Here is a 62711-nt window from a genome sequence, read left to right as displayed (position 1 = left end):
GAAGCAGATTTAGGGATGCTCTGCTTTGTTTTCTGAGGCTGTTGGAAAGGGATGGGTTGCAATTGTGACGGATCAGTTCCTTTACTGGAATGTTTTGAGACAGACCCCCCCGTCCCCCCAAAAAGAAGAATTTGCTCAGATTGTGGAGGGCTGAGCATCCCAAAGACCTCTCTTAATCATGTCTCTGAATTTTCTGGATTTTCATAACACTCTGAACCAGTGTTTCTCAATCTTGGCAACTTTTAAGATGGGTGGACTTCAACTCCCAGAATTCCCCAGCCAGCATGGCTGGCTGGGGAATTCTGGGAGTTGAAGTCCACCCATCTTAAAGTGGCCGAGGTTGAGAAACACTGCTCTGAACTATTAATGAACCTCACCGGTATAATGCACATTATTACAACATGATAGGCTGGGTTTATTTAATAACATCTTACCTAGTTAATGAATTAACCCCATTTTCTGGGTTTGCAGAATGCACTGACCCATAAATAAACCAAACAGTCTGGATTCAACAGCACTCATTCGCTCCTAAAGAAAAACTAACCAAGGTTAAAATGAACCACATTTAGCATCCTGTGTGAATGCCACTAGGAACTGACTAGCTTAAACAAGTTGGGCGGAGATAAGAAGCCGCTGTCCTGTGACCCCAGCTGTTGTAAATGACTAAATCATGGTTTATTGTACAAAGCCATGATTGTGGTTTATTCAGTAAACCATGACTGAGCAAAATTTGGCTTGTGGTACTGTGCGAACACAACTTGTTAATCGTTATCCATAGGTTGGGTCTGTGAGACAGGAATTTTAAGGACATCTTGCTCAGATTTTGAGAGGCTGAGTATCCTCTGAGTTTTTTTCAGCTCCTCTCCTGAACCGACGTGTTGAAGGGAGATCCGATCTATAGTCCAGCAGTTCTCAGCCACAAGCGATATGGCCTCGAGGGCCCTAGGATATTTCAAGGGGGCCACAGGTAAAAAACATGTCACAGGGGGCATGACACGGTCTTTGCTTGCCATAGAAAGGCAAAGCGTATTAGACAGCAAATACTTTATTATAAATAAAAACATATGTTCTACTTACAAACCAAGTGTGTAAGTGGTAATCTTTTTCACTGGTAGTGGATTTTGGACAGGGGGCCACAGGAGGAAAACAAGGTCGGAAGGGGGCCACAGATGAAAAGAATAGTAATAATAATACTCATATATTAAATTGTATCTCAGTGACTCTGAGCAGCGTATAAAAGTTTGAGAAATGCTGCTATGGCATAAACAGTTCATTCTTGTATCCACTAACCTCTGTTTATGTTTTAAAAGCAGTTATGGGATTCACACACACACATCCCCCCTAACATGGAAAAGCACCTAAAGTAGCAGCAGCAGCAGCAGCAGCGGCGGCAAACACTTCAAGCCAGGGAGCCAAAGCAGTGAAGAGCCTGGTTCTGGAAGAGCCGGTGGCAGCCACGAAGGCCTTGGAAAAGATATTCAAATGGCGTGATGGGTCTCTACCTACAAAGATCAGAATTGTGCAAGCCATGGTTTCCTTGTAACACTCTACGGGAGCAAAAGTTGGACTTTGAAGAAGCAGGACAGGAAGAGTATTGATGCTTTTGAACTTTGGGGTTGGAGAGGACTCCTGAGGACCCATGGACAAACAAACCGATGGATCATCAAATAAATCAGCCCAGAGTTCTCACTCGTGGCACAAAGGACCAGGCTCCAATTAGCCTCCTTTGGATACATGATGTGAAGACCTCGCTCTCTGGAGGAGGCTCTGATGCTGGGGAAGGGAGAAGGAAGGAGAAGAAGAGGACGACCAGCAGCAAGGTGGAGGGACTCAGTTATGGTGGTGATGGGGGCACCGTTGGGAGACTGGAAGGACCAGGTTGGGGACAGATCTATCTGTGTGGTTGCTGGAGTTGATGTTGACTTGGTGGCACATAATCAATCCATGTGAAGACCCAGCTCTCTGGAGAAGCCTCTGATGGTGGGAAAGATGGAAAGAAAGAGAAGAAGAGGAGGACCAGCAGCAAGATGGAAGGACTCAGTCACAGTGGCGATGGGGGCATCGTTGGGAGACCTGAAGGACCAGGTTGGGGACAGATTGTCCTGGAGAAAATCTGTCTACATGGTCTCTTAAGAGTCAACACCAACTTGATGGCACGTAATCAATCAATCAATCAATCAATCAATCAATCAATCAATCAATCAGTGCAAAGACCCAGCGCTCTGGAGAGGGCTCTGACGCTGGGGAAGGGGGAAGGAAAGGAGAAGAGGAGGACCAGCAGCAGGTGGGAGACCTGAAGGGCCAGGCTGGGGCAGACCCTCCCGGGGAAGGTCTGTCCACGCGGCCATTGAGAGACGAAATCGACCCGGCGCCCGTCATCCGCCCACCGACCCTGCCCCCGAGGGCTGAGCGCTCCGGCCCGGGGCTGCCAGGCGCACCTGGCCGGGAGCAGAGCCGCGGCGGGGGGCTTCGGCAGGGCCGGGGCGGGGCCGGGGGCCGCGAGCGCCCCGAAGGCAGACCCGCCGCCGCCGCCGAGGTGCGCGGGACGGGGCGGGGGGCTCCTGCCCGGCAAGGGGCTCCGAGCCACGCGCGCGGCTTAGCGGCCCGGGGCGGCGGGGGCGAGGGGGGAGACGCGCCCCCTTTCCCTCGACCCCGGGACCCGGCGGGGGGAAAAAGCAGGCTGCGGAAGCGCCCCGACTACATTTCCCAGCAGCGCCCGCGGGCCGAGCGGGCGGAGGCGGAGGCGGGCCTTCCCGCGACCCGTGGAGACGGAGGGGCGTGGCCCGCCGGAGGGGGCGGGGCCGGACGGCCGGACGGCGGAGGCTCCGCTAGCCGGGCCCGGGCGCGCGCTGGGGACGCCGGGAGCGCGCGTGCGCCGCCGCCCCCCGAGAGCAGGAGCGGCTGGCGAGGGTGTGTGTGTCAAGGGGCGGGCTCTCTTTGGGATGGGGGGGTCGTGGCTATATCTCTATGTTTACAGAAGGGTGACAGAGGACCCCTTCCCCAATTTTGGCTCTCCCGCCCTCCCCCAGCAATTCCTGTGAGGAGAAGAGGAGATAAACAAACAGCCCGGCTCCCTGGGGGAGACTGACAGGCCCCTCCCCTCCCCTTTTAGGGAGGCCCCTCCCCCTGCCCAGAGCCCCTCGGCCAGGCTGGGGGCGCCGGGAGGAGCAGGCGGGCACGTGACTCCCCCTCCCTCCCGCCCGCCCGCAGGTCGCTGGCCGCAGCTGCACGTGTGGACGGGAGCGCCGCAGCCGCCGGGTCGACGCGGCCCCGCTTGCCCGCCGAGGTCCCGCGGGGCAGCGACATGGGCGACCGCCGGGACGTCGCGGTGGGGGATGTCAACTCCAACCTGCCGGCCGCCTGCAGCACCGGGGACGCGCAGCTGGACCGGGCGGTCGGGCAGTGGCTGACCTGGGACAAGGTGGGTCTGCGCGGGCGGGCCCCGAGGCGCCCTCCGCGGGGGCAGCCTCTGGGCAGCCCGGCTTGCCCGGTGCCCCGCCCCGCCCCGGAGGAAAGGGGGAGGGGGCCGGGGGTCCTGGCGATGCCCACCCCGCCCGGCGCGCGGCCGAGGCTCTGGCCACCTGGCAGAGCCCGGGCTGGGCGGATGTCGGAGGAATGCCCACAACGCCAGCGCTGAGCCAGCCCGCGGAGCAGGTCCCCCCCTTAACAAATGGCATCCCCGGCTTGTTTGTGCCAAAATGGGCTTTCTCCCCCTCCCCCCCCCGTCGCTGCGCCTCGCCCCCGAAAGAGCCCCCGTGCAGTGGGGGGGGCTCCGGCGGGTCCCTTCGAATGACTCCGCTCCTTTGCTCTGCAAAATCCCGGGAGCCGGTCGGCAGCTCCTTTTCCGCTAGCAAATTGCGCGGAAAGGCAACGGCTTTTGTCAGTCGGAAAAGGAGCTGCCCGGGCAGTCTGGTTTGTTTGGGTGGAAGACCGTGGCGCATTTGGAGACCGCTGCTTTCCTCTTCCGTCGGAGCTACCCCAAACCTGCTTTTTATGATTCCAACACCATGTCCCGAAACCGTATTGTTTCATGCAGTGTAACCCTCTTCTTCTTATCAGTAGAGTCATTCCGGAAAATGTCTGAAGGGGATGGCTGCGTTGCAGTTCTCCGCATTAGGAAAACGTATTTTTTTCCAGCAGGGGGACAGCTTATATTTTTCAAAAATTTATTCTGCCTTTGGGGTGCCATGAAATACCGCGAGCTTAAGCTCATGTATCTTAAGCTGCTCACAAGTCTTATGACATCTACCTGGAAGAACAGAAAATATGAATATACATGCAATTCATTTACAGTTAATTGCACACTACAGCTGTGCTTTGTCTTAAAGCTCATTTCCCTCACAAAGACCAACTTGGTCTGCTCTTTTTATTTTTTATTAGTGCAGTATAAAAAAATACTTCCATGATTGTACTGTACAGTAAAAAAACAACAACCCCTACATATATTACAGGAAAACTGAACATAAAGGGAAAGAACAGGAAAAAAGAATAAAATAAGATTCATAAAATATCAATAAGATTAATTCAACATTTACACTTATTAAATCTAGACCATATAGAAACCTAATGTTTCATCTTCCCATTTTTGGAAGACAAAGACATTTTAGAAATTGATAGCCAACACCTTATTTCAGGTTTTCTCCCTTTCACACTGTTTGATGACCTCATAGGAAATCTACTGGTATGGAGAGAAAGGACTGTTATGAAATGGAGCTGTCTAAAAGTCAAGAGTCTGAATTTTGGAAATTAATGGGTGTTATCTGGATAACTGGCAGAGGGAAGATTCTGTGTGGAACAGGGTTTATTGCAAAGTAAAACTAGGAAGCAAATACTAAACAAAATGCCAGGAGCTGGCAATGGACAGTCCATTAGTCTCCCCGCTTATCCCTTGGAATACATTTTAGTGCCATTACTTTTCACCACAATAGCCTATATGGTGTTGGTTTGTTTGATTTTATGCAAAAGGACTGTATGGCTCTACATGCTTAAACGCTGCAGTTACAGGAATTTAGAAGAGACTATTGAATGTAGTGGATAAAAAGATAGCAGCATTCAGTGCTGCTGACTCTTGCAAGTTAGAATGCTTAGAAGACTGGGCTTGTAGGAATCCTTTGCATTCTGTAATAACTAAGGTAATTGCATAAACTGTGTAGCTTCTCAGTGTTAAAAAATGGTCTTACAGGTCACAGAATTGGCTTACATAATTACAAACATTATGAAGTCTGTATGCTGTTGTTTTCATAAGAAAACACTGGTTGGAGATTCAGTTGTCACCGAGGTGGGGCTGCTTGATATCATTCTAATGGGCCCTATATTGGTGTTGGATCTTTTAGAGATTATGGACCCCAAAGGGGGCAGTCAAAATGACTTATTCTCGTGTTCTGGAGCTCTTCAGTTTGTTTCCCCCAAGAACTTCTGAATGCTCTACTTGGGCTGGGAAAGCTATTTTAGGCTGCAGCTGTCTCTAAAATAGGATAGAGCGAATGATTAATAGCGTATGCCACCAGATGCATGGAGGAGAAAGTGAAAGTGACTGGATTTGGATGATGCTGGGAGAAGCAGAGGACTTGCTTTTAATGTGCAGCTAGTCATAGATTCATTTCCTGACTTGGCCAGTTAAAAGAGGGATATCGTAGGCGCTGATGGGGGAACTCCATCCTAGTTAAGTTGAAATACAGTATTGGGCTTCAAGTTATATAACATCAGTTTGGGTTCCCACGTTCCACTGAGCAGTAGGTTTCTGAGCAAACCACAACTGGCTACTCATAGCATGCTAAGCCAAACCCAAACAGCCTACTTTATGGCTTAATGCAGGGTGTGAATCAATCACCATGGCCTACTCCATTAAGATGACCTGGAGCCATGCAAAGTGTGTGTTGCTTCTTCCCCTTAGATGCGAAGGTGGAGGCATTGCACAATGCAGCTTGGACAGAGCGATCCTGATTGCCACTACTGAAAACAGGAAGGGGATTTTTCTCCCCTTGCTCAGGGCTGGAATCATGGGGAGCGCATCCCTGCCCATCCCTAATTCAGGAGCCTGTTGCTGTCAGAAACATCACCTGCAGAGTGGTGGGTGGGCATCTTGGCCAGCCCATCAGACAGACCTGACCCTGCCAGACTCACCGGCCTCATCCTAATCTCTCTCCTGTAGTGGATCTGAAGGTTAAAATTGTGGTTTGATGTTGTTTATGGTTAAATGAGAGTTCCTTTTCCCTGCTTTCCAACCGCAAATAGTTAGCGAATGCAAGAAATTGGAGGTAAGTACCTGGAGATAACACGAGTTCCTATTGGAAGCTTGGATATTTTCAGCCGGGAATTTGACCTTGTTTTGACAAAGCCTGTTCATACTTCTAGCAAGTGGTTCTTGCTTTGCTGTGTTTTGCTTATGGTCAGATTTTCACATGTTGCCTGATTGGTCTCACTTTCTACTGTAACTGCTGGCAAACAAGGTGGAGAGGATGTTTTTCATGTGAAGTTTGGCTTGAGGACTACCAGGGTGGAGATTAACGACAGGCATCATTTCGTCCAGCATTACATGAGCCCCAGTGCATGTGGGGGGAGGCTTCATTCACAGCCTGGTTCAACTGGTCCGTGTTAGTAGGGGTAGGCAGTCGATGGGCATCAGATTTGTGCAAACCAGGTTGAGAAAGCTACCGTCCTAAATATGGATTCACAGTGTTTTCACTTTATTAATATTAATAGAGGCAGCTGTCTGAATAGAAAGATGGTTTTACCTTGTTCAGGGAGAGAAATATAAAAAAGAACTTGTTCAAAATTAGTCTCCTTGAAAAGACCTGAATGAATAGTTGTTAAAGCTCTTTTTCTTGCAATCGAAACTGAAAACATTCCACAGACAAGGCTCTTGGCTGAGGTCTGATTTGAATAAAACACACATTTGCTCAGCGACTTGGGTCTTTAAACTCTGCTGTTGCTATCTCCACCCGTGTGGTGGACAGATGGGTGGCACTCTTGATATTTGCATCAAGGATGTTGCTTGTGCTGTTCTTATAGAGACGTAGAGTAACTCCTTAAACTGCAGTTAATTAAACATCTATTTACCAGGAGAAGGTGCAGAATGTTTCTGATAAACAGAGGTATCAGGTTGATATTAATATGAGGTAAAATCGGGTATCAACCTGATATTAATATTATTAAATTAGTTCTCTTGAAGAATATCTTGATGTATTTCCAGCATACTTAGGGTTGTTTATGGCCCGTTGATTGAAATACAAACCTATAACTGATCTGATACTGTGATCTTATTTGTATTTATTAGGGAGGGAAGCACACGATAAGACCCATTATATATAAGACTATATATGAAGCTGTACAGCAAGCAAAGTCATGCACAGAAAGTGGGGAAGGGGCCAACTGTAGGTAAACCGCAGACTAAGTGGCCTTAGTCTGAACAATTGGGCAGAGAAGTCTGAGCCAATGTCACGGGGCATTCTTTTCACAGGAGCTGGAATTGTGTTGCTGTGTAAACAGATAGTTAGGTTGAATTACCGATTAGAGATTTAGGATCTGCTGAATCTTATCAGAATTGTCTAATGGTAAAAGCTGATCTCTTTGTATTGCTGTTTTCCAGCAGAATCTTGATTGGCTTTTATCTCAAAACTTAGGTTCTATGCCCAGTATGGAAACTTCCCAGCTTACGGAAAACTACAGTTTGCTTCTTTTGGGCCAGCCCTTACATTTTCAGAGATTTTTTTGGAAATGGGAGGAGAGAGTACCATTTTAAAGCACTGTCAGAATGGTGTGTACAGTCCACCTTCCCCTAAATTTGCAGAGGAGAGTGAGAGAGAGGAATTACCTTATGCCATGACCCCACGTACAGGGTTTTACATGATTTCCACATGTGAAATATATAATTGCGGACTGACGTTATAAAGGCCAGTGGTTAGATTAATCTGCGCAAAAGTCTGTCGTCCCAAGTTTCCTGTTTTTTGGCAAGAGGAGTTAAAAACCTTGAAGTGTAGAAGAATATTTCTTACTCTTGGAAAAGTATGTGTAGTGGGGAACGTTGTTCTGGGTTTGAAATCAATCCCACTCTGGATGGCTGCCATCCCAGACAGGAACATGAATCTTGAGTATTTAGATCTGAATATACATTTCCCCATGAATAAAGACTCAGGGATTCATATCCTCTAATTCATTGTTTCTCAACCTTGGCAACTCTAAGATGCGTGGACTTGGGGCTGGCTGGGGAATTCTGGGAGTTGAAGTCCACCCATCTTCGAGTTGCCAAGGTTGAGAAACACGGCTCTAATTTAATGAGAATTTGACTCTGCCTATTATAATGTAAAATGTATTTTGCCTTCCTTTCACTGTTCAAGGCAGCGTAAAGTTCTTGTCACGTGAAACACTTCATTGAAATAAACAGGCTCTGTCTAATTCACGTGCAAATGATCTTCTGAATCACGTTCAGCTCCATCACATTTCATGATCGTTTATAAGGTCAGCCAGATCTGGAGCCCAAATAACTGCAACCATTCTGTTCTTGAAATACGTACTTTTCAGTTTCCACCAACGGATCAATGGCTGGCAATCCCTGGACCCAGCCGCTGGCTGACCTCTTTGTGGTAAATGTCAGGGTTGTTCACTCGCCCCCGAGTCGTTGGTTTCCCTGGCCCTTCTTAAGCACCTGTAAGGAGGCTGGTTTACCCTGCGAGCTGCAGAGAGCAGCTTGTGATCCATACAGGATTTTATTATGCATGCATCTGGTTAAGCAACTGTACATAAATCAAAAGCTGCAGGGTTTATTATGTAGTACAAATTGTGCTCCCATTTTGTGCTGTCAGCCAGCCGTCTTCATGTTTGGCAGAAACATAAAAGCACCAACTGCAGTTTCGTAGATTGTTGGGCTTACAGAGAGAATTTTGCAGAACAAATGATAACCTGTACAAGACTTTCCGAGATCACCTGCATTTAATGATCAGAGTGACTTCATAGGCTGGTGCACAGACCTCTGGAAAGTTAAATTTAATTATGTTAGATTAAAAATTGTTCTTGATTGTTAACATAGGCCCTCGCTGCTTTGTGGGGAATGGTAGACTGTTCTGTTTTGTGATATATTTTGTGCTTCTTTACGCTTGCACAATCTCTGTAAGTATGTCCTGGAATTAAAAACATGCGTTTAAATTATAAGTTTGTGCAATAATGTGAGCCCATGAGGGATGTGTTGGTTTGATGTAGCAGTTAAGGTGCTGGACTGGTAGCCTATGTGTTCTGCAGTACTCTTCCTTAGGCATGAAAGCTGGTTCGGTGACTTTGGGCATGTAACTCTCTCTCCACCCAACCCACCTCATAGGCTGTTGTTGTGTGGAAAATAGGAGGCAAGAGCATTATTGACTTGTACTGTAAAGGTGGAATATACATTTAGTACATAAATAAATGTGTCTGACTGCAGTGGGTTTGTTCAGTGGGTTTGTTTACCACATATGTGGTAAAAGGTTCCCTCAGAATTGGCAAAGAAATGAGAAGCAAAGCAGCTGGTCTAAGAATTTTGTATGAATTGTCCAGGGCTGTAAAATTCCTTGGAGTACCCAAGTTTTGTGCAATATTGCCTTTCCCAGATCATTTCTAGGTCTCTTGGTTATAGCTTTAGGGACTACGTGACTGTACTTTTATAGCAATAGCCTTGTCATCTTCCTTACAACCCTCATATTTTTACCCACATGCAACAGGTTTATCTCCTCCAATGGCTTTTTTTCTGATACTGCATCTTGCCAAATAACTTAGTGCTGCAGAACCATGATAATCATCATCATCATCATCATCATCATCAATAATAATAATAATAATAATAATAATAATAATAATAATAATAATAATTGCAATAATCAAGATTGTCCAAATATACAGCCAAGATAATGTAATGGAGTTTGGACTGGACAAATGTGCCACCCTTACCATCAACGGGAAAATAGTGAAAACTGAAGGAATCAAGATGCCCCATGGAAATTACATCAAGAGTCTGGATGAGGAAGATCACTACAAATACCTGGGCATCCTTCAGGCTGACTATGTCAAGCACACTGAAGTCAAGAAGAAAGTTAGTAGTGAATACATCATGAGAGTGAAGAAGATCTTAAAGTCAAAAGTCAGTGGAGGAAATACCATCAAGACGATTAACACCTGGGCAATTCCAGTCATCAGATATACAGCTGGAATAGTGGACTGGACTCAAGCTGAACTAAAAGCCCTGGATAGGAAGACCAGAAAAATAATCACAATGAATCATGCCCTTCATCCATGCTGAGATGTTCAAAGACTCTACTTATCAAGGAGCATTGGTGGGCATGGAATGTTACAAGAACACCAGGCAGTTGAAGAAGAAGAAAGGGCATTGGAAGAATATCTGAAGGACAGTGAAGAAAATACATTGAAGCTAGTATACCATGAAGGCTTACTGAATACCAAAGAGACCAAACTGGCTTGTAAGAAAAACCAAATGAAGAATAGAAGAGACATGGCAAGGCAAAGTATTACATGGCCAATACACAAAACAACTAGCAGCCAAAGCAGATCACAACAAGACCTGGCAATGGATAAGAGCAGGAAGGTTGAAGAAAGAGGCCGAGGGGCTCATTCTGGCTGCACAAGACCAAGCCTTAAGGACAGATGCATACAAAGCCAGAATTGAGAAGACAGCAACAGACAGCAAATGCCGCCTCTGAAAAGAAGCTGAAGAAACAGTGGACCACCTAGTCAGCTGCTGCAAGAAGATCGCACAGACTGACTGCAAGCAATACCATGACAAAGTAGCAACAATGGTGCGTTGGAATATCTGCAAGAAATACCATTTGCCTGCAAGCAAGAACTGGTGGGACCACAAAACAGACAAAGTCATAGAAAAGGAAGAAGCTCAAGTGCTCTGGGACTTTAGAATTCAAACAGACAAGCACCTGCCACACAACACCCCAGACTTAACAATTGTGGATGAGAAAGACAAAAAAGTTTGAATAGTGGACATTGCAGTACCTGGAGACAGCAGAAGAGAACAGAAGGAACTGGAGAAAATCACACAATATAAAGACCTGCAAATAGAAGTAGAATGACCGTGGCAAAAGAAGGCAAAGATAGTACCAATAGCTATAGGCACCTTGGGTGCCATCCCAAAACATCTGGAACACCCCCTGAAGACCCTCGGCATTGACAGAATCGCCATCAGTACATTGCAAAAGGCAGTGTTACTTGGAACAGCTTCCATCCTGCGACGATGCCTTTAACACCATCAAACAACCACATCCGCCTATCCCAGGTCCTTGGGAAGGACTCAATAGGTGGATAAAAATGCCAAATCCAGTCTGAACATCTGGCTGACTGTGCGACCAGCCATAATAATGCAAGTTGAATAGTGTATGCAGTTCAAGAAAACTTGTATCAAGTACCTTTACTTAAATAATGTAATGTAGTTTGTAACTTTACTAAGTAGAGCTTACGTGAATCAAACATCTGAATTTTGATTCACGGGAAGGAGCGAACTGTGGCAAAGGCTGAGTACCCTCTAGTTTTGTTTGCAGACTGAGATATCCCCTTTGGCCAGTGTGGATTATTTCAATAACATTTTTCTCTGCTTTTCCATTAAAGGAACGTGGGATGGCTATCTTAATCTCTATTTCTTCTGCTTATATTAATGCAAAAGAGAAAGGGATGGGGTCTCTAGGGGTGACAGGAAGCTTGACTAAATCTGAAAGGAGGGTACATGTAGTCCAATATCGGTGATTTGATTTTCTCTTTATGCTTCAAATATCAGCTGGCCTAAAGTGCCATTGATTACAAGGATTCAGGACCAACCACCTTGTATGGGGGAGATGGGCGGCATGCAAATTAATTAATTAATTAATTAAACAAATATTTAGTTGTAAGTTTATTCATGTAAGTCTTCAAGGTGGAAGGAGCCATTGTGGTCTTTGGGTTAATCCTACTCAGGGCAGGAACCCATATTAAAGATTCTCCAATAAATAGGCTGTGCTTGAACTAGCTTAGTGAGCAGGAGCTCACTAACTCTCTGGGAAATTGTTTTAATCATTTACTTGATTGAATCCTGTTACTCTAATCCGCTATTCCACAACCGTCAGCCTGGAGTGATAGGGGATTTTTCTTCATCGTCTTTTCTTTTTCTCAGTGATACCCTTTCTATCCTTGAAGAATGTTATCTGTGCTCCAAGATAAACATGCCAGCTTCTTCACTGCCTTGTCAAATTTCTCTCGGAGTGGTTTGCTGACTTGATTTAATGATAAAATACTTTTAGCTCCCTCTTCAGCTGTAAAGGCTACCCCATCAACTTAGAGATGAATTAAAAAAAATAAAAAATAAAACAAGGTGGTCCCTGTGCTCAGGCTTGAAGTGGGATTTCTTTGTATCGCGTAGAAGAGCTCTAGAGTAACAGCTTTTATTGTGATTGCAGCAGGGAAGAAAATGCCCTTTTATCTGTTAGAGTTAATGCATACATTTCTTTAAGTGTGATTTATTACATTTGTTGACTTGAGTGGCACATACTTTTGGTGGGCTCTTGTTCAACAGTCCTTTGAAGTTGCTTCTAGATGGCAACATCTGAGTGTCACCACTCCAAAGAGGATGTACAACTACTCTGTCTTTTTCTCTTTAATAGGGAATGGTGTGTGGAGAGGAGAGAAATAAGATATACAATTGCAGGAGGGTTTTCAGTAGAAAGCTGTTTTGGTTAGCTACCCTGTAAAATTCTCTGATTGAGACAGGGTGATCGCAGAATGTTTGGAAATATCCTTAACTTATTTCCACAGTTACTTCAGTTTTTCTGTAGTTCCAGAGAAATCTTTCATGGTGTAACCAGCTTCCCTCATTTATGAAATTCTAGAGGAGAGTCAAACATTACCTTCCATTTCTAACCCTCTAGGATTTCTCACTATTCCGTCTTAAATTATATTAAAGACAAAACTATGGAATAATTGCAGTGTCTTTTGATTGATGGCTTTAGGAACTGGTATTTTGGAGGACATCTTAAGCTATTCTTTGGTGTAGGTTAAAACTGGATTTGATTCAGAGAGAGCTCAGCCCTAGAATAGACAAATAGATATAAATGACTGTATCTATGTCTATATAACAGAGTGTTGTTTATCAGTGAATAGCTGTACGTTGCCAACCCACAACTAGTTTTAAGGAGTGAGTCATCCTGATTAGAAGATGTGACTTCTAGGCATTTAAGATGCATTTAATGATGTGTTTGGGATCTTAATCTAGACAATATGGTAGCTTTGCTCCCAATAATTTATTTGGAATTTGTTTTAACAAGATGTAGTTGTGGAGGCTGTCAAAATACTTCTTGAAAACATGCAGCTGGGCAGCGTATTTCGTTGTCCATGTTCTCTGTCTCATAATTGTTATTCTACAGAAAGTACTGAGAATAGAAATTATTCATCAGCTTTAATTGAAAGGAAGTAGACTCTGGATGCTATAATGTGTATAGAAATGTGAGTGTTGACCTCTACAGTCCATGAATCTTCCATATAAATTTGTACAGCTATTTTTATATCACCAGTCATATACCCAAGGCAGCACCAAAATAAAAATAGATGCTAAAAACCACGGTGATAAAAGCAGATAGTCACCTGGATTAAAATTGCACCTGCAGGAAAAAAAAAAGGCAGTCAAATTGGTGCTAAGCAGACCTGTGGGAGGAACATTTTGCAACTGGCCTCCTTTCACTGTGGAGGCCCCATCCCATGACATCCACCTGCCTCACCCCAGGAGCACCCACGAGAAGATCCTGCTCCAGAAATCCAAATAAGCGTGTAGCTATGTAAAAGAGCAAACTGTTGAGGTGTCTTCAATTGGAAAGGCCACATTTCCTGTATTGATTTGGGCCCAGAAATGCAATTGGCACAACACCAGGATAATATAAGGATAATGACCAGGATCATTATATCAGTAGGAGCCATATTTTGCATCAGCTGGATTTTCCAAATCTCGCACAATTCAGCAGTCTAACCTAGAGCTGAGAACTTGCTTGAAGATTTCTCTGTCTTGAAATGGCAAGTAGAATGTGATTGTTCAATCCAGCCCATGGGACCCAGATGGCAGGAGTCTGGGGTGTGTGGCTACAGCTGTTCGGACCCTTGACTCTAGTTCTCCAGCTGAGATAACGTCTGAGGACAAACAGCTAAAGAAAGGACTTCAACAGGGTTGACCATGGAAGCAAACTAGACTATGCTTAATGTATATTTGCCAGTAAAAATGGAGGCATGATTGCATTGATGACAGTGGCTGTAGTATGGAAAGCAACTTCATTTCTGCCCACCTGGTACATTCCAGCAGAGTCGGTGTGCTCCATATCCCCTCTCTTAAATGTTGTCATCTTGCGGGACTGAGGAAGCGTGCCTTCTCTGTCATGGCCCCACCCTCCAGAATAGCATTCCCCCAGAGATAAGGATGGTGCCCTCCCTCCTAGGGTTCTGGGGAGCTCTTAAAAACTGGCTTTGGTCCCAGGCCTGGTGTTAATGTATTATTGTATTTGGGCTTTGTTTGATTCATGTCGCTTTTAAGACTGTTTTAGTCTAGGCTGTCTGTGCGGTTTTATGTTTTATCTGTTTTTATGGATTTTTTTGGGTTTTGTACACCACACAGAGTCCATCGGAGTTGGGCAGCTATAACAAATTTGAATAAATAAATAAATGTGCCTGTGCGGAAGAGTCAATTGAGACAAACCTTGCAGTAACTCCAGAGGTCTTCAGTCAGCCACTGCTGATGCCCAACTAGGGAAGATGGACCTGGGTTGAGTCAGGCCTGGTTCCAATCATTGTTGCAAGCAGTGGAGAGACAACTGAAGCTGGTTTTGGCTTAAGTAGTCTGTTTGCTTGACCCAATGTGGCAGAGTTATGGCTAGAGAGCATCACTGAAGCAATGAGCATGAAACTGAGCAAACTCAGGGAGGCAGTGAAGGACAGGAAGGCCTGGCGTGATATGGTTCATGGGGTCACGAAGAAAAATGTGGCAGAGTTATGAGATGGTTATTTGCAGAATCGTTGTTCCTCTACCAAGGAGCACATGATTTGACCCCAATTTCCTAGCATGTGAAGTCTGATCCTGCTGTACTTGTTTCATTTGTAGAATCCTAAAACCAAAGAGCAGATTGAAAGTCTGTTACGAAACGGGAGGAATAAGGAGCTACGGGATCGTCTGTGCCGCAGACTGACGTTTGGGACCGCCGGTCTGCGCTCTGCCATGGGGGCTGGCTTTTGCTACATCAACGATCTTACTGTGATCCAGTCGACACAGGTGAGTTTCGGGGCCATTGTGAAGGCCAAAAGCGGGGCCCCTCCTTCCCCTCCCACATACAACGTCAAATGCATTGTCGGTGCCCCACAGGGTGCGAAAGCCATAACCTGAATTGGAAAAGCAAACGAAAAATCATTGTTTACTACCACCTGTGCATCTGACACATCCTTTGCTCATCTAAAGAGTTTGCGCCACACTGTTCAACTGACAAGGCTCCTAAGCAGCTGACCCAAGCAAGTCAAGCTGTCTCTTCGCTGCTGGCAGGTTTCCGTTTTGCAGTGCAATGCACTGTAGACACGGCCAAAAAGGGGGAAATGGAAGTGGGGGGGGGAGTAGAGGCAAAGATAAATGGGGAAGCCGCATATGGTGGTTTCTGCTGACTGCTTTACATTGGGTGACAGGCAGGCTTCCAACAGGGTAGGAGAAGAATCAGGAATTTATGGCACCGACTGAGAGAAGGTTATCTGGAGCAGGACTTGAAGAAAGCAGGAGCTGGCATCGCATTGGAAATTTTGGCATTGTGGAGAATGTAAACAACTCTTTTTCCTGTTGACTAGGCACGGAGCATTCAAGGAAACAGATTTGCCCAGTCTTGTTGAATAACTGCGAGAGCAAATGTTTGGGGTCACTTGTGAACTTGGCTTAACCCCCCTTACAGGGTAAAACAATGAGGTGGAGCAGTGCTTGCTATTCTGAGCTTCCTGGAGGAATATCAAAATACAGGGGATTTGTTCTTCCGCAGCCTGCCAGAATAACAAGTGTTTTTTTCTGAAAGATTTAAGTGGAATGGACCCTGAGGAAATGCATTTAGAAATGAGCCAAATTACAGCCTTGTCGGTGTGGCCCTGTTAAGGAACAAAGATGCTCACTGCGTGAAGCACTACTTCAGGCCCTTCCAACCAAGGGAACATCCCTTTTTTCTCCTGGTTTACGTGGGTAAAGGTGAAATTCCAGGGGGGCTGTAGCAGTGATCCAACGTGGCCCATGTATGCACTGAGACTGTTTCATTCTCCTCTTTCTCTAAATGGTCCGAGTGTGCGTGGTTAACTTACTAAAAACTTCCAGTTACGAATATTTGAAGCATGAAGAAGTGTGTGTTTGTGTGTGTGCGCGAGGACTGAAAAGTAGGTGAAATGTCTCTGAGTAGGGCTTGCTGTGCAGAAGTATAAACAGCCTGAAGAATGGGGCTGGTCCACAGATCTTGGATCACTAAGGAAGTATGTGGATCTATGGGCTTCCTTTTCTTGACTCGGAGCTGTTCATGCGCCGACAGCCTGCCTGGCACGTGCTGACTTTGTGTTTTGGTCTGCTGGGAAGAATGTGGAACTTGGGACTGGATGATAAGTCACCATAATAAGCATTTCTGGCAGAAAGTTCAGGTTCAGACATCAGGAAGTCTCTGTGGCTCGGCTCTGTTTTGTTGATCACATGCTGTACTGCTGGATGTTCGCTTCAGGAGCTGGTTTTGGGTAGCCGTTCTCTGCAGTCACTATTCTTTTGATCTAGGAGAATCGTTGTGGTTATTTGGTTGTGAAATAATCCTCTTTATATGTCCCCACGTTAGGGTGAGAAAGGGTTTGGAGAGCCGCCAGCTACAGGACTGGCTTTAGTCAGTTCAGCCCACCTCCCTCCCTCTCTCTTGCTGTAACTAGAAGAGAGAAACTGTGCTAATCTAACCTTGCCACCTCCAGTAGCTACAGTGGGCAGTTGTGGAAGTCTGCTCACCAGTCCACTACCCCGGTGCAACAGAGGGCACCAAGGCATGCCACTTGTGTAAAGGGCTCGGCCTTTGACCGCCTGGTGAACAAAGTCAAAGTTGCTTTTAGACGGACATGCCGCGCATGTTGTCAAAGGCCCCTCTGTGTGTTTGTGAAGCAGCTTTGTTCTACTCACTCCAGGCCCTTGGAACAGAAGGAAGGCAGTATTCCTACTCCCTCAGTCAGGCTCGAGGAGCTGAGCTGGACCATTTCTTTCTATAACAGAAGCCTTGCCTATCACAGCTCAGATTTGTGAAAATAACAGGGTTTTTTTTGTTTTGTTTCTTTAACTGCAGTCAGCTTACCTCTACCTAAGGTACAGCTTGTTTTTGTCAGCGTAAGGAACTGAAGCTGCACAAGAGACTAGAATAATGCTTATGTCTCTGTAAAGGTTCAGTCCTTACCACAGCATGTCCTTGCCATGTAGAACATCTTAAGATTATAATGTTATGAAGTCATATCTCAGCTTAAATAAACCATGGTAGGTTTGAGTGTTTGGCTCATGTGATTTGTCCTCATACCCACCCACCCTCCCTCCCTCCCTCCCTCCCTCCCTCCCTCCCTCCCTTCCTTCCTTCCTTCCTTCCTTCCTTCCTTCCTTCCTTCCATTTCCATTCCCTCCCTCCCTCCCTCCCTCCCTCCCTCCCTCCTTCCTTCCTTCCTTCCTTCCTTCCTTCCTTCCTTCCTTCCTTCCTTTTCTCTGTGCTGTGACAAAAAAAAGTTTTGCTTATCCAGAATACTGTGGCTATCAAATTTAAAGCAAGCTAGGATTTTAACTGGCATCTGACTGGATTTGAACATGGTAATGACCCAAACACAAAAGGATAATGAATGGATAATGAATGGGAAGCTGTTTGGCATGGTTGTAGTGAGCTGAAGTGTGAGGAAGGAAGAGGCTGTTGATATACTGATCAAGTTAACTTAAATAGAGTTATCTGAACTGGTCCACTGTGTTTAGAATGAATGGCGCGTGTTTTGGAAATCTTGATTGTGTGGGAATATAATAAACCATTATACAAAGGAGAAATGATTTACTGCTCAGCAAATATTGCTCATTGTGAAGTTTGTCTTAGCGGTCATCTCCACCTGCTGGGCCTTGGCGGAGGTGACCCAGAGTATTTCTTTTTGTTTTTCTTGCAAAATTATCCAGTGATCAGTGTCGGATTCAGATTGTAGCTGACCCAAGAGCTTCACTGTAGGAGACACTGAGCTACGTCAGACATGTAAATAAGAACTATTCCTTGTCATTTAAAAGAAAAACGCTTTGGGTTTTAATTGTGTATGCCACCCAGAGTGGCATGTGTGAGATGGCGGCTATATAAATTTGATAAATAAATGAATAATGGTTAAAAAAAAAATCTAACCCACATCTACAGTAGTTATTTCCTTTCTCCAAGACTGGCGTAGAAAGATTCCCACAACCCAGTCCTTCTGGGATACAAGGTGATAGAGCAAGGGCAGACCCCTCCTTCCATCCATCACTCCCCCTCTGGCTGAGGAGCTTAGGGGTGGAGGAATCAATATGTCTTTTTAACCCACTGATTCATCTACAGAGAAGGATTTGGATCCATTGCATTTCCTTTTTTGAAAAAAAAAATCTGAATTCTAAAATAATAATTTGGTTAAGTATTATGCATGGAAACATGTGAGGCCTGTAATTTATACCTATTGCCAGATTGAACTGCCACTTACTTTACCGAATCCGAGAGTGAGGCCCTCTGGTCTAAGCAATAGATCGTGATCTCAATAAACCTGACCTTCCATTAAGTTTCCTGCCCAGGCAAATGACATTCTCCCTCTCTCCTACTTTACTGCAGGGGATGTACAAATACCTCGAGCAACGTTTTTCCGACTTCAAGCAACGTGGTTTTGTGGTAGGGTATGACACGCGAGGGCAGGTGACCAGCATGTGCAGCAGCTTCAGGTATGGGCTTGGTCCAGATTTAAAAGTCTGGAAGTAAAGGATGCCTCAGTTTCTCTTGTGGAGGCCAGCATTAATAGTTTGAAGAGGAGAGCGAATCTGGAAAAAGAAACTACTTTATCTGCAAATAAGCAGCTGTAATAACAGTTTGCCTAATGCTTTGCTATAGGCCTGACTGGATGCAGATCTCCCTTCTCTCTCAAGGGGCCAGAGAAATTTGGATAGTTTCAGGTGCAGTGGAATAGAAGCTCTAGATCTGATTGCCTAGTTCTTTTTGCAAACATTTAAGCAGAATTTAATAATAAATATTAGCCTTTCACCATGTGGCACAGGTATCCTACATTTTCATGCATAATTTGCTCTCGATCCTATTGAATTCGTCTGGAATCCAACAGATGTATGGTACAGAGGTCCTCCTCAAGTCTCAAGGGTGCTTTTTATAAATCACTTTGTAATACAGAAAAGCATTTTAGTTCTGGCATGAAGCTGATTCCAAATAGAAGTTTTGACAACATGCACGTGTTTCTGTGGTTTCTATATGCATCAGCACTTTAGGATTCCAGGAACAAACATGCTCCTTGGTCAACACTCTGTAGTAATTTATACTGCTGAGAAAGATGTTTGTTTGGTTTTTTTTGTGCCCTCAAGTCAGTTTTTAACTCCTGGCAAGTGCCTGGACTAGTCCCTGCAGTTTCCATGACAAGATTTCAGAAGTGGCTTGCCCTTGCCTCCTTCCTAGGGCCGAGAGAGATGGACTGGCCCAAGGCCGTCCAGCTGGCTTCGTGCCTAAGGTGGGCCTAGAACTTATCGTCTCCCAGTTTCTAGCCTGATGCCTTAACCACTACACCAAACTGGCTCTGGTGGCAAAATTAGAGTGCAGAAAAACACAGTGCAGTATAAAACAAATCTCTGAGCTGCTTTGCATCTCATACGATAGCATGTTCTCAATCTTGCCTGTGGCTGAATTTTTTAAAACTGTTTATGAGAAGTTATTTATTTCCAATATTTTAATTTTTCGAAATTCTTGTTTTCCACAGACTTGCCAGACTCACAGCAGCAGTCCTGCTTGCAAAGGGTGTTCCTGTTTACTTGTTCTCAAGATATGTCCCCACGCCTTTTGTGGTAAGTGGCTATTTTTTTCATTATGACTTTGCTTAAGGGAGTGTGTTCTCAACTGGATTTGTACTTCCACTGTGAAATACTCTTGAATTTGATGGCACTCTGGTTTGAGTCAAGCCGGCCATCTCAACCACTATACCTTGAAATGAAACAGGGTTAGCGCTGGGGGCTTGGTGCTTTCTGTGTCAACTGAATACTTCCTTTATTCTAGGAGCATAAGATCTGTTCATCAATCCTTGAAATTGCAATAATAACGGTGGAAGAAATCCCCAGGTTTAGAATGTCCAGTTTAAGTAAGACCCATAGTTAAGAATGGAGTCTATTGCAGCAAAACCCGAGTTAAATACACAATGGTTCAAGTTCATTATGCAATACTACTTATACAGTATTATATAATAATACTGTTCCGGCTTACATACAAGTTCAACTTAAGAACAGATCTTGGGAACGGAACTCGTTCTTAAACTGGGGACTACCTGTATATCTGGTCATTTCCACTTTCTTCTCCATCCTGTGTTTCACGGTTAAGTACTGTTTTTTGAAGCAAACAAATTCCAAAGTTGTGAAAATTCAAATGCTAAACTGTAATTCCAAGAGTCATCTACCAGCTCAGTGTGCAGTTGCTGTTGCCTGACTTGACTGTAATCTGTAGGTATGATGAAGCGAAGGCCGCACACATATTTGAGACGATTTGAAATTATTGGGAACATATTATGGGTATCTTTCTCCTGGATTATACCTATGAGCTGTCCCTTCTCAGATCCAGTTCTGTGTGTTGAAAATCCTGCCCAATTTAAGCCTTGACTGCCTCAAGGCCATACAATTAGGAGAGTGGCGTGCTTTCCAAATCCGAACAGCTGTTAGACATCTGTGTAACGTTTTTGTCACTTGTTTAGGCAGTGTGCATTTTTGTATCCATCTGGACATGCTGTTTTAATGATAATTGCACCTTTAAAAGGTCGTATTTTATTTTTCTTATTTCAAATAAAATGATTTTTTAAACAGCTTGCATCCAAGGCTCCAAATGTTTTCCTTGTAGCAGCTGTACAGGTGCGTGGAGTAGTTGGTGTTCCTTCTGGGGCTCTGCCAGAAATCCTGGGTGCTGGAACACACGTGATTTTGTCTTGCAGCCGTACGCTGTCCAGCAGCTCAGAGCTGTTGCTGGGGTGATGATTACAGCTTCCCACAACCGTAAAGAAGACAACGGCTACAAGGTATGTCAGCCAACTTTCTAGGCGCCTAATTTGACTAAGTTGTTTGCAGATCTTTTTCCCTTTCTCTCTATCAGTGTTTCTCAACCTTGGGAACTTTAAGATGTGTGGACTTCAATTCCCAGAATTCCCCAGCCAGCATGGCTGGCTGGGGAATTCTGGGAGTTGAAGTCCACACATCTTAAAGTTCCCAAGGTTGAGAAACAGTAGGTTATACCATGTATTTTTCTCACTCTCATCTTTGCAGCAGTGATTCTCTTCTGTGCATTTTTACTGAACCACAGCCTCTTCCACCATGTGTCCTTTTTCATATTTCCATTAGCATAAATTTGTACATTTCTAAGGCACTCTGTCATATAACTGTTTCCACTCTGTTCCAAACAGCTGGCACATCCTCTTTCTCTGTGTCCACTTTCCATTCATTATCTTGGAAGGGTCATCTGACTTGTAATACATTCTTCATACTTGCTTTTCCTTTCGTTCTTGTTTCTTTTCATTTCATTCCCATCCTTCCATGTCCATTTTCCCCCAAAATCCATTTCTGACCCCACCCACAAGTGGTCTGTTCCCATTCAGAACCTCTCCTGACCTTCAGATCCCTCGCTAATTTTCAACCTTTTATCATAAACCTTTGTATAATTCCTTTTCTCTGTCTACACACAAACAGGCATACTTAAACTATGTATTTAAAACACAGACCTTTTTCTAAGCCAGCATTCTCACATTCATTCTTAAGCCTTCCAATAGCCCACTTACTTTTTCTGGATTCATCTTGTCTATCCATTCATGTCACCAAGCAGAATAATTTTTCCCCATGGATCACATTAGTTCAGAAAGTTGCATATTTTTTCTCAGAACTAATATTTCGTTCTTCCATTATCACTCCTAACGATCCTATTCTCGTTTCATAGCAACCCAGAGGATACCAATTCATACTTTCTGACATAGATTTTAGCCCTTTTGTTCATAATTAAACCTACCCCTTCATTTCCCTGCACGTATTCATCCACTTCACTTCACAAGAGGAGACCACTTCATTCGCATCTTACAACCTTCCTCTTTCTCTTAGTTTCACAGACATACTATATAGTTAATGTTTGTCTTTCCTTTTCTTTGTTAATTTCTGCTCTTTACCATTTACTCCAGTGTTTGAGAAAACAATGTAAGAGGAGTAAATCAGGGTTTCTCAAATTTGGCACCTTTAAGATATATGGACTTCAATTCCCAGAAATCCCCAGCCAGCATGCTGGCTGGGGAATTCTGGGAGTTGAAGTCCACATGTCTTAAAGGTGCCAAATTTGAGAAACCCTGATTTACTCCTCTTACATCCCAAGCTGCAGTCTTCCAGATGCTATGGTCAATAATTGTGGTGGAATGGACTTATGAAGGCCATGCTCAGGGAGATAAGTGTGTTCTTAGCCCCCAACAGGAGCGTGGGAAGTTCAAGAAGATGAGGCTGGCACCTCCCTAAGGAATTCACGGTGTTGGGGCTGGCTGGCTTGGGAACTAGGGTTCAGTCTGGTGAGATTCTGTCTTGAGGTGGAAGCTAATAAATGCAACAGAACTGTATTTGCATTGTTTCGTGGAGTTCTTTGGGCTGAACCTGACAATAATATGGCTTCGTCATGGCATTAGTCAATCAAGTCTCTTGCATAACAAGAGAGAAGGTAGACTAGATAACCTGCCTTAGTTGCACTCCTGTCTCAAGCAGCATTGCTCGTGGTCAGGGCTTCTGAGATCAGTTTGGGCACAAGCACAAGCTAAAGGCTGTTGATCCCAACCACGCTCCCTTTCTTCTGTACAAGTTTTTATGACTTATTTTTATTTTATTCAGCTTGGATGCCACCCCACTTTAGCTGGCCCTGGGTGGCTCACAACAATAAAACAACATAAAGACAGCAAAATGCAAACAAATTAACCAAAACAAGTACAAAGATAGCCGCAGGACACAAGATGCCAGTCCAACAAAAAAGCAAAGAAAAACCATCAGAGTAGGGACGTCTCACCCACCCTACCCCAACGCCTGGGTAAAGGGCCAGGTCTTTAAGGCTTTCTGGAATGTCATTGGCGGGGAGCCATACAGATCTTGGGGGTGGGGATGTCAAATCTAGGAATCATCTTATAAGCCAAAAGGCTGTTCCTTCTGTCCCATCAATTTGGAGATACAGGCAGTGGAGTCCGTGGGGTTCTCTGAGCTTGGTTCTTTTCTTGCAAATGTTTCATTACCCGGCTAGGTGACATCCTCAGTGCTAAGATGGGATGGGGTTTGCTCTCTGTTTATGTGCTGTGGCCTGCCTTGCCAGTGCTGGTGGGGGTGGGGGTTTTGCTTTGCTCCTCTGGTAGTTCTTTGGTTAGCGCATGTTTACTGCTTGATTGTGTAACCTCTGAAGATGCCGGTCGCAGGTGCTGGCGAAACGTTAGGAAACAAAACTTCCAGAATACAGCCACACAGCCCGGAAGACCCACACCAGCCATTGTGTAACCTTTGCTTATCTGGGTGATGATTGCTGGTGATTGATTGCTGGTGAGGCGATGTTCTGGTCTTTTGTCTCTTTTGAATAGTATGTAGATGCTGTTTATCTCTATGTGTCCGTTAATACAGGCAGTATCATGACACACACACACACGCTATTTATTTAATTTATTTAATCAGTTTGTACAGTATAGCCACCCATCTCAACAAGTGACTCTGGGCAGGGAACAATATTATATAAACATAAAAACAATTACAACCATTAATACAAAAATTAAAATGCATAGCAGTCGAGGAAAATATCACAATCAACAATTCTGATATAGCCAGGAAACAGGTCCCTTCACACACTTGAGGTCCCTGGCCCGGGCAAACTAGTACCGTATGTAAATGTTATAAATAAATAAAATTTCCTGTAGAACTTGCATCTCTATTTTTATACAGTGGTCATTTTTGTGATTTATTTTCTAGTGATTTTCTTTGGGATTTATCTTCTCGTGTGGTGTGTGGGATTCAGCACATAGAATTTTGAAGAAGCTTGACTGTTACTGAATTCTTCACTTTCCCAAACTCTCACTTCAGGTGTATTGGGAAAATGGCGCTCAGATCACATCCCCGCATGATAAAGAGATCCTGAAATGTATTGAAGAATGTGTCGAGCCATGGAATGACTCCTGGAATGAAAATCTGGTAGACAGCAGCCCTCTCACTCGAGATCCTCTGCAAAAAATCTCTGCAAGCTACATGGAGGATCTAAAAAAGATCTGTTACCACCGGTAAGAAATCCAGCTGCACCAGGGGGAGCTCCTGTAAGCATAATTCCCACATTTTGAAGAGGAGTAGAGGAAGAGGTTTGGAACTGGGTTGAAACATAATCTGCGGAGAAGAAAGTGGAAGGAAGGTGCATTCAAAGTGCGGTCGTGGGTACGCCAGGATTGGATGTTTTAACAACAAGCAATGAATAAAATTGCTCAGGCAGTAAGAGAAACTGCCTGGCACTGAATTTCCAGTGCACTCAGCGGTGTTTCTCAACCTTGGCAACATAAAGATATGTGGACTTCAGCTCCCAGAATTCCCCAGCCAGCATGTTAGGCCTGTCCTTCCTTCTCAGATGAACATTTCTACAGGGTAGTGGTGGGGGTGGGAGTGGGGAACTGAAGGTGGGAGTAAATGTATGTTGCCTTCAGATGTAACTCAGATCAATAACAGCGTCTTGGGCTGCTAGGCCAAGAATCAATCTGGGCACGGACTGAGAATATAAAGGTCCCATTGGATCTCTTTAAGCAAGTAGCGTTAATAACCCTTTCCATCTCGCTCTTCCATAATATAACCTCCTTTGACCTGGGGAGCTGCAGATGTCTTGGAGTATAATTTGCATAGAGTGCCCTAGAGAGCCCAGGATTTGAGCAAGACTTTGGAACCTGGCTATAAATAGGTCTGCTTCTTCGGGAGAAGGAGAAGCCATTGGCAATTGAAATGGGACTAGAGCAGTGTTTCTCAACCTTGGCAACTTTAAGATGTGTGGCCCTCAACTCCTAGAATGCTGCCTGGGGCATTCTGGGAGTTGAAGTCCAGACATCTTAAAGTTGCCAAGGTTGAAAAACATTGCTCTAAGCAATAAATAATGACTAAACATCTCTGTGTGCTTCAAAACATAATTTAAAAATAGGTAGCCCATGTGAAGAAGAGGAGCAATGTTGCATTCAAATGGCTGGCCTACACTTCTGCAGCCGAGCCAGGAGGAACTCAGGTTCTCAGCTGCTCTTACGTGGGCCCCGTTTCATGCAAATTCCCCCCTCTTGATAGCAATAACTGCTCTTTAATTGTTCCTTTCTGCTGTTTCCATTACAGAGAGGTGAACACAAACACCCACTTGAAATTTGTGCATACGTCTTTTCACGGGGTGGGACACGACTATGTGCAGCTGGCTTTCCAGGCCTTTGGCTTCCAGCCCCCCATTCCAGTCCCTGAACAAAAAGATCCTGATCCAGACTTTTCCACTGTCAAATGTCCCAATCCCGAAGAAGGAGAATCAGTGTTGGTGAGTTTTGCATCAGTAGCAGTTCTGTGGGCAATAGGAAGGGTGGTCTGTGTTTTCCAAGTAGAAGTGTGATTGGCTCTTTTGAATGATTACCACAAGTGTTCTTCCAGGAACTCTCTTTGCGGCTGGCGGAGAAAGAGGGAGCCCGGGTGGTTGTGGCTACGGATCCTGATGCAGACAGGCTAGCTGTGGCAGAACAACAGGAAAAGTAAGTGGCTGGATGTTCATGTGGCTTGACCTTGGTGTAAGTCCCTCTTCTGAGCCAAGAGCATTAACCCCCTAGAGAAGCTGGCTGGGCTGCTTTCCATGAGCCCCATGTGAAAGTAATAGCGGTTATAATATTAAGAACTTTTAACAATTTTAATAGGTTAACAAATGCAGCATTTTCTAAACACCTCCTATCTTTAAAGATTTCAGATCTTAACAAAAAGAACCTTATGTAAATTTTAGGACTTTACCCAGTTCTGAATAGATGGATCTGATGCATTGCATATAGACTTGGAGAGTTTCAAAACTGGCCTGCCCCCAATATCTTTATGCAATTCTTAAAACGTTACTTAATTATAAATAGTAGAAGGTTCTCAATCTTAATTCTTCAACCAGTGCTATTCCTATGAATTAAAATGTACATGCATTTGACTCTTCTTTTTATTTCCAGTTTGATGGGACTAATTCTGTGTGATGCCCTTGAGGAAATAACTGTGAAAACTTTACTATTTAGACCTTAGTGTATAAACTTTTTTAGATGTTTGTACACCAAGTTTTATACAGATTATGCATTATCCAGTATTTATTCCCCATTATCTGATAAATAAAAACTTTAATGGTTGCTTCATAATCTAACATTATTCAGATAAATTTTGATCCCAAACATGATTGTGAATACTGTAGGCTTGATTTAATGTGCTTTATCGAACAAACTATATAACATATACAGACGGTCCTCTAGTTACGAACAGGTTATGTGCCAAGGTGCTGTATGTAAGTCCATTTTGTTCATAAGTCCAACCAAGTATAAAAAATAAGCTTTCCAATGTGTGATGGTGTTGCCAAGTGTACATATGCAGCATGCCATAAACTAACCCTTTCCCATCTTCTCCCACCTTCTGAGACCACCTAGGTTGGAATTGTGGACAAGTTTGTATCAGCAAAGGTTTGTAAGTAGAGGACTGTCTGTAACGATTGTTCACATATCACACTTAACATATAAATCATGGTTTACAAACCACTGTGGCTGGCCTAAGACCAAAACCAAAAAAAACTGTATGACTCAGTGCAGGTAGAATCAATCCAACTGTTGTTCCAGCTCTTCTTTCTTTAAACATTTATTTATGCATTAGGTTCTGTTTCTGCACATACACATTCTTGAGTACATCTTAACTCAGACTACTCTTCTCGTTCATTTCCAATACCGGTGTGCAAGAATTGTTATGAACATGCTTTGGATCCATTTCTCCCTTCAATACAACATTGCTTGTTTTTATTTGCATCTCCAAATTCTTAGGGATCACTAGGAATTGTCAGCTGCCCTTTGTTGTGCATTAGATAGCTGTCAAGAGCCTTCCTAGCAGTTGCTATAAACTGATTTCCTAAAATTTGTCACAGAATGGCTTGTTTAACCAGATTGTGTAAAGTTTGTGCACAACATGCGAAGCCTGGTTAACTTTAGCCCTGTTTATTGTTTTGTGACATAGCATGTTATATGGAGCTAGCTCAGGTGGTTGCTTTATAAGACACTGTCTGTGGCTGCAGAAAATGGATTAATTTAATAAACTGGTTAAGCCTCTAACCTTGTCTTGTTTCTTCCTCAGTGGCCGCTGGAAAGTCTTCACGGGCAATGAGCTGGCTGCGTTGTTTGGCTGGTGGATGTTTGCTTGTTGGAAGGAGAATTGTCCAAAAGATGCTGACGTGGAGAATGTTTACATGTTGGCCACCACTGTCTCCTCCAAAATTCTGAGGGCCATTGCTCTCAAGGAAGGATTTAATTTTGAAGTAAGAGTTACCCAGTGCCTTCTCTTTTCCATGCACCAAGTGGTCTTGGGCATCCAAGATGGAGTCTTGAGGTGTTTTTAGAGGCAGAACCTGATCACTCTCGTCCTTATTGGGAGGAGTCTGAGGGCATGACTTGTTAAGAACTCCATCTCTCTAGTCAAAGAGCTTAACATAAGGAAGGTGTGCACTCATCACATAGTTAATATAATAGAGTCCTCCTTTTATGGTTGTTGTGAAATGGTAAAGATGCCCTTGAGTCGAATACAATTCCTGGGGACTCCGTGGAGACAACCATGCTTTTGCTTGGCAACTGTATGGAAATGGTTTGCCATTGCTTTTTCCCAGGGTGAATTTTCAGCTTCCCACTTTAGTTATTCCTTGCAGATGCTATGAGTGCTCTGTGGCAGTGTTTCTCAGCCTCAGCAACTTTAACATGTGGGGACTTCAACTCCCAGAGTTCCCCAGCCAGCAGCTTTTGGGGAAGAGGAAGCTCCTGTCATCCCTTCCAGAGTTACATCTCTGCAGTTGACTGATATGTTGGAGCATTGCTCTTAAGCTGGCCTGTTGTAGAATGGCACAGTCTTTTTAAGAATGGGCCATCTTGTTAGTTTACTCCACAAGTCAGAGTAGGGTATTTGTCGGTCTAACTAGGTGAGGTCCAGGGGTGCATGGGGTCTTTTAAACAATTTCTCATGCTCCTTTAAGCCTATCTACCCAAACGTGTCAGGGAGCCAAGTCTCCAGCAGGAGGAGATAACTGTCTGAAAAATGCAGGGGGGGGGGGCGCGGAGAAAAAGCTAAACAAGAATTGTTTAAGCAACTTTTTTGACTAACACATTTGATTAAAAGGCAGAAGCTGTTGTGAACTACTTTTGCCCCAGTAGACTAACATGGGTTTCTCCCTGTGCTGGTTCCAAACAGAGGTTTCTTCAAGCCTCATTGCTGGTGGCGGTAAATGGTTTTTGTTCCTGGAGAATATCAGAGTGTGAGCAGGCACTGGCCACACCCAGTGTGAGCAAGCAGCTTCAGAAGTTCGGCTGCCATGGATGTGGCCCTCCAGACTCCAGTGGTTTTGTACACATGTTTGATTTTGTACACATATCTGTTTGGGAGGAGGCTTGGTTGAACTCAGTGGGATTTACTTTCAAACATGCGTGCCCCGCTGTTCAAGGTTGCATACGCTGGGAGAAGGCCTTGTGGTCTGAATCCCTTGGTGGAATTTGCTGGCAGCTTGGTGTGATCCATGAGTGCAGTCTTCTGAAGGAAGCATCTTCCTGTCTCATTTCAGGAGACCCTCCCTGGCTTCAAATGGATTGGCAGCAGGGTTAAGGATCTCCTGGACAGCGGCAAGGAAGTCCTTTTTGCTTTTGAAGAGTCCATCGGTAAGCACAGGAAGACTTGCCCAGTTGTGGAGTCCTCCTGATTCTCTACCAGAGCAAATACTTACTGGATTTCTCCCAGTAATTTTAATCCCAAACTAGAACCTTTCAGAGGTAACTCTTAATAGCGTTTCCTCCTTCACTGTGGCACAAGAAGTGGGGTCTAGTTTTAATATCCTGCACTTTTCCCAGTTTGGTAAAGGTGTGCTTTCAGAAACTCTGGCAGTAGATGTAATCCCCTGAGAAGCTCGTCCTTGTGTATTTCCATGAGATCGTTTGGGTGGGGTTGGTAGTTAAGAATCATAGAACCATAGGGTTGGAAAGGACCTTGGAGGTCTTCTAATCCAACCCCCTGCCCAAGGCACGAGTCCTCATACCACCTCGGACAAATGGTTGTCCAATCTTTTCTCGAAATACAGCTTATCTGTATTTACCCAGTCTCATTGTGTGAGTCAGGCATGTTTGAAGCAGGGACCTCTCACGCTACGTTGAAGTAGGGCTCTGCCAGGCTTGAGAATCGTTTCCAAAAAGGTCCTTTGGGGTTGGTGAGGGCGTTAATATAGCCCCTCTCTGCAGTTCTTTAAGGCAGCTCCATCTTTTCCTGCAATTGCACAGCAGCTGTAGAGGGGCAGCTGTGAGATGTGGGAAAAGTTAAGGCTGCTTAAAAGAGTGGTAGATGGGCCACAATCCCATTCCTGTCAGTTTCAAAGCAGCTTTTCCAAATTATTTCTGAAGCACCACAGAGCGCTACTAGGCAGACAGCAGATTTTAGGTTGAGATTTGCACAATTTGTGCTGGCTGTCAGCACTGAGCTCAATGTTAAACGGAGCACCTGCTGGGCTTTGCAAACGTTCTCATGAGTCAGGAGAAGGCTCCGTGACTCCTTTGGATGTCGTTCAACTAAAAATATATTCCGTCTCGGCAGAATTCTTGGAAAAGTCTTTCTCTTTTCATCTTCTGATGACAGTGACATCTAAGCCAGAAACCATGGATATGCTGGGTTATAATGCTTATCAATAAAATCAATACAAATAAAAACGTAGTGAATTATCCTAGAATTCTGCTATTCCTGTTAGCCCTTTTACAGAGTTTAACTTTTCAAGTTTGAGCGCTGTTATAACATGCAAAATGCTGTTCTTTAAACGGGATGTGTTTGGTTCCCAGGCTTTATGTGCGGCACATCTGTGCTGGACAAAGATGGCGTGAGCGCCGCTGTGGTCATAGCGGAAATGGCTGCCTGTCTGGAGATCAAGGGCCGAACGCTGGCCCATCAGCTAATAGAGATCTATAAAACGTAAGTCCTTTGCTTTCCCGGGGGCTCTGGATGCAAGAATTGCAAATAGCGGCAGAGGTAACTTTTTTCACTCCACAGCTGGAGCAGAGGTGCACACAGGTATGCTGTTGCTCTTTAGCACTTGTCACAGAGATTCTGCCTGGAGAAGATGCCCCTCTGGCAGCCTGGCACTCCATGGTCAGCTCCCTCAAGACAGTCCAGCTTGGAGGATCAGCAGCGGCTGCGGGGAACATCTGGGAACCAAGGGAGGGGAGCTTCCTTTGCAAGGGCCACTGCAGGCGGCTGTTGGTTGCCGACCTGTGGTCTGTCTGGGAGAAGACCTCAAGGGGTGCTGGTGGTGTAAAAGAACTGGCATCGGTCCCGGGATGGGATTCATGATGGGAAGAAGGCTAAGACAAAGGCCTTGTTGAAATGGATGTGGGAAATTGGTGCCTGTCTCCTTCCTGATATGGCTGCATTCCTCTCAGGGTTGCAGCCTTTAGCTTAATGGTGGTGGTCTTAGCACCCCTGCTCTAGGCAGCTCTAGTTTCCGAACAGGGGTGGTGCTTGGCCACCTCCTGGTTGTGCTACTGTAAATGGAAGGAAGCAAAAAGGGTAGAAGCCACATTGCCTGTGGAGTCCAGCACGGAGTGGGAGGGGCAACATTTCAGCCCTTTCTTTGCATTTGTTTGGAATTGGTGTTTAAAGGGGCCTAATGGGCCAGATTTATATAGAACCACATAATCCTGAAAGAACTCCGTTGGCTAAAGGCCCGGTTGGCTTGGGATCTGAATTCCAGAAAGGGCACTTCAGGGCTTCCTCTGCAGGAGGGATGCTATTTAGCACAAATCTGGGTGTCTGGAGGATGTTCTGGGCCAGGGGGACCTTCGCTCTGATCCCCTGTGGAAAGGACCTCCCCCAGCCCTTTTCCACAAGGGGTGCTGTCCTAGCTGAGAAACCACCTTTCTAGAGAAGTTTGGTGAAAATGGTTGAGCTTATACCCATCCATCTGAATTTCTTGCAAACTTTCCTGGATTTTATGCGTTATTTGATTAGCTGTGCTGCGTTCATTATTGGTGAACTCTTTCCTGCAAAGGCAAAGAAAAAAAGGAAGAAAAAGAAGCAGAGCTGTATAAAAATACCCCAAAGATATAAAGTAAACCTCTGAAAAGAGTAGACAATCTGCTTCCCTCGTGAGATCCTTGAGGGTTAGCCAAGAAGAAGGAGGTGAGGAAAGCCAATGAAAAATTCAGGCAACCTTGACGTTCTTCTTTCAATATGCAGTTATTCCTTGAGGTCCACAGAAAGGGACATAAAGAAACTCCAGCTTTTCATGCGATTGAAACCAACGTTTTATTTTAGCCAATTCTGTCCTGGCTTCTCATAGGTATGGCCACCACATTTCAAAAACCTCCTACTTCCTGTGTTATGATCCTCCTACTATCAAAAGGATATTTGAAAGGCTCCGGAACTTTGATTTGCCTGATTCTTACCCAGCCTCTTGTGGTACTTACAATATTCTCCATGTTCGGGATGTCACCACTGGCTACGACAGCAGCCAGCTGAAGAAGAAATCGGTAAGTCATTTGCATCTCTTGGCTCAGAGTGACCGAAACCGTAGGTTTGGATATTTCTGGAAGGTGAGGGTAGTTTCCTTCTCTAAAACAGGCTATTTTGCAGCCACTTGGTTTCCTCTTTACGGATGCTCCAGATAAGTGCCCTCCGTTTTATTGAAAGTATTGCAATTCGGAGGAATAAGCTCCAGATTTTGGCCTAAGCTTGTATCTGCTTTGAAATGCACAAGTCACCTATTAGCTTGCATGCAAAAATTACATCCAAGTCCCATATTTCTTTGGCAAAGACCAAAATTCCAGATTTATTCTGTTTCCACAGAAACTGATACCAGTTTCCTCAAATCAAAGTATACATTACTAGCTAGCATATAGCCTCTGTAGCTTCCTAGAATAGTATGTAATGTAGAGCAAGGTAACTAACTGAAACTTCCTTATTCCTCTGGCACTTTGAACACACAAAGCACCCTGCTGAAATGGAAACTCCCCCCCAAACTCATTTGGTTCAGATCCCAGGCATCTGTGCAGGCCAAGGTGGGATAAATCGCTTTTGGAGAGGGGTTGTGATTCTGTTGCTTTTCTTGTTGCTGCAGGTGTTGCCTGTGAGTAAAAGCAGCCAGATGATCACCTTCACGTTTCAAAACGGCTGTGTCGCCACGCTCCGGACAAGCGGAACTGAACCAAAGATCAAGTACTACGCCGAGATGTGTGCACCCCCAGGCCAGAGGTGGGGAAACTCTTTCCTGTTAAGCAAGCCTGATTCCTGGGTGGCTTTAGCCAAGGGGGGTGATGTAGAGGGCATAGGGAATGGCCTGGGAGGACAGGAGGAAGATCCACCACCAAGGCAGTGGTCAGATAAGAGGGGCTTGAGCCCCGGCTGAGAAAGTAACGTGAGTAAATGTCTCAGGCAGGCCCCTCCCTCGTTCACGGAAGATAAAGTGAGGGAGGGGGAAGCACATCCAGACTTGCAAGATGCTGTTCCTATAGGTGTTACGGTAAAAGGAGTCCTGGCCTCTATGGCCTTTGGTTTCATAGTCTGGTCTGCCGTGTAGGGCGATGGCCCTGACTCGTTTCTGACTTTGGAAAATCCTGTCTTCCTCCTTAGATGCACAGGGCAGCGTATGCTGCCTTTCTCCTCTCCAGCCTCCCAGTATCCCAACAACCGGGTTAATTGTTGAGGGGAGCCCCCTAATTTCTTTCTCCAGCAGACCGACTCTCGCTGACCATTCTTGCAATCAGTATCCACTGCAAGAGCCTCACGCTGGCCAGGGCCGAACCGCCCACGGCTCCAGTCGGCGGGCCTTTTGCTTAAATCACTCCTGGGTTTTCTCCTAAGACTGGGAAAAGCTTACAGGGCAGGTTAGCCCTGCTTCTGTAGAAACCTCCACTTGTTTCCTGAGCTCTTTGCACTCGCCCCACCGACAGAGCGTTCGCTTGCTGGCTTGATAGCCCAGGCCTTTGGGGGTGAGGAGCAGCGAGTCGGCTGCCTGTGATTCGGGGCTTTAGAACGGGCCTCGTGGTTTCGACGGGAACGCCTTTCTAATTCTGTCTTCCCTGCTCTTTAGTGATGTCGCCTCCTTGGAAGAGGACCTAACGAAACTCATTGAGGCCCTTGTGGAGCATTTTCTGGAGCCCAGCAAGAATGAACTGACCTGGCGCTCTGTGTAGCTGCCCCCTGGCCGTGGCGGTCGTTGACGTTATTCCTTGCACTGTGTCCTGCGGAACCAAGAGGAGGGCCCTTCCTCGCATTCATTTCATAGACGTCTGTGAGTGTTTGCTGCGTGAGATGTCTGTGTTCCCTAGCCAGCCTCCCCGCGTGGAAGCAGTAACCTTTTGTCAGCTTAGCACACCAAGCGGTAAACTGCTTTGGAGCTGGCCAGGGGTGCCTGCAAGAGAGACACAATCAACAGAAGGGACTCTGGCATCATTTCCTGCTGTTTTTTTTTTTCCCCCCCCATGGCAAAGATCAGCTGTCTCAGTTCTTGGCTATTCAGAGGCCCCTCCGGAGCTGGGAAACGGCAAAGAGTAATTGTGTTAAGTCTGAGAAAAGGTCCTGCTTCTTCATAGTTGGCTAGAGCATCGGTATATCTTTACTGGGCGATGGAGTCTTAATTTTAGCAGTCTTTTTGGTTTTCTAGCTCAGTCTGCGATATTCAGTAGTGGTAGGGATTCCAGCTGTTTAAATCTGCTTCTGTTCCGAAAGATCCGCTTTGCGTGTTGAATTTTTGTCTGAAGATTTTGCTTCCTGAAATTGACTGAGCCATTATCAGTCAAGACAGGTTAAATCAGTGTTTCTCAACCTTGGCCACTTGAAGATGTGTGGACTTCGACTCCCAGAATTCCCCAGCCAGCCAATTCTGGGAGTCGAAGTCCACACATCTTCAAGTGGCCAAAGTTGAGAAACACTGGGCTAAATAATCTGAGGTTTGATCCATCTTTCTGTGTGTCTGCTTGAGCTTCTTGCAAGCAAGGTTTAGCTGGACTCTGGCGGATTGCAACTGCTTTAGGATAGATGAATGTGGCTGTACCAGTTTCACCTCCGCACCCCAGCTTCCCTGCAGCTACAGGAAGGCAATTCTTTCATGTAAGATCTCTTTGTGCAGACTCCCTTAATTTGCAAACCTGACCGGTCATAGTTAAACTTTATAGTAAGGAAGAGACCTGTAAACAGAGCTTGTCAAAACAAAGGAGCTGAGGATTAGCGGTATTGTGATGAAGGTTCCATCTCTCCCGCAGTTCCTCTTAACAAGTGCTGGCTTGCAAGGTTCCGACACCTTTCAGAGAGAGTGAGCATTGTAGACGGTCTTGGTGTTCAGAAGTTAAGGTTTTATGCTTTTCCAAGAAAAGGGATTTCTTTGGAATAGAGACTCCAGGAAAATGGGGTGGGGTGGAGAATTGTGCACCCAAGGCCGCATTCCCCAACCTGCTGCCCTCCAGATGCATCGGCCTTCTTCTTCCTAATTTCCAAATTAGGAAAGAGGCCTGGAAATTGAAGTCCGGCTTCTCTCAAGGGCACCAGGTTGGGAAGATGCGTTAGGCAGATCATGAGATGTACAGTTTGGTGCATTTTCAGCCCACTGTGCTAGGTTGTAGCCTGGGACAACCATGGGAAATAGAGTGGGCAAATCTGGCCCAGCTGGCATCACTGCAGAATCTTTGGCTTGGATCCTTGACCCCCAGCTGTTTCCCTCCATGTAGCTCCACAGACTTCGGGCCTTCCGGGTGGCAGAAGTCCTGTGGTGGACCAGCCAAGCAGCCGCTTGATCGAGCGCGATGTAGGATGCTGCCAGGGGCATCCCATGAGGAAGAACTGAGGGGGGTGTAGCTTTGGTGCAAGGTTGGTGCATGGATTCCACAACATTTATTGTCGTGCTCGTTTCTGGCTTCTTGGCAAACAATCTTGAGAATCGTGGCTTATGTCGTTTCAGTAAAATGGAGAAACCGGGTCTGGATTATGTCACGGGGAACTGCTGTGTAACTGTATGAAGGGTCATGCAGCGACAGGAAAGAGGCAGAGCTTTTGCACACGAAAAGCATGCTGCAGGGATTTTTAAAAATCACGTGTACAGATTTAAGCTTCCATTTGTACAATCTAGGCACAGATTTGCTGCCTTTCTCAGTTAAATTATTTATCTTCGAGACTGGAAGTGTTACTCTAGATCATTCGCTCCACAGGCTCTAGAGGTATTTTCAAAGGGGCGTTTTAAGTTGCGCAAGGGATATTCTTGATGTATTTTGTTGTCAATTTCCATGCAATATTTATTTATTTATTTATTTTGCCTTTATTTAAAGCTTAAACGCCTTCCAGGTTGTCTATACTTTGCGTGAAAGATACGGAATGCCATTTTTTTTTTAAACTCTGTTTTTTCTTTTTGTTTTCTGTATATTTGCAAGAGCTCCTATTCTAGTGAGGAAAACCTAATTTATGTGGTGGGAGGCTTCCAGACGAACGTGGGTAACTTGTTTGAGTTCTATAACCTAACTGAAAATGCCATCAAAGAACAGAGGAAGGAGAGCAAGAGGCTTTTAGACTTTTTCTGCACTTCTTTCTAATTTTGGCAAAGAACAATCTATCTTTGGAACAAATATGAAAGAACAAAATAGTCTCTGTCTGTTGGCAAGCAGTCTCTAGAAAGGCCTATTCGTGACCGAAGACCAAATCTTCCCAGTTCACATAATGGAGGAATTAGATGAGGAATCCCAAATAATTGAACCACCACGGAATGGGAACTGTGTGACATCCCCTTGTGGGTGGAGAGGAGAGAGTGGTTGAAGCTCTTGAGAAAGTGCACCACGGAGCAGTGTAATAGTTGTTCTGCGTCTGGTTATTGCAGCACCTCCTTTCCCAGAAGGCTCAGTCGGATTCTGTTTGGGGCAGGCGTTTTTCGTTCCTCCTCCCCTTTGGCTAACTGGGAAACTTAGAGGAGAGCACGGAGGCCCTCTGGTCTTGGCTCTCCCCAGCCTTTATGTTGGGCTTCTCTTGCTTCAAATACATAGGGAAGGGCAATATTATTTGTAAGCCCCCTAGGGAATGGCTCATGGCTTGTTTACAATGCCTCTCCCATTCTGTGTGGCACTGTTAATATAATGAGAATTGGCTGTTCGGTGTGTTTTTTTTTTTTTAAGTTTTGCAATTGTTTTGCTTAAATTTTCTTTTCTTTTTGTTTTGCGCCATGAAGGGACTCTTCTAGTTCATGAAATTCTCTTGCGTGCTCCCTGTTGACCTCCATGGGATGAACTTAAAGGCTTTTAAAAAATAACGCAGACATGAGGCATGCAAATATTTGCTTTACTCCACTTTAATTTGAGAGAGAGCGTCTGCTTCCCACCAAGTAAACAGATGTCTTAATGGTCTTCCTTGTCTTAACTCTGTTGTGAAAGTCAGTGGCAGCAGCTGTCTTTCAGGGCAGGGGAATTTGGGGCCATTGCAAAAGAGTGAAAGTCTTGGATCTTTATTGTGAAGTAGACCCTTTCGGTGCTCTGTTGCAATTGGACAGAATGTAAGTTTTCCCACTGTCATTCTTGGCAGGAAAAGCCAACTTCTGCAGTGCTGTTTAGGAGCCTCATGGATGCTTGAGAGGTTCCTCACCTCATGACCATAGGAAATACTGAAATTACAATTTGGCATTGGAAGCGCCATCTCTGCTTCTGTGTGCCTCCCAGATTCTCTCTTGCATGTCTTTGGCCTTGACAGCCTGGCTGTTTCCCAAGCAGCTGGGGGGGGGGGGGCATTGAACCCTCCTGGCCAAACAAACTGCTTGATATCTGTGTGTGTGGTGGTGGTGGGGGGCGATGCGGGGTTGTTTCAGAGTGACCCTACAGCTGAACTGGGATTTGGGCAGGCAGCTTCTGAAGAGGAAGGAGGCAGCACTGTTTTTCGGAGTCCGCAGTCTCCTGGTCAAGCACAAGAGAAGCTCTTTGATCCTTGAGCTAGAACCCATGGTGATAATTCACACCCAAGGCTGGAGGGCTGGGCAGATTTTTGAGCAGGGATCACATGTGTAGTTTTCTACTTTTGAAGAATTTGGGTCTGTCTTGGAAAATGAGATCCTGCTTTAGGCCTCTCAGGCCTCATGACTGGACGTTAAAGGAGGTTCTTGGTCATAGCCAGCACTGAAGCCTGGGTAGAGCTCTGGGAACAAAGACTCTTCTTGGTCAGCCTTAAGAAGATGAGAGGTTACATCACGTTCAAGAGGCCTTTACTGACCATTATAAAAGAGCTTGATCTTCCTTGATCAGTTTTGTTCAGAAGCGTGTGGGATGACTTTGGACCTTTGGCTCCCTGAGTGGTCTTTATTGCAAGTGCAAGAGATGTGTATTACTGTCTCATGGCCACAGCCCTTGTTTCCTCACACAGACACCAAAGTGTTAAAAGGTTCTTCAGGAAGAGAAGGTCTTTCACCCTGCGGATGGGCCGCGCTGCGGGGGTTCTGGCCCAGAGTCGAGATCTCCACACCAGGGTGGAACCTGGTACCTTTATCCAGCTTGCGAGTAGCGTAAGTTGGACTTATACAAGTTGAAGCTCTTTATGCTGCTTAACAGGTTCCCTTGGAAAGTCAGACATGTCCACATTTCCATAGATGCGACGTTTGCATGCAATAGCACGGGTGGTACAGGGCACACCCCCAAGACCTCCGCTGAAAAAGTATGGCTCCTTTCATTTGTATCAGTATCTCCATTTATTTGGTACCTGTCTAACTTAAAAAGTGGGGTTGTGCTTAATGCCTTTCCCACCCAGTTGGTTCTGTAATTCTAGTGGCTCCTGCTTAGTTTTTCTTATTCAGGGGAAGCAAACGGCTTTGTTCAGGTGGTCATAACTCACCTCTTCCTGCTCTTCAACTAAATCTTAAGCGTAGCATCAAAGAAGCTGTTCGTGATCCTTCGTTTTCAAACGTGCTTTCTACCTGAGAGACGACAATTATATTATCCACGTGGACTGAAACTTTGCACTTTTTTTTTCCTGTTGGAAGTATTTTGTGTCTGGATTTTGATGTTGATTTAGTTAAAGTGTTAAGTTAATAAAATGTTATGTTGATAGAGGTGTGCATTCAGGCCTCTTTTTTAAAAAATGGGGCTGTACAACAGAGACCTAGAGAAAGAGGAGAAGAAAAAAAACCCGCAAAACTTTGTGGTGTTGTCATCTAACTAGGGAAAGGGGGCTGGTTAACTGTTCTTTTTTATTCCAGTTCAAGGTTTCTACAAAGCTGGTAGAGCAGGGTTTCTCAACCTTGGCAACTTGAAGACGTGTAGACTTCAACTCCCAGAATTCCCCAGCCAGCATAGGATGGTGGTGGGGATAATTCTGTGGCAAAGGCTGCGTTTGCATAACTTGCTAGACTGGATTAAAAAAAGGGGGTGGGGGGTGGGGGGTGGGGGTGGGAGTGGTTGTTTAGTGCATAGTGGAAGAACTGCCATTGTCTGGCCATGATATATCAGCCAGGCCATCAGTTATGCCCTCTCCCATTCCCAGTAAAGCCTGTCTTCACCTGCTAAGCCTGAAATCATAATCGACCTGCTCACACGCACGCACACAGAGCATGAACGCCTGGGAGTTGCACTTTTCTGGCAGAGATGCAGGAGAGAGGTAGATCGGCATATTTGGGACGGACACCATCGGATGTTCAGATGTTCAACCAGTTCAGTTCCATGCAGAGGAGATGGGAACTTGTTGGCTCCTCTGAGCCCCCACGTTGAATTACAGTGCCCAGATCAGAGAGGAGACCCCAGACTGGGTCTGACCAGCACAGAATGCAACTGAAGAAGTAAATGCCATAAAAGAGTTTGGGGCCCCTTAAAAGACTAATTTATGATGGTTTCATCTTTCACAGATCACAATGTAATTGTTCAATATCTATCATCAGGTGAACCTTGCCCAGCCATTTTTAATGCTAGTATATTGTCCCTAGCATGTCCTGCCAATCATGATGTAAAGTCCTGGTCTAGTGTTAATGGATGGTCTTAAGCCCTGTATTTGCATGCATGGACATGCATGAAACATGGAATACGTGGATGAGACTCAGAGCAGGTCAGGGAGCAGGCAAAATTTGCTCCAGAAGATTTCAAGCTTGCAAAGCGGGTGGAGAAGGACAGCTCTGAAGAAGTCCCAACGAGGTACCGTTTTCACAGAAGAATGGCAGCCCGAAGGAAAAGATGCTTTCAGTGTGAGAAAAGTGCCCAAAGGGGGAGGTCTGGCCAAGCCTCGATGAAATGCATTAAAACAGCTGGGCGTGGTGGGTGCTGCACCTTCAGGCCCCGTCCCCAGACCCAGCTGGGCTGTGAGTTGGGAAGGGACGGGTGTGAATGGGTGACGCTCCGGGTTCAGAAAGTTATGGAGACACGTGGCAATCTGAGCTGTGTTTCTGTGGGCAAAAAGGACAAATAGTGGGAAAACAATGAATGTTGGTTCAGATCACAGCAAGATCTAAATGCAATGTATAAAATAAAAATGTGATAGAGGAGTGTGTCTCAACCTCAACCGCTTTAAGATGTGCGGACTTCAACTCCCAGAATTCCCCAGCCAGCATGGCTGGCTGGGGAATTCTGGGAGTTGAAGTCCGCACATCTTAAAGCGGTTGAGGTTGAGAAACACTGCGATAGAGGTTTGGGATCCCCCAAAGTTCAGTCAACTGTTCTTCGTTGCTTTTTACCACCCACCCAAAAGAAAGAAGTGGCTACCTGATATATTTAAAATATTTATAGCCCGCCATTTATAGCTCTACTAAATATTTACAGAAGTCCATGCAGACAAACCCACTAAACTCAGAAAAGCAAAACTTCCAGTGGGAAGGTAATGTCTACCATCAGACTGACCTGCGCTAGTAACTCCTCACACCGTCCACTAGATGGGGCTGTGCCCTAAAACAAGGCCAGGACAAGCCTGGATTGCAAGCCAGGCTTTCTCCTCTGCAAGACCAGCTGCACCAGCCTGCTACCTTCCAGATGTGACGGACTAGAACATCTGTCACCCCCTGCCCGTTAAGCAGGCACGCTGCAGGTAACGAGAATTGTAGCCACACCCCTCTTGCTGGGAAGAAAACTTACCCAAGTTAGTTACTTGGGCAGAGTCTAGCATCCAGAGTAATTTGGAGTCGGAGGTTCATTGAATCTATGGAATTAATAATTAAGACTTAAACCTGCCTTCTCCGCACCAGAAAGAGTTGGCCTGGCGTCAGGCGACCCAGAAACAACTCGGTTTTCCCCATCCACAGCTAACTAGGGTGCAAACGCATCCCGACAACCATTTCTTTTCCCCATGATGGTGCCTTTCCCTCCCCCCTGGAAGGAGACAGGCTGTGGTCGCCCTCCCTTGCCCCGGAATTAAGGCGTCTCTTCCCCTTCTTCTGGCACCGAAGAATAAAAGGTGAATAAAATCTGCTTGTCCCCCCAGGGCTCGGAGGGGAATTAAGGGAATGAGCAGAGAGGTGACGGGCAGCAGAAGGTTTGGCAATGGGGGGGGGGCAATTTTGTGGGCAAAGAGTTTGCTGCTGACTCGGGTGGATGGAAAAAGGACACCCCCAATTTGGTCAGCAGAGAATTCCATGACGGGCCCCCCCAATATGTCTCTGAACTGCTTCCTACAACACAAGTTACCTTTGGCTCCATCCTTAAACAATGCAGGATCCCTCCAACTGGACTCTCAGCACACACCCCCACCCCGTCCTCTGGGTTGTTCAGGCTGTCTTTCATCCCAAGTACACCCCACAGAAAAAGCTGCAGGGCTGGACTTGCCCAATGCACTTACCTATTGAATAGCTGCAGCTATTTTTCTTTTCCCTTCTCTTCCCTATTTCCTCTTGTGCTGTGTCTTTTTTATTTCACACTGGCAGAATCACTACTTTTTTTTTTCAGTGTAAGATGGTTTGGGATCCTTTTTTCGCTGAAAACCTGGATAAAGGAGATTTAAATAAATAAAGAACCATCCTTTATCATGAAAGTAGCCTGCCTCCTTTCACAAACATTTCTCTGCTGATTGGCACCGCAGAAGTACAGTTAAAAAAAGTCTGGCCAGTGTCATTGTCCAGGACCATCACATATTTGTCCTGATATTCTAGCAAGTAGACTTGCAAAAGAAGAAATAGCCTGGCACCAACTGGGGATGGCTGGCACCTTGAAGATGCTCCCTGAGCTTATTAACACCTAATTAATATCAGCCTCTTGGAAGTTTTAGATAGGAAGTTTGTTATCCTAGTATATTTTAATGAATTAATTAATACTGATCTATTTTAATTGATGTTGATTCTGCTTTTGCTGTAAACTGCCCAGAGTCACTCTGTAGTGAGATGGGTGGCGACAAATTGGAAAAAATAAATAAATTAATAAATTAATAATTTGGGTATTTCTTGGTTAATCTGCTTCTCTGCCCTTGTGTTTAACCTTGGAGAAAGGTAGGGCACCTCTCTGCCCATCAGCTATCATGCACAGTCTGCAAGAGGGGTAAAATTATAAGCCAAAATTCAGACTCCCTCATTCTTACAGGACTAGGCATTTGCCCTCCAAATGGAGTATTTAGATTCCTTTCAGAACCTAAAGAGTTAACACAACCTGGCAGAATTTAGATCCGGAATCTTTCAGGCCCAGAAATACAAATTAATTTGCAATCAATCTCTGTTTAAATTATCAAGACCAGCCCAAACCCAAAGGTGTGCGGTGAAGGTTGCCCTTATTAAACTATCAGGAATTCCAACTCCGATAGATTTGACCTAAGGACCAACCAATTAGGAAGAGTTGTGGCTTCCTCCCAACTCTTATTAGAGATAGGAATATAATTTGCACATCCTTAAGATGCCACAGAACAGATGCTTTTGCTGCCTCTGGAGTTTTCAAACCAAGGATATTTTCCTAGATTTTCCTAGATTTATGCTAAGCCAGTGTTTCTCAACCTTGGCCACTTTAAGCTGTATGGACTCCATGGCTGGCTGGGGAATTCTGGGAGTTGAAGTCCATACAGCTTAAAGTGGCCAAGGTTGAGAAACGCTGCTCTAAACAATTTGAATGGGGACTTTTGCTTGCGCCCAATGTGCTTTGGCTGTTCCTCTAAGAATAACGCAAGGCCCAGGTCCTCATGATTATCAAAAAGTGATCATTTGACCAGGAAACCTGGCCTATCCAACTCAATCCGGAAGGCACGAAGGAGCAGTGACTCACCCATTTCCTAAGATGGACTTCTTCCAACTTCCAGAACGGATGGCGATCGAATGCGCAGTTTCTGCCGTGGAGCGAAAGTCTCCTGGAACGTAACGCGCCTGAATATCTAGAGGCGCAAAGTCATCCTTTTCCAGCTCCACGCGTCCGCTCAACTCTTGAAAGCAAACAGCTGGATAACACAGCGAGAAAGGGGAAGGGAGAAACCGGTAACTCTCCCCAATACGGGATCAAAGCAGGTGAGTTTGGGTCTTCTGGTGAGGTTCCCGTCTTTGTCCCATCCGGGGCAGAAACAGCACTGCAAAAGAGTTGCCGATCCCTCATCTGGAGAGATGCTCTCCTCTGTTCTGGGATTCCTTTCCTGCTCGATCCCGATCGGCGGTCAAACGGTTTAGGGTCAAGCTTCCATCTGCTCAGAAAAGGAGTTCTCCCCATCCTTCATTCCTCTGAAAAACACAGCAGCCCCACCTTTGCAGGCCTTTCTGAGTCCCTTGCAAGGGTTGGCCACGAAGCTAGCAGAGCGCCTTGAGCCAGTGCGCTCTCGGGGCTGCTGGTGAGGTCTGGTCCTGCATTCAGACGGGCACTGTGTCTGCTTCCACCTTGGCACACCCCAGGGCCGTCCTCTACCCTGGGATCCTGCAGGGTGGGAATGTCGGATCTGCAGTCTCAATACATCAGAAGAGAGCCAGATTGGGGCAAGGTGGTGGGAGAGGAACGGAGAGGTTGGGAAGAGGCAGAACCCCCCGGGGCATAAACTGGGAGTCCAGCTTCCTGCAATGCAACACCCCCCCCGCAACCTTTCCTCTAGGAGACCTGCGAACCTTCCTCTGTCACACCGGTAAATGAAAGTGACACCCCATGGATTAGAAGCCACTGTGATGAGGCCACAGGAGTTGCGATCCAGGTTTTTCGAACTTGGCCTCCCTGGGCAAGAATTTTTTCCTCGGGCATGGAAGGTTGCAGCTTCCCCTTTCAAATGCCTGCCTGTTTCTCGCTGGCTGCCTCGGACTTTGACGCAGGAACCTTTGGGGGGCATTGTTCAGGGGGAGCCCTATGGCAATCTTGCGAAAAGCCCAACTCAAGAGGGTTGTTCTGTTGCTGCAGGCAGTTACAGAATGGTCAGGCGCTGTGCGCCTAAATCCTTTTGCAAGTGAGGCCGAAGGAGAATACAACAGATGCTCTGGGAGGCCTGGGGGTCACTCCACGTTATTGTCCAAAAATTCAAGAGGGTGACCATGACAATGCAATCGAAGCTCTGTTTTTGATGTGTGTTGCATGAAACAACTTTGGGCCAGTCCCTCCCTCTCAGCCCAGCCTCCCTCCCAGAATGAAGCGGCAGAGAAATCTGTTTGCCCTGGAGCGCATTCGTTCAGAAGGTTGCATGATTTCCCCCAGTTCTCTGGTTTTTCCATTATCGTCATTCAATGGAGGGTAGCATTCAACTATCGCTAGCCTAGAGATTGCTACTTTCAGACAGACGCCCATCAATCTGGATGGCACTAATTCGTACGTTCTGACTTACATTTAACCTTGCCCTCCATGATTAAACCTTCACTGCCCTGCATGTATTCATCAACTCCTTTCCTCGAGATCCAGACCCATTACATCCTTCTCTTTGTCTTAGTTTCACAGACACATAACCTAGTTATTTCCCTCCCTTCCCTTCCCTTCCCTTCCCTTCCCTTCCCTTCCCTTCCCTTCCCTTCCCTTCCCTTCCCTTCCCTTCCCTTCCCTTCCCTCCCTTCTTTCCTCCCTCGTTCTCTCCTTCCTTCCTCCTCTTTCAAGTTATAATCATAGCCACCCAGAATCCCTCATTAGGGGGAGATGGGCAGGGATAAATTTAATAATTAAATAAAAAATAATCTTCCCAGCACTGAGGTCATCATCAATTGACCTCATAGATATGGACCTCTGCCACCCAACATGGCTTTGGGCAATCGAGGCTTCCACACATGAAAGAGAAAGATAGGTTTCCAGCCTTAATCTTACTGGTGTATTGGTATGTGGGAACGACCTTGGGAGACAGGAGGAAGAGCCACAGACTAGGCAATGGTCAGATAAGAGGCAGCTGGGCCCACAGCAGGAGTGGCCCTCCCCAGTTTCTTGCCGTGTAAAGACAGGGGTGGTGGGGGCGGGGGGGGAGAAACGTACTTTGAGGCATGCAAGATTCTGCTAATGTAACCTTACAATAAAGTTAGAGCTAGGACTTCTGGGCTGGCTTCTTGTCTGGACTACCTCGCAGGGCTGACAGCTGGAGCTGCCTGCAGCGTTCCCTGCTAACAGCAAGGACAGCTGTGGTCAGTGTGGGCTCATTTTAGCCAAGGTGCAGCCACACAACCGTAGCCCAGTTTTACCCCACACATACCTGGACTGTCCCATTCAAGACAGGATCTCTAATTCAGGGTCCACCTTGTGGCCTGCATCCCCCCAGCCAGGAGGTGCGTGCAGAGCAGTGTCGTGCCCTCAGGCACCGCACACCATTCTGGGTTCCTAAGCCGTAAGTGAGGTTCGCATGATTCAAGCATAGCACACTCTGCAAACGCAGCAGCTGCAGTTTTCAACTGACCTGATTCGGTGTGTTGGGCAAACACAACCTTTGTGTTTCCTGGGAGTGACCTGGAGTGTCCTCCCTGAATCTGACTAGCATCTTTACGAGTATCAGCCTGAACCACAGCACTGGATTGTGGAGTAAGCTCTGTGAGAGGTCTAGCCAGAATGAGGTACGTTCAATTTTGCTTTTTTTAAAAAAAAAAAAACGTTTACATTCCCTGGTTTTGGTTAAATGAGGATGCAAACTGGTCTGAATGTGTTGTTCTGCCAGATATTTTTCCTTCTCAGACATTTGCAAGGCCTCTGTTTCTCTGCACAGGAGCGTGGCTGAAGCCCATCTGTCCGACCGACAAGGATGTCTTGAAAGGGCTCAGATTAGCCAAACTATGATCTCTGAGATTTGTCCTCCTAATTGGCAGCCGTGGGAAACTGGCAGTAATTAAGAAATAATAATTTCTGCTTGTTTTGCAGAGAAAGCCAAGGAGAGATTCAGAAGCAAGGGAAAGCTGTAGACCAATGCTATTTTGGCTCCCTGTTCTCTTTTTCCTTTCATGTTTAGTACCCACTGCAGCTGGCAGGCTTGGTTGGCAGCCGAGGGAGCGAAAATAGCTGATGTCCCCAGAGAGAGAGGATAAATGCTCTCTGTCTGCTTGGTGAGCAACTGTGTCCCAAATCTACTCTTTCTAGCTTTTCAACAGCAAGGTAGAGCCAACAAGGTGTTGCATTTGGCAACACAACTGAAGGAGGCTAACTCTCATCCCTCTGGCTGGAAAGAGAAGGAAAGGGGGCACCCAAGATTTATAAAAGACCAAAATATTCACGCCGTTCCTGCTGGATTATGCAAGACTAGAGCTTCCACGGCTTGGCTGCCAACCAGAGAAGGACGGAGGAAAAGTTCATTTGGTTTGCATTGCATTGCAAATTTATATAATGTCAAATTTTGAACTGGCACATGAACTGAAATTCAATAATCCTTTGAATTCGCACTACTTTGAATTCTGCAGTGCAGTTCCTAGACTTTTAAAAAATGTATACTGTACTGGGGGAAAATCTGCACAACATACATTTATACCTGCCCAGAATGTATAAAAATGAGAATATTCTGGAAAGTTGCTGGCAAAAACTGTGTATGGTAGATAAAACCGCAGACAAAACTCCCTAAGTTAGGAGAAGGCTGCATGGACATACCTATGGATTTTGGTACAAACTTTATCTTGAAACATTATATTTGGTTGATCTGATTCTTCTCAGGATTGCAAAGTCAACTCTCTTCATTCTGAAAAGAGAAACCTAAAAGTTCACTTCTATTTGAGGAAAGGCTACATCATTTCCTTTTGAGAAGGGGAAAAAAAAGCCTCTGGATGGATATAAAACAGGATTGTAAAATTATGCCTGAATTGCAGCCTGTGATAAGAACAATTTTTCCCTTCCTTTCTCAGGATGTTTCGTTTTATGGTTAATTGTTTTAACTGCTTTAATGTGTTTTTAATAGTTTTGTTGTTATTGTTTTGGGTACTTATTTATATGCGTTTGGATTTTTGTTACTTTTAACTCTGTGAGCCACCCAGAGTCACACATGAATTGAATGAATGAATGAATCGCGTAGTCATTCAATAGAACTAAATGGCAGAAGATTCAGGACAGATGGACCTTCTCGCTTTATAATGCCCATCTTTAGTTACTACCAAGTGGAGGAAAATAGAACCTCCATATTCAACACCAGTACATCTCTAGACATTCAGTATATTAACAATAAATACCAATCTGGTCACTGGGAGAGTTAGAGAAGCTGTGAAGATGCCCTGAGATGAACTTCAGCTCACACATTTACTTATTTATTACAATTGCTATTTCCCACCTTTCTCCCAAACAGTTTGTATATAAATCAGAACACAAAACAATAAAACCACTAAAATAGTTCCGTAAAACGAATAAAAATAAAGTACAGTTCAAAGACTAAATGCATCAAAGATAAAATACAAAGGAAACATCCAACCGGCATCCCTACCAGTGAATGACACATCTGTCTGAATCCAACCCTCCTGGGCCATTCTGGTTTCTGGAGGGAGGCTATATTTGGGGTGCTCTGCCTCCAGTTACCCCCCCATTAACCTTGTGGGTGATGCCAGGGTGTGTCTGTGTTGGCTTGTGGTGGGCACAATCAAGTCAAAGACCTGAGTTCTAATCCAGCCTCTTCCCCCGGAATCAGGAAGCTCTGAGGTGGATCTCCAGAGGTGTTTCTCCTTCTCATTAAGGACCTTATTGTACCCACTTGACATGGAAAGGAATGGGCAGAAGAAGCCAGAGATGGGTTCAAAATTACAGATGCCCGCCAGGCGGCCATCTCATGTCCAGGCAAAGCTTTGCAGACCAGTGGTGGTACTACGACGGAAGAGGGCAAGGTTTCCAGCCAGCCACGCAAGCAAGCAGAACCTGAAATTCACAGCCAGGCCATATATAGGCTCTGGGATGGACTACACTTCCCACCATCCTGTAGAGCACCACAGAAAAATCAGAGGTAAACCTTGCCCCAAAATCTGTGTTAGTTGCACCATGGCATTGTACAATCACATATGGGTAAATCCACTTGTCGATGCTGTAACCATGCTTCAGCAAGTTGTACAAGGGGCAGTGGGGTGCCCCGAGGATCAGATGCCATCTCTACGATCAAAGCAAGGTTCTCTGCCTCTCTTAATAGGGAGTAGCAAGGCTTTTGAGGTTGATGTCAGCCCTTGGAGGTAGGGCCAGGTCAGGAAACCGATTCCACAAGAAATACTGGAACTAGTAGTATGAGCTGTAGTAACGCGATCTTGAAAGCCTGGCCACATTCCCCCTTCCCTCCCTCTTATCCCAAAGTCAATCAAGGTGGGGCAATCTTGACTTTCTTTCTCACACAATCTTGTCTTCCCAGGCTTAACCCATGTCTTGCTAACCGTTTCTGCTTTCCTTCCCCAAGGCCAGCTCTGTGGTTCTCTGCATATCCCTTCAAGCTGGGGAGGGTGGGACCTGTAGTCCAAGGCACCTAGAGAGAGCTGGCCCCAAGAGCTAGAGGGAAGGGCCCAACCAAGCTTCTGGCATCCTCGCGGAGAAGGGACGGGTTGGAACTGTCCGGGGTGCTGAAGTTCCCAAGAGGGGAGGGCTAAGTCACGGGGCAGTTCTTTGGGGCGGCTGAGGGCTGGTCCTCTGGGTGGGCGTGTAAGAGAAAGGCTCCATCTGGGGCCAGGGGAGGAGCAAAACTGCTGCTGGGAAATAACAAGCGGGCGGGGGGGGGGGGATCTTGCCTCCATCCTTCCTGCTTGCATCTGAGAAACGGACGGCTGTCCCGGGCGAGAAATGCAAGCTGCATCAGACCACCCCCCTTGCTTAGAAGCAGCGGACCTTGGGGGAAAGGGGGACCACGCTGTCCTTTCCTCGAGGAGCTGTTTTTCTGTTTTCTCAGGTTGCTGAATCCCTCAAAGTCATCAGGAGCCGAGAACTTTATGCTGGTCTTCCCTGCATACGCGTCACAGCCTGCTTTGCATCCTAGCCTCTCACCCACCCAGGGCTGCATGCTTCCCAAAATCCTCCGGTGTGGCCCCTGGGCGTTGCTTATCCTGCCCTCCCCAGTTTCCAATCTTGGAGGAAACTTAAGGGGCAGCAGTTACTGATTCTGGCCTCGGATCAGCAGCTCCGCTCAGGAGGGCTCTTGCTCCCACTGGGAATGTGGATTTCCAAGTTCTGGTGGGGAGGAGCCATGTGGGGCAAATGGGCCCAAAGCACAGAAGCCAGATGGGAACAGTACAACATGCTCTGAAAGGATAGGACAATAGCCAGCCATTGAACTGGTTGAAAAGGCAGCTAGAGAAAAACATGGAAGGTTGGGCCACTGATAGTGGGGAACCTACGGAGGTTGTGGCTACCCGTGGCTCCTGGTTTTCTACCTCCTGAATTCCAGGCCCAAAACACTGGTTACTGGGAACCAACAAGGCAAAGCTGAACGCCCTCCAATCCAGGCTTGCGAACCTCCCAGATGGGGGACCCAGAAGAGCAGATCAGGTGGGCCGAGGGCTTGATTTGCTGCCCTTACGCTCTTGTGTAGGAGAGTCACAAGCAGGGTGTCTGCAGCACAGCAGGGCAAGTTATTGCAAGCCCCACCCTGCGGTGACATCACTGCAGGAGCCCCTCCTTTGCATGTCTGCTGGAGCTGCGGTGCGGGAGGGCTTGCCGAGGGATGTCATCGTACATGTTCAGATGCTTTCCAAGTACATCTTCTCCAAACTCACTGGCAAAAACAGGCCAGCCAGTTTGTTTTCCAGCGGTAATTGCCAATTACTGACTGACAGCAGACCAGCTGCAACCTGCTGTTGGTGGCCTGTTCTTTGCCAACAATAACTAAACCAAGCTTGCTTGCTTCCCTCCCTCCCTCCTTAGATGTTTGTGTGTACCATGTTCATGCTCATGCACTGATGATGTAGTCCCTGGTTCATTTTGCTGCAAGGGCATGGCTGAAGTTGTTGGCTTCGTCTGTTTGTTGCAGTGATTCTGTCCCTTTAGCGCTTCAAGTGTAAAATGAAGAGTTGTTGTTCTGCTGAGCAAGGTTATCTCTATGATTCACAGTCTCTCTTTTGTTCTGTGTGCTACAAGGGTGTAATTTACCTTTCACGCTGACTTGCTCCTTCCTTCCTTCTATTCAAAAGGGACAGTAACAAATTGGAGGGAGTTCAGAGCAGAGCAACCAAGACGATAGGAGATCTGGAACCCATCCCATGAAGAATAGTTAAAAGATCTGGGTATGTTTAGTCTACAGAGGACACAAGTGAATAGAGCAATCTTCAACTATCTGAAAGGCTGTCCTGTAAAGGTGGGAATGGACTTTTCTCAGTTGCCCTGGAGGGCAAGGCCAGAACCAGGATGTGAACATTACAAGGAAGTAGCAGGTTGAAGTGAGATGTCTGGAGGGACTTCGTGACTCTATAAGCCATCAGCCCATGGAACAGGCTGCCACATTAACTGGCAAGTTCTCCTTCTCCAAAGAGACCCTGGATGGGCATCTATCAGAGATGCTGTACTGGATCCTGCATTAAGCAGGGGGATGAAGGGACCCTTCCAGCTCCATGATCTAAAGCAGGAGCTTCCCCATGCTGGCTGGGGAATTCTGGGAGTTGAAGTCCACACATCTTCAAGTCACCAAGGTTGAGAAACACTGATCTAAAGACATAGATTGGACCAGGATGGGGTAGGTAGTGCCTAAGAGACTAACCTAGAATTGAGGAAGTGTATGCCAAGAACAGATAAGGTGCTTTAAAGCTGGTTTCCTCACACCAACACTGCCCAGTAGAATTCAGAGTCCAGCACAAAAATCCTAGCACAATTACACTCAGCCACACTTTCCCCATTTCTTTCTCCCATCCACAATACATAGACAACAGAATTGTAAGCGGGACATACTTAGAACCTTCCAGCATAGAAGCAAATCATCATCATCATCTTCATCATCATCTTCATCATCTTCATCCCATTTCTAAGAGACAACGATAGTGCTTCTCAGCAACGGATGTGCATTTTAAAACAAGATACTGTGGCTCACCCGTGTGCAATTCTTACCGGGCCTCAATGCACCTTTATCCACCCCTGCAATTCTCCTAGTACCTGCCCCTGGAGAATGGAGATATTCTGCCTCTGGAGCTGGAGGTTCTATTCTGCGCTGTCTCGGCAAAATGCTCGTGCGGCAAGCCAGAGCAACGGTGGGCCACCTTTTTCCAAAAGCATTCCTGACAGGGGCTGACTGACACCGACGCAGGGAGACTCGCCAAACCGTCTCCCCTGCCAAGGTTTCACAGCTGATGGATTTTTAAGCAATCCAGGTCTGATCATGCCATGTTTCTCTGAAAAGAAGCCAACCAAGGTTGGCTGGGGCCAGCAGCCCAGGGACGTCTGCGTTTGGCTCTGGTGAGAGTCCTGAAGGCTGCAAAGGACTTCTGTGGACCCGTTGTCCTCAAGGATTATCCCGACGCCCTTCAGAATCTACTCTCTGTTTCCCAGCCAATCCTGCAATTTAATTGTCCCACGCCCTCCCCAAATCCTCGGTCGCTTCCAGATCCATTCTTTCCTCTGCACCAAATTTGACCAGATGTCTAGACGAAGACGTCCTCCTCCATTCCTTTACCTTCTTCCTGTTTTTGCCTTTTCCAAGGGTATCCATTCAGCAGTGAAAGAGCGGAACGGTTGCATAATGTTTTACACTTGTTAGCATAAGGAATTTTCCATCTGGAAGCAGCCCAGGGCAATTTGCTCTCTGCAATAAAAAAGGAAGTCTGCAGTTTGGTGCCACAGAGTTTCACCGAGGGAGCTAAACCAAGATCCATTGCATTTTTGTGACTTCTTTTGCACAAATCAACCTCCTTACTAACCAAACACCGGGGACCTTTTCTCCCCAAAAATCAGAACACACACACTCTTGCACGTATGTATAAAACAGCTTCTCTGACAATTTACCAGATGTTGCTCAATCTTAGCCCTTGAGGAAGGGAAACAGGACAGGGAAATTACATTTTCACATTTTGCTGCCTGGACTCCAAAGCCCACCCACCTGCCTGTATGACAGTGCCTCCTGACCAGTGCTACGGAAAATTTTCCTCCCAGTGGCATGCTGCAAACTTTCTTCACTCAGATTAAGCGAATTCACATAATTTGTCCTGGATTTTTTAAAAAATGCAAAGTGAACCTTTTCCACTGCAGATTTGCACAGGGTTTTGTTTTGCTTATTTTTCCTGGAAGATGTTCCAGTTCAAACATTTTCTGGGAAATGCACATCACTGCACCAGAAGCACATCTTGCAGTTAGTAGTTTTAAGGCCCCTTGCCTTCAGCGAAGTAATACCATTGCATTGCAATGCAAGCCCATTAAAAGTGGGATGGATGGCACGACAATTAAGTGGACGCTGAGCTAGCTTGAAAATTGTTCTCAAAAGTGCCCGTCAATGCTTCCTCATCAAACTGGAGAGAGGTATTAGGTGGGGGCCCCAAGGATTGCTCCTGAATCTCTACTCAGCAATATTTTCATTAATGTTCTGGATGAAGTGGCACGAATGTTGCAAGACGGTTTGGAAGAGCCACTCCCTGGAAGACAGAAATAAAATGCCTGATTCTAGCAAAAAAAAAAAATGACTAACTACAGAGCTCACTTTTTAAACAGAAGGACCCCTCAGGCAGACCCACGGCTAAGGAGGGAATGTACAGCTAAGGTGTAGAAAGAAAAGGTGTGGATCGGATGGCCTTGTTACAGACGAGTTTTTTCCAACCTCCGTTGTGAAAGGGAGTTTGGAATGAGCTGAGAAAAGTCTGTATTACCTTGATCCTGGCGAAATCTAGATTCAAAGATTTTTCCATTCCAAGAGAAGCAGCAAGTTTTTCAACCTTGGCCCCTTTAAGAGGGGTGGACTTCAACTCCCAGAATTCCCCAGCCAGCATGAGCTGGCTGGGGAATTCTGGGAGTTGAAGTCCACCCCTCTTAAAGGGGCCAAGGTTGAGAAATATTGCTCTAATGAGTCAACCCTGCACTGAACAGGCACGTAACGTTGCTGAGGTTGAGAAACTCTGGTTTACTTCGCTTTGCTATTTCTCTCCCCCCTTTCTGCAGTGCCTTAGAATCGGACAGCTGGTGCCAATGTAACTTTAATGCTTTACAAACCCTGGTTTGCGATGGACACCAGACTTTCTAAGACAACTTTAGGAAAGCATTTCACTGCCATGGATCTCTCTACACAGCCTTTTTCTTGGCTCCCGCGGATGGCAGTTACATTCGTACCAACAGAATGCGCTACTGATGCGAATCAGGCTCTAACATGCTCTGATTTGTGAGCTCATTTCCAACCATGTTTAAGTTCTTGCTTTTATAAAGAAGCTTTCCTTCCCTGCAAATACAGTGTAAAAAAACCACAGTTAAGCCCCAAAAGAAAGAAGAGGGCCTATGCAGCGGAGAAAAGGAGGAGAATGCCTACTGGAGCCCAGCTTTTGATCTGCAAACCGTTCAATCTGCAATGGCTTTTTGAGATAAGAGAAAAATGGAAAAAAGAAAGTTTGCAATAGCCGAGAAGATTCTAAGATTATTGCAAGCTTTGTAGCAAAAAAAATACAATACAGCGAAGAGAGGCAAGTTCCCATTTTTTGGAGGCTAAAGGCCACGGGACATTAAGTGCTCCCAACCCGGTGGGCGAGAAACCTGCGCGCCCAAGTGTTGGGATCTCCGAGGCATACCTGACTCTACTTGAACAGGCCTCTGTTCTCCAGAGACCTCCAAGAGATTTTCCACCCAATGGAAACACCAGCAAAACAGACCTAATCTAAGATCACCATACTATTTGTGAAAACGTAACACCGTGGTGGCTCCTGCGTGGTTCAGAACCCTGCAGTCTATGTATATTTGCATTCTTTCAAGCCACGTGATGCATTTTTTCAGATGGATCCAAAGACAGGATGGTCATCCATCAGAGATGCTCTAGTGCAGTGTTTCTCAACCTTGGCTCCTTTAAGAGGGATGGACTTCAACTCCCAGAATTCCCCAGCCAGCATCAGCTGGCTGGGGAATTCTGGGAGTTGAAGTCCACCCCTCTTAAAGGGGCCAAGGTTGAGAAACACTGCTCTAATGAGTCAAGCCTACACTGAACAGGGTTGACTAGATGACCTCCAGGGTCATTCATCCCAACGGTCTCTTCTCTCCTGGGCCACATCCTTCCTTCTCTGTAAATGTTTCAACGTCGCCTGGTCACAGCTGTGAAACGGAAATACTGTACTACCTGGAGTGGGAGGAAGGTTGGGGGGGAGGCCATTTAGGCCATGCAATCAAAGCAGCATGTTGACTTCCAGTTAAATCCGGTGTGTGTGTGCACGCAAGGTAAATAGCAGCCGTGAGCCAAGAGTTTCTAGCTCCTCGGAAGAAAAACTAAGTTTATTCAGTTTTTAATTTGTTCCCTGATGCCTTTGTTCCCCAACTGTGACTCCCTCAGTCCCTTACAGAAGGCCTTCAACAGTGAGACTCAGAATGGAATAAATACAGAACGCCTTGCATCGCTTCCTCTGACCTGCTTGATTATTCCGGGAATAACGCTACAAAGGGAAAGGCAAGAATTAAACAAGTATCTGCAACCGCTACTCCAAGACAGGCGCAGGACTGGTTTCCTATTGCTGCAGAGATCCGCCTGCAATCGGCAAACTAGTTACTAAGGGACAACTGTTTTGATTTGAATGGGACTACTCAAAAGTAAATCCATCAGGCTTTACCTCCAGGCATTCGCCCATTAGGGATTATGGCATCTGTGTGCGTGTGTTTCAGAGGTAATCTGAAACAGACCTGGCAGCTTTAAAAAAGAATCTTCTGTTCTGTTGCAACATCGGTCCCTGAAGCTCAAACTCCGCAGGGAATTAGGTCCGAAATAATCCAAGGTTAATGGGCCGGCAGAAGTTTCTGACTCCTAAACCCATGCTGCTGGGGGGGGGAGTGGGGAGGGCTCTGCTAACTAGGGGCAGAAAAAGACAGGGGTACCCCCCCCAAACTGGTTTTGGCAGAGATCCACTGGAAGCTGGGGTGGGGGTGGGGCGCGGCAGTGGATAAACAGATGGGAGGGGGGGGAAAAAAGCTGTGCCCAGTCATGTTTCTTCTTGGGGGAGGCAGACCTCAAATGCAAAGAGAGGAAGAAAGTGGAGCCTCACAGTCCACGGCACCCATTTGTTTAACCAGCAAACATACATCGCGATGAAGGGGACTCAGCAGTTTGTTCATTCACATGAATCCATTCCTGACGCTTTTTCCATTTGGAGAAACGGCAATTGTACCCTCCAACCGCATGCGTTTTATTGGAGGGAACCTCCAGCGGCTGCATCCGCAGAATCCATTTGCTCCGTTCGTTGCATTTTCGGGGTATCCGTCACCCCCGAAGCATAAGGAATCCCACGGGGGCTGGGTGTGCCCAAAGTGCAAGGTTAAAAGGAGGGTGCGGGGGCAGCCAGCGCTGGGGGTGGGCAGGTGAAGGCAGCCCTGGTGTTGGGCGAAGCTCACTTCCGAGGAAAATCTGCATCGGACTGCAGTGGAGTCAATTAGCACACTCGTCCCCCATGAACAGTTCGGAAGTGGGCGGTGAAGCCGAGGCACCTTGACACTCCAGAGAGCGGTGTCAAGAACGGGGCATCCATGACAAGTCAAGTTGCGTTTAAGGGGAGTTCAGTTCTTGGAGACTTGCATCCATATACTTTTCATGGAAACTACACAAATGGTTTGCCTTTCCATCTTCCAGCGTGGCTGTTGGATTGCCCGGGCGAATTATTCACGGCCCGGGACTTCTTGGTGGTCTCTTGTCTAGTTTACTAGCCAAGTCCAACTCTGCTCAGGCGTTCAAGATCAGCCACGGTCGACTAACGCGCTATGATCTAGACAGGCTTAAGGTACAGCCTCAGTCTGGCCTGATTCCTGGGGACGCCCCGTCCCATCCCTGCAGTCTTCTCTGCAGTAGTACCACAGTCCTTTGGTCTTGCCTTCTTCTGAGACGGGACTGACTTTCCCCTTCTGGCCTACAGTCCTCCCGTCGGAGCATTTGCCAGCTCTGGCCCTGCTTAGCTGCCAGGCTGGGCAGAAGTTCCACCTGGCTGGCATCGCAAAGTCAATGTGGCGCCTGGCAGAACAGGGGGATCGCAAGCACCAGGCTCCAACCCCAGGTCCACCGACGCCTCGTCCAGCTGGTGCCAGCCAAGCTGAGGGGCCTTGGGGTCCAACCCTCTGGAGGGCACGAACCAGGGGAGGCTGCCCCGGAGAGGAAGCTCGGGGTCCCACGGTGCCCAACGGCTGATCTCGCAAGCTCAGGGAGGGGGTCGCCGCCTGGCTCCTCCGCCCGCCCCAGCCGCACCGGCCTCAGAGGTCCCCAGGGCTGGCCCGCCGCGGGTCGCTGTCCTGCTCGTAGCGGTAGTGGTAGCCCTCCATCTGGTCGCGGCAGGCCTCCCGCAGGTTGTTGAGCCAGCGCTTGATGCCCCTCCGGTTCAGGTAGAGGACCATCAGGAAGACCAGCCCGATGAGCGCCAGCACGATGCCCAGGAAGACGTAGGAGACGGTCTCCAGCTCCTTCTGCTCGGGCGCGCCGGGCTCCAGCAGCGCCCAGGCCGCCCCGTCGTCCAGGCACTTCAGTTGGCGCGGCCGCAGGCGCAGCACTAGCGCGTCGCGCAGCGGCGGCGGCGAGGCGCAGCGCAGCTCGCGGCGGTCGGGCGCCCGCCACGTGGCGTTGCTGAGCCACAGCAGCAGGGGGCGCAGCGCGGCGCACTCGCAGGCCAGCGGGTTGCCGGCCAGCCGCAGCTGCAGCGCCCCCGCCAGCCCGTCCACGCGCGGCGCCTGCAGCGAGTTGTTGCGCGCGTCCAGCTCCCGCAGGCCGGGCGGCAGCGCCCAGCCGGGCGGCAGCGCCCGCAGCCGGTTGCCGGCCAGCTCCAGCCGCGCCAGGCTGAGGTTGGCCAGCGCGCCGCCCAGCAGCTCCTCCAGCCCGAGCGGCGGCGGCCGCGCCCGCGCCAGCAGCGCCTGGTTGAGGCTGAGGACGCGCAGGCGGGCGCAGGCCAGGAAGGCGCCGGGCGCGATGGAGCGCAGCGGGTTGTGGCTCAGGTTGAGCGCGGCCAGGGCGGGCAGGCCGGCGAAGGCCGCCTCCTCCAGCGCCTCGATGCGGTCGTGGGTCAGCACCAGCAGCGTCAGGTGCGCCAGCGGCCGCGCCGCCTCGCCCCGCGCCCACCCGCCGGCGAAGGCGGCCCGGCGGAGCACCGTCAGGTTGCCGCCGACGACGGAGAGGTTGCGCACGGGCGCGGGCAGGTCGGGCGGCGGCTCCTGCAGGCGGACGTAGCGGCACTGGACGGTGTCCGGCGTGGCGAAGCAGAAGCAGGGCGAGCAGCTCTGGCCCGGCCGCAGCAGCGGCAGCAGCAGCATCTCGGCCAGCAGGACGCCGGGCAGCAGCCGCGCGCGCAGCGGGGCCGGGCCGGAGCCGGGCGGGCGCCGGGCCATGCTACCCCAGCTTGGGCATCCCCGCCGCCGCCTCTTCCTCTTCCTCTTCCTCGCGCCCCGCGCCCGCCTTCCAGCTCCGCCACCGCCTTCGCGCTCTCCTCCCGGCCGAGCCACGGAGGGCGGGCGGCGGCTTCGACGGCGGCGGCGGCGACAGGCTGGCGGAGCAGCCGGAGGGAAGTGGCCCGCGGCGGCGGTCAGGCTCCGGACGGCGCTCGGCGGGCGGCGAGGTGCAGCGGAGGCGGGGACCACGGGAGGAGGGTGCCCCGGATCGGCTCCGGGGGGAGGGACGGCGGGAGCGCGCGGGCGTCGGGGGGCGCGCCTGGCTCGCTCCCCGGCGGCGCTCGGACGGTCGGGGGCGCCGCGCCGGGGCCGCGGCAAGGGCGACTCGCCGCGCGGAGGGGCTTCTTCAGCGAGCGGAGCGCCGACGGCGGAGTGGGCGGAAGGGAGCCCCGAGTTTTGCGCCCGGCGCCCCCAGGCTCTCTGCACGTTCTCAGAGGAGCGCTCTCTGCCGTGCCTCTTGTTTGGGGGGTGGGCTTTGAAGCGGGGCGCGCGGAGCGGCTCTTCTCCCCGCGCGGTTTGAGGAGCGAAGTATTGGGGAATGGGGGGGGCGATGCGAGGAAGAAGGCGCGCGGTTGCGCTCGGAGCGGTGCCAAGCGGGGTGCCGAGAAGAGGCGTCTGAAGGACGGGGGAGGCGCTGCCGCGGGCGTCCCAAAGTGCCCGCCTGGAGATGCCGGCCGGGCGTGAGGGCAGGGGCCGATCTGATTAGTTCTTCTCGGTCTACTTTTATTTCACGTTACAGATCTGAGGTGGCAGAATTGAGAACAGGAACATTTCTGGGCAGGGGGCTAGGAGGAAAAAGTGTACGCTGGCTGCATGAAAAGCGTGCTCATTCTCGCGGCAGGTCATAAATGCTGTCGCTGACGCCCTACTGCGCGCAACCTGGATTCCGCCGGGATGAACGAGCAGGCTTCTCTTGCACTCCTTTGCCGATGGCTGGGGGAAACCCTCCAGCAAAGCGACCTTGGAGCATCTCCTTAAGTTGCCTGGGATCCCCATACGCTTGCTGAATTGCTTCGAATTGTCCAGGAGGGGGTCCAGTTTGGGGGTCACACTTCCAGGAGAAGCCTTGGGAGCCAGGCAGGGGTGTGTCAGGAGAGGATGCTGGTGTAAATCAGAGAGAAACACACACACCACCCAGTGACAAGAATCCCATGGTGTTAAGTGGGAGTCTTTCTTCCCTCAACATCCTTAACCAGTTCAGTGGTCAGCCTAACAGCTCCATTTATACAATGACAAAAACTTGTTTAGCTTTAAATCTGATCACTCTGTGTGTATGTGTGTGTGTGTGTGATTTAGCTCGTGGTGCACTGAAGTTTTCATGTATTGTGCAAATACAGCAAATGGGTTAATGCAGTAACCAGGCAAAGTGTGTTGGGGGAAGATTTCCATAATATGGTTTGCTTGTTGGTGGTTTAGTGTGTTGGGTGAACCCAACCCGTGTGATTTGTATAGTGTGAACATTGTTAAGCAAACCATGGCTTCCTCATTGGGCAGACACAACTTTAGGCTGTTTGCACAAGGCTTTAAATCAAAATTAGGATCCACCCATCACGTTGGCTGTCTTCATACAACGGCTGAAGTCAAAACCAACCAACCATAGTATGGCTTAATGTGACAGCCTTATATTCTATATGACACCGGAAGCTTAGCTTAACCAACTCCGATTGCTATGTTCACATAACATCCAAGGCCCAAAGAAATAAACCATGTTCTGGCTTAATGTGCTGTCTTGGTTCACGCAACGTGTCTGTGGGGCGTGGTCAGAAAAGTCAAGATGGTGGCAGTGCATGTAAAAAGGGGGGGTTTGGTTGCATGGTTGCAACTCCCATCCTGACTGTTTTGAGCCCCTCCAGATGCCCCTGACCCACGCTGGAGCCATGGTCGTACTCAAAGGCAGAGGAAGTGCTTGACGTACCGCAAGAAGGACCAGGTAGCTGGTGGTAGAGAAGACCATATATTGAATCCCTAATATAGAGTGTTGCTGGTCCAGCAAAGGCTATGTTTGCACAACGCTCATGGTTAACTGAACCTTGGTTTGCTCAGCGCAGTACAGAAGCTTGCACATTGCACCAGGCCATAACCTTTTCCCGTAGGCTACCTTTGCAACAAGATGCTTCGTTGAAGCACGATTGGCTGATTGTAGATTAATGTATTGCGCAAACAGAGCTGGAGAATGCAGGAGGCGCGCAAGTTCCTCCGGACACAAAGTACTTGGCATCCCAAAAGATTTTGGGCTTGCTTGGCGCAACCCTGGATGAGCCTGTACCTTGGTGTGTGGCAAGGGAACCCGGATGGGCTTCTCTTCCCTGCGGCAGGCTGGTCGGGCCCACAGAAGGATGCAGTCAGGCACCATCTCCATTTCCCGGCTGAGATTAAACTTGCCATTACATGCTAAGGGTTCCAAGAGATGGAGCAAAGATTGGTCCACGCAGCCATGCAAGAGACACCCTTCCCCAAATGGCTGCGTTACTCAGCCACATACACAACTTTTGGAGAAGGGCTGACAAGCAGGCCTAGAGGTTGTCCACCTAAGAATGGTCTCCCAGCCTGAGGATAGCTTGGATATATTTACACACAGCCCAGGCTGACTCAACGCTGTGCCCAACCACAGCATCTGGGAGGCTTCCGGATTAGTGGTCAAGCTGGCACTGGAGGTTCCATTAGCAGGTCCTTCCATTATTCATGGTTGGAGGACCCATGGGGACACAAGGTGCAACCGGGGAGGGGTGGGCCTATTTTCAGAGAGGGTTGCTGCGTGTCCAAGTACAGGGTTCCTCAACCTTGTCAACTTTAAGACGGGTGGACTTCAACTCCCAGAATTCCCCAGCCAGCCTTGCTGGCTGGGGAATTCTGGGAGTTGAAGTCCACCCGTCTTAAAGTTTGCAAGGTTGAGGAACCCTGTGCAAGTAGATACTGTAGGAGGAGAGCCAGGATAGTTTACAGTGGCCAAAAAATCAGGATGGGTCTGGTCGCCCCTTTTCCGACTAATGCTGCAGCTCACGAAAGCCAACGTTGTCTTTTCATATTCAATCTGTTAGTTGGAAAAGAGGCGACCAGGCCCATCCTGATTTTTTGGCATCTCCAACGTCACTCCCAAATTTACAACCTTCGTTTGGGGGTGGCTTGGGTTGAGACAGGGAGCCTCAAACGACCGCAGCCCGAGAGCAAGCACGCCACGGGAAAAAACTCGGGGGAGATTGAAGACTCAATTCCCAACGCCTGCAAAATCCTCTCCCCTCCCCGCCCCCCGCAGGAAATCAATAATCTTGATTTGCAATGGAAGGCACCGTGCCGATTTTAGAAAAGGGGAAGATTCATAAGCAACTTAAGTGCGTTGTGCAAATGCAGTCACTGTGCTAATTCCAACTTCGTCCCTAGCCTCGGTTTACTGGATGGTTGTGAGGCTACAAGAGCAGAAGCATTGTGGATGACACCAAATAGCTCTGAGGAAAGGAGAAACAGATTAAACAATCCCTTTGGGGTGGAAAAGGAGCTGCCTCTTTAAATTGGAATCTCATAGCTGCCCTTTAGTTATGTATTCGCAAGCTTAGCTCTCTTCTCCAACCTGGAGCTCTCTAACTGCATTGGCCTGCTGTTCCCATCATCCCCAGCCATCTAACAGCACGAGGTTTTGGATTCAGCTCTAACTTGGGCTAACAGACTACTGCGTGGAAGGGGAGGTGGTCCTTGCCACCAGATAGCAAGAGTCAAGTTGATATTGCCTAGTGGTTAGAGAGCAGGACAGCCCCCCCCCCCCAAATTCCTATTAAGATGAGCATTTATGCCAAAGGAAACGCAGCCAAGAAAACACACTGATGGATCATTGGACAAACCAACCCAGAGTTCTCACTCGAGGCACAAGTGATGAGGCTCAAATTATCCTCCTTTGGACACATGATGGGAAGACTGGAGAAGGCTCTGATGCTGGGAAAGGTGGAAGGAAAGAAGAGGAGGAGGAGGAGGAGAAGGAGAAGGAGAAGGAGAAGGAGAAGGAGACCAGCAGCAGGGTGGATAGACTCAGTTACAGGGTGATGGCACCATTAGAAGAGCTGAAGGACCAGGTTGGGGACAGATCTATCTGTGTGGTTGCTGGAGTTGATGTTGACTTGGTGGCACATAATCAATCAATGTGAAGACCCAGCTCTCTGGAGAAGCCTCTGATGGTGGGAAAGATGGAAAGAAAGAGAAGAAGAGGACGACCAGCAGCAAGATCACAGTGGCGATGGGGGCGTCGTTGGAAGACCTGAAGGACCAGGTTGGGGACAGATCCTCCTGGACAAAATCCATCTATGTCAGGGCTTCCCAAAATGTGACTTACATTGTTACAATAAATCCACATTTCCCAAAGTTTCATTGTGTTGTTTTCATTGTTCATTTTAGTGTTTGGATTTTTAGGGCAGGTGTGCACATTAAGATTACACTAAAGGGAGGGGTGATGCCCAAAAGATGGTTGCAGAGAGTTGATAATGACTTGATGGCACAGAATCAGTCAATCAATCAATCAATCAATCAATCAGTCAATCAATCAAAAGCCTTTTGGAGCCAATGGATCTGCAGAAATCTCCAAGCCAACTATTTCCAAAAATAGCAGCGTTCTGGTAAAGACATAGGAGCAAGGTCTAATTTGAAAGTTGGCACTCCTTCCTTTACAATGGCAGATCTGAACCTCTTTTCCCAAAGCTGGGATTGCAGAGGATCTCTCTCTTTCTCTCTCTGTCTCTCTCTCTCTTTTTCCTTCCTTCCTTCCTTCCTTCCTTCCTTCCTTCCTTCCTTCCTTCCTTCCTTCCTTCCTTCCTTCCTTCCTTCCTTCCTTCCTTCCTTCCTTCCATTACTGCTCACTATTTAAGTTCCGACATTCTTCCATAAAGAATAAAAGAAGGGTTTCAGTTCTGGAACAGGACCGCAGGCAAGGTCGGGAGGCTGCCTGGGCAGTCTTTATGCTTGTAAATCTGCAATTAAAGCTTGAATAAAATTGCCAGAGACAGCTCAGTGCGTTCCTGCAGGACCCGGGCTCCAAAGTGCATCGGAGAGCTTTGAGAAGCCCAGCACCGCATCCAGATCAGGCCTTCTGTGGGTCTGTGCTTGAATCTAGGAGCTCTGCAGAGACTGGCCCATCCGAGGCCCGGCCGTGGCTGGAGTCGTACAACACATGAAACTTGAAACCTGGACAAACAAGCCATCATTGCTTTGTTCAGACAAAATGCCATGCTCAAAGAAATCAACCATGTGATGGCTTAACACAGTGTCTCCCAACCTTGGCCACTTTAAGATGTGTGGACTTCAACTCCCAGAATTCCCCAGCCAGCATGGCTGGCTGGGGAATTCTGGGAGTTGAAGTCCACACATCTTAAAGTGGCCAAGGTTGGGAGACACTGGCTTAACATGGGGTCCTGGTTCACTCAACCAACAAAGACAAGGGCTTGCTTCTCACAACATGCTAAGCCACTCCGACTTTATGTATGTAC

At 47.2% G+C, this 62711-nt stretch overlaps 2 protein-coding genes across 2 annotated transcripts; one reads left to right on the top strand and one right to left on the bottom strand.

The window, feature by feature from the left end:
* The first annotated feature begins 2768 nt into the window (after nt 1-2768).
* PGM2L1 (phosphoglucomutase 2 like 1) lies at nt 2769-34148 on the top strand. The gene is made up of 15 exons (XM_088140414.1): nt 2769-2910; nt 3211-3421; nt 15092-15259; nt 18834-18940; nt 19975-20059; nt 21187-21270; nt 24323-24516; nt 25592-25781; nt 25892-25989; nt 27593-27773; nt 29061-29154; nt 30316-30445; nt 31812-32001; nt 32589-32722; nt 33561-34148. Exons 2-15 carry the CDS (start codon nt 3305-3307, stop codon nt 33661-33663), a joined length of 1875 nt encoding a protein of 624 aa, XP_087996540.1. The 5' UTR covers nt 2769-2910; nt 3211-3304; the 3' UTR covers nt 33664-34148.
* A 19947-nt stretch (nt 34149-54095) lies between these two features.
* On the bottom strand, nt 54096-57340 carry TPBGL (trophoblast glycoprotein like). The gene has a single exon (XM_088140839.1). The coding sequence runs from the start codon at nt 57184-57186 to the stop codon at nt 56065-56067; it is 1122 nt and encodes a 373-aa protein (XP_087996965.1). The 5' UTR covers nt 57187-57340; the 3' UTR covers nt 54096-56064.
* Nucleotides 57341-62711: the final 5371 nt, after the last annotated feature.

Source organism: Python bivittatus, unplaced genomic scaffold (genome assembly GCF_059951505.1).
Source record: "Python bivittatus isolate LINGU-HERP-01145 unplaced genomic scaffold, Pbiv_v1 ctg000340_np1212, whole genome shotgun sequence".
Taxonomy (NCBI): Eukaryota; Metazoa; Chordata; class Lepidosauria; order Squamata; family Pythonidae; genus Python; species Python bivittatus.
This window is presented reverse-complemented; position numbering and strand designations above follow the sequence as displayed.

What these genes read in the sequence shown, in the direction of transcription:
- TPBGL (XM_088140839.1), bottom strand. Translation starts at nt 57,186, where the DNA reads ATGGCCCGGCGCCCGCCCGGCTCCGGCCCGGCCCCGCTGCGCGCGCGG.
- PGM2L1 (XM_088140414.1), top strand. Translation starts at nt 3,305, where the DNA reads ATGGGCGACCGCCGGGACGTCGCGGTGGGGGATGTCAACTCCAACCTG. An exon ending in ATGTCCCCACGCCTTTTGTG is followed by an intron (nt 20,060 to 21,186) that starts GTAAGTGGCTAT and finishes TTTGTCTTGCAG; the next exon opens with CCGTACGCTGTCCAGCAGCT. An exon ending in AAAAAGATCTGTTACCACCG is followed by an intron (nt 24,517 to 25,591) that starts GTAAGAAATCCA and finishes TTTCCATTACAG; the next exon opens with AGAGGTGAACACAAACACCC.